Source organism: Aulonocara stuartgranti (assembly GCF_965226115.1).
Source record: "Aulonocara stuartgranti genome assembly, chromosome: 1".
Classification (NCBI taxonomy): Eukaryota; Metazoa; Chordata; class Actinopteri; order Cichliformes; family Cichlidae; genus Aulonocara; species Aulonocara stuartgranti.
The window spans coordinates 9,459,367-9,531,455 of record NC_138939.1 but is presented as its reverse complement, the minus strand read 5'-3'; the positions used below and the strand labels follow the sequence as shown (position 1 = coordinate 9,531,455).

The 72,089-nt window shown below is 39.5% G+C and overlaps 1 protein-coding gene across 1 annotated transcript; it reads left to right on the top strand.

Annotated features, from left to right (window-relative positions):
- Nucleotides 1–32,959: 32,959 nt before the first annotated feature.
- tox3 (TOX high mobility group box family member 3) lies at nucleotides 32,960–70,447 on the top strand. The gene is made up of 7 exons (XM_082529644.1): nucleotides 32,960–33,790; nucleotides 54,016–54,081; nucleotides 60,540–60,791; nucleotides 67,021–67,284; nucleotides 67,399–67,629; nucleotides 67,745–67,825; nucleotides 68,056–70,447. The coding sequence occupies exons 1-7, from the start codon at nucleotides 33,689–33,691 to the stop codon at nucleotides 68,911–68,913; spliced, it is 1,854 nt and encodes a 617-aa protein (XP_082385770.1). The 5' UTR covers nucleotides 32,960–33,688; the 3' UTR covers nucleotides 68,914–70,447.
- The last annotated feature ends 1,642 nt before the right edge of the window (nucleotides 70,448–72,089 follow it).

Below are 72,089 nucleotides of genomic sequence, written 5' to 3'. Positions count from 1 at the left end.
GATCAACATGCTAAATCTACAGTTAAATGGTCATGCCCAGTGAATACCTGTTTTTCTTATATGTATGGAAATATGATTATCTTCCTCTAATGTTACAAATGAAGTGCTTTTCAAATTCATGTGAAAAGGGTCTAGCAAAGAAATGGCTAACAAATACAGTAAAAAGCTGAATTATTTATTACTCACATATCTATATTATTGCTAATATATATTGTAATATATCTATATCACTAAAGCACTTCTGGATGGATGCAAACTGCATTTCGTTGCCCTGTACCTGTGCATGTGCAATGACAATAAAGTTGAATTCTATTCTATTCTATTCTATTTCTACTCAAGCAACACATTAAACAGCCAGGAGAGGTTAATAAGTTGAACAGAAATACAAAGTGCTAAAGAACACAGCACATAATCTTACACTTAAATATATGTGTCATTTAATGTTACATCTCTGCTCTTGTGTCTGTGTTCCCACAGCAACCATGTCTGACAGCTCTTTGTCAAAAACAAGTGTTCAATATCTCCCTCAGTGTTGAAGCAATGCTTGCTTTGATTGGAGAGCACGCAGAAGGTCAACTGCTAAAATTCAATGAAAGCGAGCAAAAATTTCTGGGATTTAAAAAAGCTCTACATATCTGTAGGCATCAACAATAATATCAGCTTCATAGTACCATCTTCTGCTTTTCCATGATGCCCCTTCCTCTTAGCCATTTGTTTCCCTTTTGAAGGACCCATGGCATACTTGCTGAGACGCTGCTGAGCGCGCTCATTTACATTTAACAAGAGATCAAGAGTAAGTGGCAGATACCTCTTGAAATTCATCTAATTTGCTTCATGGAACTATTACAGACCATATTTCCATTGTAATATGAAGAGCTGTCTATTTGTTACATGAGCTAATTCAGTACATTCATTTCACATAATCAATGATTAATTTGATTATTGATCTCTCTGATTAATGAACATTAGAGGATGAATAAATTGCATAGCTACACAGTAAGTTAAGCACAGTAAGTTCCAGCAGTTAACTTTAAAGGCATTTTTAATGCAAAGTCTAATGTCATTTGTGGCACAATGAAACAGTTTCTGGAAGGCAACCTAAATCAATACTAGCTGTTATACTATTTTAAGGTATTTTAGCCTCCACAATGGCCAATGCTGTATATTTATTGCTCTTTTTTTATTGTCCTCTTTAACTGTCAGCAATTTTTGCTGATAAACTTTTATAATAGATATTAGACTGTCGTGCCATCTTTTCTGTGTAATACTAAGGTATAATATTCTGTACTCTCTGTATAATATTAATACTATTGATTGTAGTACTTCGTGTTTGTGAATCCAAGTTTTAGTTGTGCCTTTTCCTAATTAAATCTTAACAACTGCCATCAATATCAGAAAGGATCTAGATGGTTACCCGCCTTTTACCACTTAAAAAAGAAAAAAAAAAGCCTTTTTATGATGACGCATGGTAAATGTTATCCTGTAAGCCACATAAACAATGCAACAGCATTACAGAAATAAAAAGTGTTGTGATGTGATTATATTTTTCAAGCTTGTCATTAGATGTCTGATTTTTGTTTTAATATGTTTTCACATCAGTTGGAGCTTGGGTTGATGACACCAGGATCTGCCCTAGCAGGGAGCCCCATCTGTAGCTGACATTACAGCAGGGCTCACAACCTGTTAGTAATTAGCTTGAAAAGTCTGGATCAGATTTGTGCATACAGTGTATTATCACCAGAACTTCAAAAAGAAGCAAGTGAAACTCAAGCCAATTGCTAAGCAGTGAAATGCAGCAAAGGAAATTTCCAAAAAAAGTCATCAAAAAGCAATACCAATCAGGAATAACTATTAACTAGAGTTGTAGGAATAACATATTACCAGATATATAACAAGATTCAATAAAGTGTCTCTGCTCAATAATTTCACAGCAGAAATAGGATATCTGTAATGAGAAAGCCATCATGTGAAATGCTTTCTACTTCTGAATAAGTTTGGAATCTTTCAACTTGTTTTGATTTCATAGCAAATGCTTGATTTACTTTCACTACTACCAAAATACTGTTTTTCTTCCAATAAGGCAGCTGTGCAATGCATATTGCCTGTTTAGCATTTTTGGGTCAGGGGGTAGACATCATCATCCCCACTGTCTGAAATTGGTTGCTGAGCCCCAAGAACAACAACTGGTGCACTGAAGGTGTTGAGTGTGGGAACAACTGACCTGAGAGATAGGATCGTGGCTAAGCAGGAGGAAACCTGGATGCTCTGTGGCCGATTACCAAGACTACATGAAGTACCATCGGAAGGAAGGTAAGGTATAAGATGTGAATGCAGCGGCTATCACTGAAGCCAACCAGCTGATCTACACTATGGCAGCAGTAATCACTGTACATGATGCCTGGGTACAAGATGCCTTGTAGCAGACATCTTGTAGCCAGGCATCTGGCTACAAGATGAATGGCCAGAAGCGGGAGTACCCTCCATGGAGAAGGAGACTAGAGATCAAGGCAGCACGGAGGGAGGTTAGCCAAATATCAGAGTTGAAGAAGGGTGTGGATGAAAAAAAGGGGTGCCTACGAAGTACAGCAAGCTGCCTGTATCTCAGGCCTTAGAAACTGCCAAGCAAAGGCAGCACAGCCTTGGCCAGTAATTTGAAGAGGTACACAAGAGAGATAGAAGGCAGGAGAATAAACCAACTGTTCTCTACTGAACCATCCAAGGTGTACTTTCAGTGGCAGGGCAACAGTATGAGAATAGCACCACAGAGGCTGGAGACATTAATGCACAGAGGAGACCACAGCAACCTCCCGGAAAAGGATCCAGTGACCATTAGAGTGGCAGACATCCAAGATAGAGTCTTAAGCATGAAGAGTTGGACAGCATCATGCTCTGACATAATCCACACCTATGAACCACATTCCACGAGCGGCTGGCAGCACAAATGAACCAGCTGCCAATGGACAAGACATGCCCAGAATGGCTAACAAAATGCTGGACCAGTTCTGATCCCCAAGGATCCTCAAACGGGACCACCTGTCCAACTATTGGCCAATAACCTGCCTTGGCACCACATGGAAGCTCCTCTCAGGCATCCTAGTGGCTAAGATAGATAGTCATATGGCTCAATCCATGAGTGGGGCACAAAAAGGAATTGGCAGAAACACCAGAGGGCCAAAACATCAGCTAAGACCAAACTGACCAACCTGTCCACTGCTTAATGCCACACACCTGGATCCTGGAATGCTTACATATGTACAAGATCAACAGGAATTCAATGGGGATGTCGCAAACAACAGCAAACAAGCAAAAACTTTAGCCACCTCCTCTGCATGAATGACATGAAGCTGTATGCCAGGAGTGAACAAGATAGCAATTCACTGATCCACACCACTAGGATTTACAGCAATGACACTGGAATGTCATTCGGACTGGAAAAGTGGAGTAGGATGGTAATAAAGAGAGGGAGGGTAGTCAGAACTGAAGGCATTGTACTACCAGAAGGCAACATTGCAGACATTGAAGACAACTACAAGTACCTGAGGGATCCCAAAGGCAAATGGGAGAGTTGGAACCAGAGTCAGCTGAATGGGGAAAACAAGATTCGTGCAAGCAACACCTATATCCTGCCAATTGTCAGATACCCTGCTGGGTTAATAAGCTGACAAAAGGAGGAGCTAGAAGCCACTGACATCAAGACAAGGAAGCTCCTTACCATGCATGGAGGATTTCACCCCAAGTCCAGCACCCTGAGGCTGTATGCTAAGCAGAAGGAAGGAGGTTGAGGACCAGTGAGTGTCAGAACCTCTATCCAAGTTGAAACAACGAAGATGCATGAGTACATTAAGAACCTGGTCACAACTAATGATGTGCTTAGTGAATATCTCAGGCAGCAGAAACCTGAGAAAGAGGGCAAGAGGAGGAACCATGATTAAAGGACAGGCTCCTGCATGGCATGTACCACCGACAGATTGAAGAAGTGACTGATATTGGAATATCTTACCGGTGGCTGCACAAAGCATTACTGCAAGATGCTAGCAGGCAGGGCATACATGGAATGCCATAACCAAGTGGCCGGCATAGTATACAGAAACATCTGTGTTAACGAGCTACTTGCGCTGACGCGTTGACGCTGTGCAGCCCCATGCCCGGGGCGATCCGTGTTAACTCGCTAACGGCAATTTGACGCATTAATGCGGTTATGGCATTAACATCATTTAACGAGATTAACGCTGACAGCACTAATTCATGGATGTTTGTTGTCTCATCCTGGAGTGTGGTGCTGATACTCAGTAGTCCCCAGCCTCCTTCCTTCCACTTAGCATTCAGCCTCAGGGTGCTGGACTTGGGGTGAAACCCTCCATGCATGGTCAAGAGCTGCCTGGTCTTGATGTCAGTGGCTTCTAGCTCCTCCTTTTGTCAGCTTATTAACCCAGCAGGGTATCTGACAATTGGCAGGATATAGGTGTTAATAGCCCAGATCTTGTTCTTACTGTTCAGCTGACTGCTCAGTACTTGTCTGACCCTCTGCAGGTACTTGGTGGTTGCAGCTTTCCTAGCGGCCTCTTCATGGTTCCCATTTGCCTTTGAGATCCCCAGGTACTTGTAGCTGTCCTCTATCTCTGCAATGTTGCCTTCTGGTAGTTCGATCCCCTCAGTTCTGACTACCTTCCCTCTCTTTGTTATCATCTGACTAAATTTCTCCAGTCCAAACGACATTCCGATGTCATTGCTGTATAGCCTGGTAGTGTGGATCAGTGAATCGATGTCTCATTCACTCTTGACATACAGCTTGATGTCATCCATGTACAGGAGGTGGCTGACAACTGCTCTATTCTGTAGTTGGTATCCGTAGCCAGTCTTGTTAATGACCTCACTGAGGGGGTTCAAGCCTATGTAGAACAGCAGTGGGGACAGCGCATCTCCTTGGTAGATTCCACACTTGATGGTGACTTGTGCTATGGGCTTGAAGTTGGCCTCTAGTGTTGTCCACCACATCCCCACTGAGTTCCTGATGAAGGCTCTTAGAGTCCTGTTGATCTTGTATAGGTCTAGGCATTCCAGGATCCAGGTGTGCGGCAGTGCACAGGTTGGTCAGCCTAGTCTTGGAGTCTCAGCTGACTGCTCGGTCTACCAGTAGCTGGTGTTTTGCGTCTCTGGTATTCTTGCCAATCCCTTTCTGTGCCCCACTCATGTATTGACCCATGTGCCTGTTCATCTTAGCCGCTATTATGCCTGACAGGAGCTTCCATGTGGTACTGAGGCAGGTTACTGTCCAGTAGTTGGATGGTACCGGTCCCTTCTGGGTGTCCTTGAGGATCAGGACTGTCCGGCCTTTGGTTAGCCATTCCGAGTGTCTCTCGTCAACTAGCAGCTGGTTCATTTGTGCTGCCAGATGCTCACGGAATGCAGTCAGCTTCTTCAGCCAGTAGGTGTGAACCATGTCGGGCCTGGTGCTGTCCAACTCTTCATACTGGAGACCCTTTCTTGGATATCTGCCACTGCGATGGTTACTGGTCCCTGTTCAGGGAGGTTGCTGTGGTCTGTTCTCAGATCCACTAGCCACTGAGCATTGCCGTTATGGGTTGTGTCCTTCTCCCATGTGCTCTTCCAGTATTGTTCTGTCTCCAGCCCTGGTGGTGCTATTCTTGTTCCCCTGCCACTGAGAGTACACTTTGGCTGGGGCCATGGAGAACAGCTGGTTTATTCTCCTGCCTTCTATCTCTCTGTTGTACCTCTTCAAGGGGCTGTCCAAGGCTGTGAGTCTTTGCTTGGCAGTTTCCAAGGCCTCAGGTATGGACAGCTTGCTGTACTTTAAAGGCACCTTCTTTGTTGCACCATTCTGCAACTCCCATAGTTGACTAACCTCCCTCCGTGCTACCTTGATCTTGGCCTCTAGTCTCCTTCTACATGGAGGTTACTGCTCCTTGTGGCTGTTCAACTTGTAGCCAAGCATCTCACTGATCACTGCTGTGGTGTAGATCAGCTTGTTAGTCTTGAGAAATGGTGGCGGTAGGTATCATCTGTAGTGCTGCATTCATATCACCTACTAGATCTTCTGGGGGTCCACAGAGAGGACACACCATGAATATATAAGCATTCTGACAAAAGAGACTATTATAGACATTATATGCAAAGAGGACTGTAAAATTAGGCAGAGGTTAGAATATATATACAACAGCTAAAAACAATCAGGGACTCAGAGAGAATACAAATACAGGATGTCAAGGTACTGGAGACAGGGAAGGAAAGGTGGTGAAAAAAAATTAAAAAGGAAGTGATAACTAAAAAATTAAGGGACAGAGGGAGACAAAGATAAGAAAACAATGAGGGCATGGAGAAATAACATTAGGAAGGCCAAAATAAATATCAATTTAAAACAAAATTAAATGGTTTTTGAAAATGATAGTAAAAGGGCGCCATTAAGTGAAATCATTATGCAGTTATATGTGCCATTAATTGTCTGGTTTTCTTTGTGCGGGATCATATTTTTAAGCAGATGATGGCCAGCAAAATAAAAATAGTTTTTTTATCTGCTCACTTTTTTAATGGCATATTTGTGAGTAACTCATTTATATATGTTTGTGTGAGTTACAATGTACATGTTTATGTGCACTTTACCTTTCCACTTAAACAAACATAATTCCAGTTTGAGTTCCTGTTAAATCTTTATGTTTAAACAGTTTACACTGAACATCAGGAGCATAAAAATATGTTTTTAAATATTTGTTTTAGGAGGAATATCAGGAAAAGAGGAAGAGAAAGCAGGGGAGAGACATGCAAATAATTAAAATTAGCACCCACCCAGCTATTAAGCTTCCCCAAAGTAAATGTTTCAAGTGTAAGAAGTCATATTTTGTAGTCAAACTTATTAAAGTCAAGCTTGGACTTTTCTCTGTATCTGGGAATAGTCAGCTTCTTCTGGGATACAAACATTCTGGCCTGGACATTCATATCCAGATGGCCAAGTCTAACAGCCATCTGTGGCTCCATGATCCAGATATAAAAGACACAAAGGCAGTTTGTGATAACTGACCCTGTAGGAAATATTGGTTTTGAGCAGTTGGTATAAAAGGTCACCCACTGTTTTAATATGTCTTCTCACACTGGGACATTGTGCAAATGTTATAGTTGACCTGGTACCTCTAATTAAAAAATGTATTCAATAAACTTTTTGTTTCATTTCTCAATGCCAAAAATGGTGTTTAATCTGAAAAACAACTGTATATAGAAACAAATAGAGTAAGACAATATTTTATCATTATATTTCTTCCTCACTGTTTTCATTATAGAGTCAATGTTTAAGATTGAAGTTTAAAACAGGGTCAGCAACAGTTGGTTTCTGTCTACGTTATCTCAAATCTTTTCTTTCTGTATGCTACAACAATAAGTCAGACAGTCTTGCACTCATGAAACATTATTATCAGATTACAACCATCCAAGCAAAAATGACCTATTGCAGTTTGTTAAAAGAAACATAACTAAATTTAATGAGCAAGCATTTTAATCAACAGCAGACACGATAGCATGCTATTTTCAAGGACTCCTAGCATTTAATGTGTGTGTGTGTGTGTGTGCGCGCGCATATGTTTGGGGGTGGGGTAGTAAAAGTGAGGTTAATCACCCATGTGAAAAAAGGAAAACCTACAAACAAAAGTGTTCAAAGGTCCTTTCATATGTTTTCCATTGAAATTTGGTGAATATTCTGTCACCGTGCTTTTGAAGTGATTGCTGAGCATACAGTTCAGAGAAATGCTCCTTTGGGCCACTGCCTCTGCAGTCTTTGTTGTCATCTTCATTGTGCTTTGCTGACCCTGTGCTTTTCTATAGAGCAACATCCCACACCTCAGATTAATGCCTCATTAGGCCCAGTACTGGCTGTGAGCAGGGGTGGTGAGCACATCTCATGTCTATTTAGGCACAAATCCCACACCCAAACTTTCAGCATGGAGGAGAAATTATTAAGAAGCCCCAAACCTGGGTACTGTTTAACTGCCATTTTCTCACACCCTTCACTTTATAGCAGGGCCAGAGTGCACCTACGGGTCTTTTTATTCCTCGCGGCTTATCCTTGATCTGTTCATGTGATTGTCAAAGTATTCTATGCTGCTTTCAATCACATCAGCCCCTATGAAAAAACAAATTTGACTCTTACGTGACCATTTAATGTGAGTTTTAACTTTTTACCATTGTTCTATTGCTAGAACCATGCATGAAGTATTGAAAAGAAAAACTTCATACAATATACCAAACACAAAAGCTTCTGGGATTTATTTGTTAAAGTAAAAGATAATGAGATTTTTCATATTAAAAAAAGTCCCACCTAATTGTTTGATTAAAACAGCCCTGCTTCAGTTGTCTAGTAAAGTTGGTTCATTTAAGTTGTTGATGTCACCTTCAAAACATGTGTGTACATTTGTCTCAGTTTCATTATTCAGCCTGTGGTATTAGCCTACTTATAATTCCTATACAGGCTATGTGTACCACCCTAAATATAAACACAACATTCTTTGCATCTACAATAAAGTCACAAACAGCAGCTATTTATTTAGTACCACTGAGACATTGTCATTCAGTTGCAATTGTACCTTTAAATGAGAAAAGACATGCGTATAAAATTATCAGAGATAGTGTCTTTTAATATATAATATTTTAAAAACCCTTTTTATTTCTCTTTTGTTAGTATTCCATTTGGACCAAATGGCCTCTGTCTTTTTTTCACATTGCGTGGCAGTCTCACAGTATATAGCTATACACTGATTTGAAGGTACCGTAGCAAGTGCAAAGTTACAGTATCAAAACAATAGCTACATTTATAGGAAATACACAAGGAGGGTATGAGATGATGTAATTTAAAGATGGCCAATCAAAAACAATCAAAATATTCAAGGTTTAACACTGAATGAACTTGCTTCAGCTGAGTCCTATTTTACGAACGAATGTGTTTGTCATTGTGCTTCAAACTTAGAAAATCATAAAATGTTGTACTGTTGTCTGTGAATAACAAACTCTGTCTCAGCTAATCAACTGCATTAATGAGCTGCTCCAGTCATAATGATATACAGCACTGAGTACATTTTGATCATCACCTGTAACACTGAAATGTTTTATAAGCTTTTGGCCTCGCACACACCAGGACACAGCAGTGAACAGTATTCTTTCTAGAATACTGTCTCCTTTTAATTGTAAAAGCACATTTTTGATTAACTGCCCTTTCCTGTTCACTTTGCAGTTTGGTAATTTATCATTCCTTTCATTTTCAAGGACACTGTCTTTTGTATTATTATGCAGTTTGTCTGTGTATGTCAGTTTCATTTTTTAATATACTAGAGTAATGCTTCTGTGGAGACTTAATCATTTGGTTGCTGTAGCTCTGAGATACAGTTCTACTAAAAAAAAAAGAAAAAGAAATCCCCCTTTTTTACTTCTCAGATGATCTATGAGAAGTCTCATTTAATAGTATTACAAGTTGCTACAGCTGTGCTTCTGCCTGATCTCTGGAAAAGCTAAGTATGAAGGTTATAGTGGTGTCTTTTGAAGGTGCAGAGCCATGTGAGTTATGAGTGCGGGTGAATATATTGCCAAAAATAATACAAATCAAAAAGTTTTAATATGTATTATTATGTTAAACACAACTCTAACACTGAATTCTTGTTTTAATATATAACTTTATCTATAATTGCTTCAACGAATTGACAGCAACACAGATTTACTCACTGTTCAATATCATATATTATCTCCACTGATCTATATTGATTAGGCCATGGCAGGTGATTGGGGCAGTCATGCTGTTGTGTTGAAAAACAGCTGTTTGACTGAACGCTTCAGCTTACAGCCGTCCTCATGTGTAGAGCAGGGAGAACAGCCTTTACCACACAGGTTTTAATAACAGGTCAATGTTGTGTTACTTGTGAGCACTTGAACAGTAGACAATATGTTATAAAAGCTTTAGAAAGAAGTGCTCTTCTTCCAGTGAGTCCAAATTAAGACTGAGCTTTAGCACCAGATGCAGGACACGTTCTCAGTTTCATTCAGAGCAGTTTAACCTCACAGTTGGCTTTTTCCAAATGTGCAGGTCATGTTTAAGAGCTAAAGGTTAATTATTAACTAAAGGAGGAAGTGTGCATTTGTTTTGTGTTGAGCTCAAACACGAAACGTGTTAGAGGAAAACAAAATTCTGGAAACTGTTCTGTATCTCTGCTCTCTTTCATTCAGTGTCTTAAACAATACTTGTGTGAAAAAGACAAGAACAATGAAGCTGAACAAGCGTTTTAAAGCGTGTACGACATACAACAACCTTTGCACAAGCTTAACATCCAAGCAGCACAGTGCTGTTCACAGGGGAAATGCTTGAGCAGTGCCAATCAACGGTGACTGTGGAGCATGTTGAAAAAACATTACAGAAGTCAAATGGCCTTTTCTCCTATTGTGACTGTTAAACTAATCTTGACAGCCAGTCATAGACGTTGAGGCTCTGCACTGCCTTCACCGCCCACCAAATCTATAAACTATAGTGGAGAAATCTTTGAGGTGTTGTTCTGAGAGTAGTGGTCCTGAATTTCTCCCTAATCCCGTACCCCTCCCTCCTATTCATAAGAATCATAAAAGCCATGCCTCAGTACTGCACTGCTTTATCCCCTTCTTTTCTTTTTTTTTTTTTTTAACCATGGTGGTCATTTGTCGTGTGATTAGCGATGAAAAACGAACTGAATTGGAATTAAAGAGAAATAACAGCGTGGTGAATGACCTGGATGTCGTTCAGAGGGAGGAAAAGGGGGCCTGGTCTGTTCCAGGCAACCATGCTCACCAGGACCCAGACAATGGACCCCATCGGCCCTGATGCAGCTTGACAAGTGAATGACATGCTGAATGGTTGCCATGGGAACAAATGTGTTGAATTTTATGCATGCATATTCTGTTTTGCCCACCCCCCAAGCACCCCCCAATCTTTTTTTCATGGCTGGGGAGATTTGACTAATGGTGTGCTGACTCTAAACAGTGTGCTGGATGGGGAGCTGCACAGGGAGCCCCCTTTTTCCACAGCTCCAACGGACATTGTAGCCCAGCTTAATGTTAACGCCTCAGAGAGTATTAGCTTAGCGCAGCTAGAGCTCAGGAGGAGATGAGTCTGTATGAATGGACAGCAGTGCATTAGCTCCAAGACGAAGGGGGTTTTCAATGCTAATGATCTAATAACAAATTCTACAGCCCACTTTGTTGGACCTGAGACTCTTTAGACGGCTGTGGATTTGTACCATAAACACCTGCAATACTACGTGCACCATAAAAAACAGTGTGGGAATTCTGTCATACTTTCCATCTACACACCCTTTTACACAACTGACAGTGCAGGTGTTTGCGTTTAAGCCAACATAAGCTAACAATTATGAATGTATATTTATGATAGTGTCTTACTGCCTTTTTCTTTCCGACTTAAACAGTAATAAAAGAATAAATACATTGGACTGCATTCCCTACAAATCATCAGTAACTAAAACAATGTTTCAAATACTGTGAAATATTACTGCGTGGAATTTGCTAGTCTAATGTAATGCTTCTTTCATTATTCAGCCATGATAAATATCACTACGTAAGCTAACTACCCAGTTCTTCTTCTGCTGTGCTTGCATAAAAAAACAAAACAACCCACACATAACTTCTAACGCACAGCCCCCCCCCCCCCCCCCCCCCAATAAAGGATCCCATTACGCACCAAGCACATGCAAAAGTAAATATAAAAGCTTAAAAGGAAAAGGCTGGAGTTATTGTATATTTATACTGTTGCCAATAAATTACATGAAAAGATGAAAACCTAACTCTGTGTGTTTTCTAATACCTTCTAATATGGTTTTCCTGCACCCTCAATGACCTCTAGACCAAAGCAACCTGGTGTATACAGGTAATGTTAATTCTTGAAAAATGGATCATGGGTATATATTTTTGTTTTGATATCAGACATCTGGTCACCCTAGTTTTTAGTACAAACTGCTCAAACATGATTATTTAGTGTATTCATCGAAACCTATTCTCATACGCTGAATTTTGCAACAGTAGAAACATGCAAATGGCAGAAGCCAATGTTTACTGTGGTTTTTATAAGCTGTCTCTTTGTTGGCAAGGATAACATTTCTTAATAGGATCAATTTGTTCTTGTTTTTGAACTTTTTATGCAACAGACAATGACCTATCGACAATAAGAAAAACACTGAACATCACAGGATTTGTTTTGCATCACCACTGTGTTTCAGTTACAGCAATACCACCTGGAAAGGCACATCTTTCTTTGTTACATCTTGTCTTTGATAATTACAACTAAAACAAAATAGGTTTTCTATAATAATGTATTTTTTTTAATTAAGTAAAAATGAGAACAGATGTGTAGTTTCTATCAACAAGCATTCTTTTGTAGCTTCTGTACAAAATTATAGTGTTGAACTTCCAGTGTGTGAATGTTGGTTAATAAGTAATGTATTACTTACTGTTATCAGGAGCCAGACACCCTATCTTAATCCTGTGATACTTTTAGCCTCCAAGTTTCGTTTGCTCCCAGTATGTTTGTTAACAGTTTGGCTACAGCTAACATTTGTGAATAAGTGTTCAGTGAACAGCACAGATCCCCTCCTTGTGCTGACTGCAGTCAAACTCATCCTGTGACCAGGGCAGTGCAGATGCTGTGTTGACCCTGCCGAAAAGAGAGGAGAATCATCGCAATCTTCAACAATGCTTCGATGAGACAAGCGACACAATGAAACAGAGCACGTGTAGAAAATAGCTCAGTGATGAAACCGACATTTGAAACATTTTTCCTCCCAGCACCAATTTATCATTTTCACTCCCAGATAATAGAAGCAATCTCCCAACCTATGATTACACTTCTCAAGAAATCACATTTCATGTAAGGTAAGATATGTTTTGTGGTCTGGATGAATAGCTAAAGTGCCAATCATATAGTGTATACACTCAAAAACCAATAATGTGAATGGATACATGATGGTGTATCCTCTATCTCCACTGAGGAGAGAATACATATTCTTTATCAGTGGCAAGAGTACACATATCACAACACTGCAGTGACCTGGAGAAAATACAATTCTGCTGCTGCAGCACATTCATCTCACCACATTATCTTCACCCTACTTCACAGATAAAAGTGCAACATGACCAATTTAGCATGATTGTGTTGATAAAACTATATTTTACTATATGTTCTTTAATGAATTTTATGCCATGACCATCACTGGAAAATGGCATTAGCACTGATAAAACACCGTAACTGGTAATAACTAAAGCAAGTATTCAGTGGTTTTTTTTTAATATTTCCAAAAGCCATCTTCATTTCTTGTAACTGTTATCTTCCACTGATATATTCTCTGTCAGTGCAAATGTATTTAATCCACTGTTGTCCCCTCAACATGTTGAAACATGTTTTCTGTTTTAATTAAAAGAAACTGTTGACATCTTAAAAATATGAAAATATTAAAAAGCTTAGCACCTTAGCACTTAATCAGACTTGTGTTAGAAGTTTTGGTTAACCATTTGTTCACCATGGACATGAATGTCATGGTAGTTTTGGGCTTTTCTTGATCGGATTAGATAACAAGAATCATCTCCACAGTTTTTGAATGTTCTTCATTTCTCACACATTCCACAAAAGCGATTGCCGCAGTGATTCTATTTGGGAAACATGAACAGGTAGAAATGGAGTCAGCAGCCTGACTGCACATCAGCTTGTTACCTGTTGAAGTTCAGGGTCTGGCTGCTGGGCTGGTTCTTGGCTTAGCATTGTCTGTGCAGGTTCTCAGCCATCCAGGTCACGGCAATCTAACGAGCTTGTAAAGAAAAGCAACTGGACCTCTAAGTTTCTTGAAGATGTTTCACCTCTCATCTGAGTAGCTTCTTTAGTTCTATGACCAAAATAGTGGAGTGTCCCAGGTATTTAAGCCCTAGTGGGAGTTGTCGCTTAAGATGGTAGTTGACCCACTATTCATCATCTTCCACATCACATTAGCCAAGATGAGGAAAAGGGTGGGGTTCTTATAAGCAGTGGTTTCAACTGACGCAAGATGTGAGTGGGTGATAATGCACCAATGAAGGGACCTCAAAACTGGATTGTAGGTGGCAGACAGTTGTGACTTCCGTAAACTTCAGTGTTGAGGTTTACATTCTCATCAATGTGCACAACAAAGTCCAGAAATGACAAACTATGATCCTTTGTATCTTCCTTGGTGAAAGCAAGCTAACATAAAGCTTCTGGAATATTTGTGTAGGTTCTAAGTTATCCAGGTCATGTAATCTAAGGAGGTTGGAAAGAAAAGTGGCTTTTTACTCCTCATCTGTTGAAACTTCTTCAAGAAACTTAAAGAAGTCCTGTCGCTTTTCCTTCCAAGCTCCTTAAGTTTCTGGAATGGTATATCCAAAGCCTCCAATATAACCACATTACAAATTTTCAGGTTTGTGATTTTAAGCATAGTCCATATCATAAGGGACACAACTTGCTAAAGGACATTTAACCAAACATTAGGGAGGGTGTATGTTTAGTTTCTACCCTGTGTTGTTTAGAGAAAATCCAAAATAATTTCAAACTTCTGCATGCAATTTTTGTTTTTTTTAAAAACCTTATGTACAATTATTCCACCTTTAAACCAGAGTAGTTCAAAGAAATTACCATGGCATTTATGCCCTTGGTGAGTGTATGTACACTTAGACCCCAAATTAGATGTACACATATCTTCTTGGCTCCAGCCAGTGTTGGTGTCATGTAGTTCTATGTGGTTTGTAATGAATGTACAGATGGGTGCCAGATGAAAAGTCTGAAAACCTGACCCACATGGGTTGGCTTCACTTGCTCCTTTAAAGGGAAGGGCCACTGTAAATCAACATAAAGGGTTATCATCTTTATCCTATAATGAAACATCCCTGATCAGGGGAGGTCTTTTTCAGGATGACAGTACCCTCTAGCATGGGACACAAACAATCACTGAATGGTTCAAAAGAGAAAACCACATGTGAACTGATATGCTATAGCCTTTGCAAACACAAGACAGAGTATCAAAGGAAACTGAACTGAAGATTTTGGATGAGTCAATCTAGTGAAACAATAAACACTCATCTGGTAAAGTTTTTAAAAAGCTTGTGGAATCAAGGCCAAGGGACACTAAAGTTCTTCTGGTGGCATGTGGTGATCATCTCACTAAAACCCATTATTTTTTCTTTCTCCTTTTTTCTTCATAATTGAAAATAATTATAATTCAGCTGTTCAATTTGTTAGAAATTTAGACAGAGGACAATGAAAATATGGCTTTTTATATAATAATTCTTTTCCTGCATTTGCCTGTTTGTAAAATAGTGCAGAATTAAAGATGCAATTTGCTTACATAATGCATGTCTAAGTATATTTGTGTATTTCTTTAAAAAGACTTCAATGAAAATGTTTTGCTCATAACGTTGAAGGATGCAAGGCTTGTATCTGTATAGTCGTAAAACATAGCAATTTTGGAGTTTAATTATTTTTCTTGGAAAATATCTTCATCATTTTAACATATACGACTTAAACAAAATCAGATATACAGTGATTCACCAGGGAAATTACTTTGGGCTGCAAATACAAGGGAGATGAACAATATAGATTTAATCTATAAATCTGTATAAAGAAATGTAAGTACTTGTGCACTGAAGCAACACTGCATTAGAAGACCAAGGAGCTCATCGTGGACTACAGGAGGAATGCTGACCCACATCCACCCATCCACATTAAGGGGACGGCTGTGGAGCGTGTGAGCAGCTTCAAGTTCCTGGGAGTCCACATCTCCGAGGATCTCACCTGGACGACCAACTGCTCCAAGCTGGTCAAGAAGGCTCACCAGCGCCTCTTCTTCTTGAGGACTCTGAGGAAGAACCACCTGTCCTCAGACATCCTGGTGAACTTCTATCGTTGCACCATCGAGAGCATCCTGACCAACTGTATAACAGTCTGGTACGGGAACTGCTCTGCCTCGGACCGGAAGGCGTTGCAGAGGGTCGTGAAAACTGCCCAGCGCATCGCCGGAGCACCACTTCCTGCCATAAAAGACATCTACAGGAAGCGGTGTCTGAAAAGGGCTGGGAAAATCATCAAAGACCCCAGTCACCCATCACATGGACTCTTCACCCTCCTGCCCTCTGGGAGGCGCCACAGGAGCCTCCGGACTAAGACCACCAGGTACCGGAACAGCTTCTTCCCCACAGCTGTCAGACTCCTGAACTCTGCCTCCTGACATCTGACCCACGTTAAACTCATGGACTGAACATACACACACCCACAATGGACAACTGTACCCTCAAACACAATAATAACATGGACTGAACCACCACTCACAACCACTAGCACTTTATATAGCCTCTGTAGAAACTATCTACACCCTCACTTATCTTAACTGCACTACTGTATAGCTCTGTGTAAATAATCATTCTGTACATTCAATAATCTTTAATCCTACAACTGTTTACAACTTGCACAGTTCCCATTTCTGTATAGCTGTATATCTCAGATTTCTGTAAAGTTATTTATTTCATATTCTGTATAGTTTTTCATATTTATATCCTGTTCATAGCCTGTACATAGCTTGTACTCACTACAGCCTGTACATACTTATAGTTATAGAATATTCACAACATACTTCATACCGTGTACATTATAACATACCATAATAGACCCATTTCTGTAGTATACTTACATATCTATACTATTGCTAATATATATTGTAATATATCTATATCACTAAAGCACTTCTGGATAGATGCAAACTGCATTTCGTTGCCCTGTACCTGTGCATGTGCAATGACAATAAAGTTGAATTCTATTCTATTCTATTACAGACTTTATATTTATCAACAACAATGTATAAACAGGGTAAGTTGTACTAAGATACTTTCCTCAAATTCAATCCTATTTCTGTGTATTTATTTTGTGCTCTTCGTGTATTCAAATCCCTCAGATGCACATACAAACTGCATTAAATAGTTACAGGAATTTATACTTGCAACTACTTGGAGACAGCTTTGTTTTGCAAGATAATCTGCTATTAAGGTCAGGATTGATATTGCTCACAATGTTTTTTCAGGAGGTCATTTATGCTCTGCTTCCACTAGCTGGTTCAATTTGGCTGCTGCACGTTCTGGAATAGTTCAAGCAATCAAGAACTATTTATAACCTTATTCATTACAGATGTGTGTTGTGTTTATACAGACAGAGAGTGAGATAGAAAGGAAGGAGAGATGGAGAGAAATATGTGGGGAAGAGAAGGGGGAGGAGGAGGAGAGAACACGCCACTGAATGTCCCAAGCCATTAGAACAAGGGATATTTCTGGTTGACTGAGCAATTCATTCTCGACATGTCACATTGAATTTCTTCCATTATAAAACACTGCTGCCTTCTCCACTCCAAAGGCAGATTGCCTGCACCTATTTCACCCAGTGAAATATTGCTTCTCCCCTCAAACAATCTTTTTCATCCCAAAGTTGTGGAAAAAAATTTTGAAACAGTGATTAGTCTATGTTCACAGTGCACAGGATTTCATTTTTTTTTTGGAACCAACTGCACAAGCTCATACTTTATGATTCAATACGCCTTTTTTTTTTTCAAATGTGATTCCAAACCATACTTATTTATATAAAGTGTTCATATCATCATCAGATCTGATGTGTGTCCATATGCACTGCAGCCTGGTCCCTGCTTTTGCAATTTCATTTTAGATGTTATTGATGTGATATCAGACATCGCAGAGACAACAACAATCAATTCGTTACTGTCAGCCTGTATGGGCTTTTGGTGCTACAGTCAGAGTTTTACACTAAATCTATTTGGTGACACATGATGTAAAGAGGAGGATGGAGTCTTTTGGCTGAGCCAGTTGTATGATCTCTCATCCTCAGCTGCATCTCATGCTTATAGCTCCAGCACTCCACAAAGCCCTGAACGGGAAGCCTGACTTTGCTCCGTGCCTCCGACAGTTCTGACAGACCAGCAACAGAGATTGATGTTGCCCAGATAGAAAATAGAGGAAGAATGGCAATTATGTCAGTCTCGGAGAAACATGTGTCTGTGCGCTGAAATACAAAAGGCTCTTGCTGCATTGTTATCGTTCTCAATAACCCAAGGTGTGTTTAGGAGTAAATGGATTGTCTGTAGAGAACATTTCATCCTTTGTACCTCTCTTCTCTTCTCTTCTCTTCTCTTCTCTTCTCTTCTCTTCTCTTCTCTTCTCTTCTCTTCTCTTCTCTTCTCTTCTCTTCTTTTCTCTTCTCTTCTCTTCTCTTCAATTTCATATGCATAGTATGTCCAGCATTATAGGTCACACTTCTCCTACAGAAAATTAACCTAAAACTGTCATTATTGCAAATTCAGCTTTCACCAACTGAGATTGTTGCCAACTGTAACTCGTGCTTCATATTCAACAAAAAGATGCAGGTTTATAAGTAAATTGTGTCAGCAGGGTTATTTTAGAAATGTACTGTGTTAAAACTCTAATAATTAATGTAGCTATTTCCATATAACTACAATAAATGTAATATTAGAAGCCCTTTTTGTTTTCATTAGGAAAATAAGTAGATATTGCAGCACTGAAAGGTTCTTCCCTGATCATATGGTAGAGTTGCTGCAGCAATTTAAATAAGTGAACTCAACAAAAAGAAAGCTTGATATTTTAGTGCATACTGTCTGTCCCTATCCAATCCTTAATAATGTTTCACTCAAATTTGAGTCAGTGGCCTTGCTGACCTTTGTCAGTGCTCGATGAAAAGATTTAAGGAAAGAGAAAGAATGGTTTACAATCAAACCTTTTATTGATCTTTTGGACTTAAGTCTCTGGACTTTTGATTAGAAATTGGTGATGATTACCTTTATTTTATAATTGAATTATGCAACTCCATTACATGTAACTTGTTACCACCCACCCAGTGCTATACCATATACTGATTTCATTAAGCAACTCTATGGGGCTAGTCATGCTTCAGAAAACACAACCATTTATGAAGAATTTAACGACACAGTCCAGTGCTTGTCCAATCGAATAGAGTTGGAGGGGATGAGAGAGTTTGTCAGGGCCCTAGTGAGTCTACACTAATGGAAATGACAGTTTTGGAGAGAGACAGTAGAAGGGTCATGGCTCAGATCCAGCCACCCCTCTGTTTCTCTCCTGTTCAAACTGGCTGCCCTCCTGAGCCTCGTCTCGCACAACTTAATACACCGCTCTACTGAAAATACTGCATTTGTCTGGAAATAATTGCACAGTGGAAATCAATTACAATGAAAAAATATGAGCGGAGGAATCAACAAATTGGTCGTCCCCATGAACAACCAACAATTAGTTTTGACTAGTTAAAGGATGGACCGCACGTGTTTGTTCAGCTGAAAGTGTGACGTCAGGGTGTTTTCTTTCACTTACATTAGCAAAAGTGTAACTTTTAGAGGTTGCGTGACATGTCATTTATTTGATGGTGGTGTATTCCTTATTCCTCTGCATGGCAGTCTAGAAGACAAGATACAGCAAGAAATTACAGCTTGGTGGGTTTGGATTGAAATTAACTGCTTGCAACAAATCAAAGATGTGTCACTCAACCTCGGACAGCCCCTAGTTAATTTATGAGCCTCTTTCTCTTCCAGACTCATCTATATCAGTAAATGGCACATTTATATTCAGCAGAATATGAGGTTACATTTTGTTTTACACCTGTGTTGACATTTAATTCAAAAGACAACGGCCAAGAGGGCAAGGCTATTCTCAGACCCATTTTAATGTATTTCAACATTCAGCCATCATAAAAATGAGCTCCGATTTTATAGTGATAATGGAAAAGTAGACTGGAAAAGTGGATTTGCAATTGGTTTGCACATAATATCTTGTGCTATAAAAATGAGATTTGCAGCCATAGGGAGAAACAAATCAAGAACCTTTCTTCAGTTATTGGACCATGGAAGAGAAAATGCAGTTCACTGTGCACGATGTGATTGTCAGGCAACAGACATACGTGTCTAAAAAGAAATTAAGAAGTAATACATGTATCCTTTTTAATCCAAAGAGTCAAAACCCATTGAACATGTAAATTAAACACTAAATGGGGAGCATAACTGATAAGAAAAAAATATCCACTTTAGATGGGATCTTAATATTTCAACTAGATCACGAGATAGATGGATGCGTCCTGCAGGTTGAAGCATATAGCACTATTATTTGTATGCAATGGGCAATATGTAGATTTAGATTTGTGTCTCACGGCAAACAATCCTCAAGCAGTGCAGTATTTCATTTCATGCTGAGCATTCTGTTGTAGTGGAGCATAAATATTCATAAGGATTCCTCCAAACCCATGATATAAACATAAGAAAATAGCCAGTGACAGGCATTAGAGAGCGGTCACACTGGATCAAATAGAATAACCTGTCTTTGATGCTGAGAAGGTATCAGCATTATTACTGTGATTAGAGGACATATGAGGGTGAATACGACTTGGTAACAGATTTCTCCCTCTTCATTCAAAGAAAGTTGAGCTGTAATCACAGTAGAGTTTAAAATACACTGGGAATGATTAGACTCTGTTGTAACCATACCAAACCAGACCAATGCAATGCATGTGAACACGATTAAAAAATCCCCAAATATTATTTGATACATTCAAGTGGAAAGAATTATGGCCCCAAACTAAAGCTAATGGCAACAAATAATCAAACCTCAGATGCAACAGCTATCACTGAGATTAGTCAATAGCCACAGAGCATTTCTATTAGACTGGGCTGCTTTGTGGTTAGCTGCTTTGCTAACAGCACCATGTCAAAATGTTCATGCTGACAATACTGACTGTTAGCATGCTGATGCTGATTAGGAATGGCTATTTTTAATTTTCTAATTAGAAGTTCAGTCTAGAAACAGTATTCTTTTTATTCAGTCAAATAAAATAAAGGTAATAGATGATCATAGTATTGGATGAAAAGTGAAGAGATTACCAAAACTGAACACATTTATTCTGAGGGAGACAAGAATGTTGGTGCCATGTTTTATGGAAGTCCATCAACTGATTTGCCAGACGTTTTATTAAAATTTACAAATCTGAATCTCGTGGTGCTAGTAGGGAAAGATTAAATGATCACTAAAGTCATCAGGATTAATCATAGAAGCTATCAGTGTCTGCACAAAATGTTATGCCAATTCAACTAGCAGATTATAACATAATTCACAGGATGAGTAAAAGGATGGTCAAGAAGAGCATGTAGGGATTAAATATGTCTCATCCTCATCCTTTAGACAACATGAATGTTCTTCTTTTGGCTACTACCTTTAGGAATTACCACAGAAGATCGCGTGCCTCCGTTTCACCGTATCCTTTGCATTTACAGCCGTCATACCAACAATCTGAATGTCCTTTCTCACCACTTCTCTCAAGGGACATGTCAATGCCAAGCCCCTGTGCTGAGAATTCCATCCTTATAAGATGATTCTGGAGCTCACAACCTTCGATCTACTGCAAATATTCAGAACCAACCCAATAAGTATCCTCCACTTTATAAAGTACCTGAATAAACTAAAGAAACAAGAGTAGGTGTGGTGTAGAGCTTGGAATTAAACATTCATTTATTTAATTATTGGCATTAAATAGGTGTAATTTACCATTAACTGCACCACATTGGTGGTGTCTTTAGAAAATAAATAAATACATTAAAAACTCTGTCACTTAACATAAGCTATTGCATAGTTATTGCAAAGTTGCCAGGTAACAGCAATCATACACAATGATAAGACTGGTCAGTTCACATCATAGTGTCCAACTACAAGACAGTAAAATATCAGCATATCTGCATTTCCTCCTATGTCTGCATATGCCCACATTCAGCTCTCTACTGCCTGTTATCGGAGTTAATATAACAAAGGCGTGGCTGCAGCACAGTCTGTAAACAGTTTTCCAATACAGGTTTACATTACTAATATCAACACTTTTTGTACTGTTAAAAGAAACCCATTTAGGCACCATTATACAAGAGACAGGAACTAAATGTTCATTGTGTGAATTCTGTAACTTAAAAAGGTCACGGCTGTGGGCGGGCACACAAAGGAGATACATTAACTACAACCAAGGGCATGATTGACTTATACTGAATACATTTTAATACTGATTATAATAGCATTGTATTGACATTGATATTACAGCACTAGCATCTGTATTGTACTGTACTGTATGGTACTTTGGGGTTAGAATCAACAAAAAAATGTATAATGTCCTGAATTAGGTCATGATACAGGAAAAGGTCAGGGATAGCTACAATTACTATGTGAAGGACTGATTTTGATTAAACAATATGATTTAGTGAAAAATGCTTGGACTTGCAATATGGCGAGCAAAATCCAGATCACAAATTACGATGTATTAAAATCCCTGCATGTATTAATATTCTTGTAATTGTTCTTATGCCCCCCTAGCTTCATTGTATCTTGACACTCATACTGTGGTGAGATCTTTGTGTCTGGTGACAGTTTCCTTCTTCACTGTATTATAAGGAGACAATTACTCTGTGGACACTGTAATTTACATGTAAAGCTTTCCAAAGAAATCTATGTTAAGACTATGAGACAGAAAAAAAAGGTTAGCCCTGACGTGTTACAGAATAACAGATTGCATTCTGCAAATAAGAGCTCAGAACTATTCATCATCATGCTTTGGACATTCATTACAAAAAACTCATTACATTAGACCATTTAGAATATGTGCAGCGCCATGGGACACATTTATAAAAAAATTTCATGAGGAAACCTTTCTGGAGTAACAGATGTTCTGTCAAAACACCCAGTAATTAACATTTTTGTGGAGTAATCGTTGCATTGAAGTAAATATTTTAAAAGACATCAACAATGCATGGAGGTTTACATGCACATGTTTTCAATTAAGCTATGAAGTTTGGGTTCTAATTACTTTGCTATATAAGGCAAATAAAAACCAAACAAAGCAGTCGTTAAATGGATAATATCTGCAATCCACGCTGGTATAATGACAAAAAGATTCAGTTTGATGAATCACAATATATTTATATAATTATAGTTTCCCACTTCCTTACAAGGCATTTTGCTTAATTTTAATATATGTTTTATACCTCTGAGACGTCACCTTCACCCACAGTTCAACAGAGGTGCAAAACTCTTTAAAGTGCATTATTAAAATTCACCAGCAACACATTTTACACAAGAATTTCCTTTTTTCTTATTAGTCTTTACTGTATGCATTTTTCAGTCTCCTTTTTTTCTTTTCCAAGCGAATGGGTTCTAATGAAATCTGCTGACTGTGAGGTAGATGCAAATTCAGGAAACTCATCTAGGTATGTGCTGTATCAGCTCAGCATGAGGACCCATTTAGGCCTCTGTGCATCTAAGCAAGTGAGTAAACTGAGTGAAGCAAAGACTTTATACTGTAGAAATGTGGCACTTAAATATAGTTAAACAGATAGGGAAGTGAATTTAGCTAAATGATTATATTATAATTCAGTAAATGGCTTTGTGTAAATGTGGTCACTGTGTAGTTTTGGATTTATTCTAATTAAGTAATACTTTGCAAGTCATGTAGTGCAGTAATGCTTAAGAGCTTTACTCATTAACTGAATGAGTGTCCCAGGATGTCTTGTATTTATGTTTCTCTGTTTCTTTTTGCGCAGTGTAGATATGGATAAATCTAACACAAATTAAATATGAAACTCAAAAAACCTGGGGAAATCTAAAATTATTAAAAGAAAACCAAAGTGTATAATGTAATTACTTCCCGGGTTTAAGGGAACGTCAATCAAGGGCATATCTTGGAATCGCTTAATGGGATATTGAAATATCCTCTTTCAGCATGTGGCAAGGAAGGCAAGTGCTAATTAGTATGAATGACGAGAGCTAAGATGACTAATGTTGCTGAGTACAGGTTTTAATTGAGAATAATGTAATTAAGTGTCCTGTAGATTTGTCAGTATGTAGTCCTTGTTCCTTATTGGTCCACACAGGCCTAAGAAGTGCAATAAAATAGCCAGCAGTAGGTCCAGCAACAAAAAGTGGTTTTTTTTCTTCTGCAGAACTAATTCATTATTAGTTTATTTGGGATGTGGTGCACATCATTTCATTTTGTGTGCAACTGATTAAATTATGTATTTTATGTATGCATGTTTTGGTACAACACAATAAGAATATTAAGTAGAAGGGGAGGAACAAAAAAAAAATCAATAAGCACATCTACCAGTAATGTTGTGTGCTTTAATGGACGATCATTTCTGTTAAGGGTAATAGCCTATACTGGTCCCAACAGCTCAACATGAAAAGCAAAGCTCGTGGTTAAAGGGCACACATGGGGTTTTGGGTGGGATATTATGCAGTGGTGTGCGATGAGTTTTACAGCAAGGCAAGCAGAGATAAATAAAATCTAAACAAAACACCACCCTCAAACACAGAATACAAATCTTCCTCCGTTGTTTAACGAGACAGATTGGCCAGATTAAAACATACCGTTTCAAGATTTTGTCACGCTTGACTTTTACTTTTTTTTCTGGATGCTGACATCCTCCTGCAACATGCTGCACTCTGCAAGGATATTTTTATTTCTACACTCTTTTCTCACTGAAAAATTGTAAAATATTATTACTTCTACAGTTATCAAAAACACTTACCATTAGCTGACAATGCCAAGCACATTTTTAATAACATTTCCTTTAGTAAATTTAGCAATAAAGCTGTTTTCACAGAATGAACTAATTGTAACTGATCTCAGAACAGCCAAGTTAAAGCCAGTGGCAGTTTGTCTTGCACACTACCAACCTTTGTCAATGGGGCATGGACACACTTATGAAGACAACAGAGACTAAAGATTCCCATGACTCTGAGTTAAACAGAGTTAACACTGCATCCACAGACAACAGCCAACTGTGGCCACAAGATGCTATTTGAAGGATGGACACAAATAAATGAGAAGCTTCATGACAGAAGTGCGAAAAAACAAAATGGGAAAGCCAAGTTTGTTGAAAACACTTATTTAGTAGATTAGAAATGAAAATAGATTAAACATGGAAAAATTGTGTTTGTGTTTCTCTACTGATCATTTTAAAGCTATACCTACCAGGGTGTTACTAATGTAAACTAAAGGCTAGTCCCTTTAGGGGTTACCACAGCAGATCATCTGTCTGCATTCCACCGTATCCCTATAGCATCTGTCACGTCAACTCTCTGCATGTCATCCTTCAATTCATACATAAATCTTCTTGCTGATTTCCCCCTTTTCCTCCTTCCTGGTCGCTTCATTAAACAGTATTAAGAAAATAACAGATCCATATAGTTATCACATATTAGTTGGTTGTGGGTAGCCAGTCGCATAGCTCTAATCTAAAACAATAAGCTGAAATAAGCCAAAACGCTCTATTAAAAGTTGTAGATCATCCAAATCATTTCATAAATTAATGTAACTTGTTGTATTAATCAAGCTTTAAATACTTCACTCATACAATATCCAGCGACATATACAGTATACTCGCGAGATAAATTGACCTATAGAATGCACCTGAACTACAGTGGGGCAAAAAAGTATTTAGTCAGCCACCGATTGTGCAAGTTCCCCCACTTAAAATGATGACAGAGGTCAGTAATTTGCACCAGAGGTACACTTCAACTGTGAGAGACAGAATGTGAAAAAAAAATCCATGAATTCACATGGTAGGATTTGTAAAGAATTTATTCGTAAATTAGGGTGGAAAATAAGTATTTGGTCACCTCAAACAAGGAAAATCTCTGGCTCTCACAGACCTGTAACGTCTTCTGTAAGAAGCTTTTCTGTCCCCCACTCGTTACCTGTATGAATGGCACCTGTTTGAACTCATCATCTGTATAAAAGACACCTGTCCACAGCCTCAAACAGTCAGACTCCAAACGCCGCCATGGCCAAGACCAAAGAGCTTTCGAAGGACACCAGGAAAAGTATTGTAGACCTGCACCAGACTGGGAAGAGTGAATCTACAATAGGCAAGCAGCTTGGTGTGAAAAAATCAACTGTGGGAGCAATCATCAGAAAATGGAAGACATACAAGACCACTGATAATCTCCCTCGATCTGGGGCTCCACGCAAGATCTCATCCCGTGGGGTCAAAATGATCATGAGAACGGTGAGCAAAGATCCCAGAACCACACGGGGGGACCTGGTGAATGACCTGCAGAGAGCTGGGACCAAAGTAACAAAGGTCACCATCAGTAACACACTACAACGGCAGGGAATCAAATCCCGCAGTGCCAGACGTGTTCCGCTGCTGAAGCCAGTGCATGTCCAGGCCCGTCTGAAGTTTGCCAGAGAGCACATAGATGATACAGCAGAGGATTGGGAGAATGTCATGTGGTCAGATGAAACCAAAGTAGAACTTTTTGGTATAAACTCAACTCGTCGTGTTTGGAGGACGAAGAATACTGAGTTGCATCCCAAGAACACCATACCTACTGTGAAGCATGGGGGTGGAAACATCATGCTATGGGGCTGTTTTTCTGCCAAGGGGACAGGACGACTGATCCGTGTTAAGGACAGAATGAATGGGGCCATGTATCGTGAGATTTTGAGCCAAAACCTCCTTCCATCAGTGAGAACTTTGAAGATGAAACGAGGCTGGGTCTTCCAACATGACAATGATCCAAAACACACCGCCCGGGCAACAAAGGAGTGGCTCCGTAAGAAGCATTTGAAAGTCCTGGAGTGGCCTAGCCAGTCTCCAGACCTCAACCCCATAGAAAATCTGTGGCGGGAGTTGAAAGTCCGTGTTGCTCGGCGACAGCCCCAAAACATCACTGCTCTCGAGAAGATCTGCATGGAGGAATGGGCCAAAATACCAGCTACTGTGTGTGCAAACCTGGTAAAGACCTATAGTAAACGTTTGACCTCTGTTATTGCCAACAAAGGTTATGTTACAAAGTATTGAGTTGTATTTTTGTTATTGACCAAATACTTATTTTCCACCCTGATTTACGAATAAATTCTTTACAAATCCTACCATGTGGATTCATGGATTTTTTTTTCACATTCTGTCTCTCACAGTTGAAGTGTACCTCTGGTGCAAATTACTGACCTGGGGGAACTTGCACAATCGGTGGCTGACTAAATACTTTTTTGCCCCACTGTAGATAAAATAGTCTGAACTACTTGGTATACTAAAGTCAGATCTTATATCTCTTTATAAAAAGCAGACCTCTTTTCCACGTTCATGGTGTAATGATTATGATCAAGGAAATAGTCTGTCCAGAAGGCAATAGAAGGATAAAGGTGACGCATAATGACTTAAGACCTAAAAGCTATTCTCTGACCTAATAAACAGATTATCACTGCTGTAACATCATTGATTAGGTTTTATTGCCGTCTCCTCTTTTGGCCTCACAGCCTGTTAAGGTTTTTAATAAAATGTGAATGGTAACTGAAGAGCATAATTATTATCATATTTTATATGGGACATGCCATTCAGAACAGTAATGAAACTTGCGATTTGCTGTGAGGTGTGTAGTGTGTTACCCCCTCATGTTTTCAGTGTGTGGCTCGGGGTCACTGTATATCTCTGAGAGGGTGTCAGACTTAAATTTGCCAGTGATGAGTGTGTGAGTGTGTGTTTTTTTAAGTCTTAGTGGAGTGACTGCTCAGTGACACTTCACAGAAATGGCTGTGTAGTTGTTCAGCCATTTCACTCCTCTAATGACGTGTATCATGTTTGCCCGAGATGAAAACACTCTGAATTTTACCAAAGGTTTTTTGTGCCCTATCTCTGTCATACTAAAAATAAAAAATAAAAAGTAATTAACCTCAGTTGACTGATTATCAATATTAGGAAGAATTTAAAGATTCAGATTTCTAATGTACAGACCTACCATTTAAAGGGACCGACAATTAAACACAAATTTCAGCATTAGGGTGTATATTTACACTGTGAATTAAGGTGATAGTAACCATAATAGCTCTGAGGATGACAGGTACCCGAGCCAGATGAAAGTGAGATATTGTGACACTTACACAAAAACAGACTTCAGTGGGGCTCCAATGACTAACATCAGACAGCAGTTATTTGTGAAGGTGTCACTCACTGACAGAATTCAGCACTTAATATGAAGGGGGGGTTGCAATAAATAAAGATTATTAGGTTAATTAATTATTTTGCATTTATTACTCTTTTGTATCTCCATATAATTACTCTGCACCGCTTTAATTGAATCTGAGCAGGAGCCAGCAGAAGATAATTTGTTTTCACGTTACCAAATGGTTCCAGTGTTGCCAGGCTGAGAGGAAATCGCATATAGTAGAAAAGCATAATTCATCTGGCTGAGACACTGATACTCAACCATCAGAAAGGAAATTAATTCCACTGCCTGGCTGCACAGCCAAACAACATTAAAAACAGGAATAAATAACAACAGCAACCAGGCTGAATTTGGAGCTTGCTTATCTGATATGTGGTGTGTGGGAGACTGCGTGGGTTTTTCTTATGTGCCTGTATGTGCATGAGTGAATGAGATTTGATTGGTGGGCGTATCAGTGTGTGTTGTATGTGAAGGCATTGCTTCGTTATGCATGCAAGAGCCACTATCAAACGAGAACATGACGAAAAAATGGTGTGCATATGCATCAATGTGTCCATAATTACAAAGTAGATTTCCTGGCGACTATCATGGATTGTTGACCATCTCTAAGCAAGCATTGGAGAGCGTTCAAATGAGGATTATCTCCTCCAATGCAGCACAGCAGAGTTTAGCACTGTATGTCATTGATTAAGCTTGCATATAGTACATGCCAACACGCATCCCACTTGCATAGGGTTTTTCTCTGTTTCATAACAGCTCCTCAAATGCATCCTATCTAGGAAAGACAAATTATATATAATTATATAATGTTATCGGAATATGTAAAGAAATGCAGTATAATATAGATGACAGAAAGTGGAAAAAAGCTATTTTTGTGTTACAGTGATGTACTGTATAGGACATTGGTGCGTTCACTATTTTCTTAACTAGCGTGTGACGTGCAGGAATAATTATTAATAATGTGCCGTAGCAAGCTTCAGAGTTTAACATGTTTCATGTAATATTCTATTTTACATCAACGAACAACTGAACATAACTGAAAAAGCACCGAAAGAAAATGTATAAAACAAAAAGTTGTGTTATTGTAATCTACACTTTTAACGAGACAGTGATTAAGTAGACTGTGTTCATTTAGAGAATCCAAGAAAAAGCAGAGATTTAATGGGAAATAAAGCTAACCTGACACTTGCAGACAAATATGACATAACGACAAAATCTGGCTTATGTATTCACATGGAGGATTAATTCTCTGCTTGATTCTGATGTCTTCTTTTGTCAGTACAGAGATGACTGTGACAGCTGAATAACTTTTTATGTCCTTACTGCACAACTAGAGTTCTAGTGAGCAGTAAGTCCCTAAAGTTTCACTTTAACCCTCTCTTTAGTTGTAAATTCAGATTCCTATAACATTTTTGTTTTACTAATGTATAAAGCATGGTCTTCTTCTCCAAAGAATTTTTCATAGGTGTAAACTATGGATTCCTTACATACACATACTCCCTCCCACTGCTATGGGGTACTGCTCAAAAATGTCTTTGATTTTCTAGCTGGAAATAACAGCTTCCTGCACCATCCTAAAAGTAACACTTGCACAGTCTTGTCTTCTTACTTAGAAACTGAGAAGTGTGTGCTGGTAGCACAGACTGCAAGGACAGAGTAAGTGTTTCGAGTAGAGCAACGCAACAAAGCGGTGAAGTGGACAAGATAGTGTAAAGTGGCCAGGGATACATACAGTATGTGTCTGGTTGAATCATCACTGCAATAATCAACTTCAATAAAAATGTTGTTTTATTTGATTAAAACAAAAACAAAAGAGTAAAGGTGCACGTATGTGTACACACAAATTCAGGAGGATGTTTGGTAGAATAATAGTTATTTTTTTGCTCCTTAGTATTTCTTCTTATCAGTGATTAGTTGTTAATTATATATTAGTCTTTATGTTTGAAGGTGACATTGGAAGAATGGCAGTCCCCTCTTTAATCTCACTGACAGAAGCTGTGTGTGATAATTAGTTTCAGCTACTGGTTAGTTTATCAATCTCAAATCAGACAAATGATTTTGTCTTTTTTATTAATTTGTGAATACAATGGACATAATGAGTTTCAGGCTGTGCATTTATTCATGTGTAGACTCATTCATTATGCCAGTATGGTTAAGTGAAGCTTGACAGAAGCCAGAACCAAGAAAACCCTTCCTCAAATCAAAAACCCTAACCGTAAATCTTTATTTTTATTGAAAAATTTACTTTTTTGTAACTGTGTAGACTTTAAGAAATCACTGGCAAGAAAATTTGGTAACTTACGTTCAGGTGGATTTTTTGCATCCTGTGTTAGAAATAATAGATGGGCAACTTGAAGAGGTCAGAGCAGCCAACTAGTAACCTTCAAGTTGCTGGTTTGAGTCCCTGTTCAAATACTGGGTTCTCTGTCTGGGAATAGTGTCTTTCTGCATGGGAAAAAAATAAACATAATAAAAAATCTTACACGATGTTAAAGTAATATTTAGAAAACTACTTTGTTCTAGTCCATATGTAGCAGCTGTATAGTTTCTACAGGCTGAAGAACACTGAAAATTATATTGCAAAGACAGACTCTCCAAAATCTGTAAATCTCTTATAGTGCCCTGCACCAAATCAGAAATGCAAATAAAGACACAGAAGCTCTTTTTCTCCCACCAAAGCATGTCAGTAAAGATCTACGCTATGTTAAAAGTGTTAGCTTAACCAAGGGAGAGCAAGAGAGAGTGTCACAACACATCTTAGCATTGCAAAAGCTACTTGTAAACCAGACCTATGCTTAAATTGAGACAGAAAAATAAAAATATAACATAAACAACATGTTGAGTCATCAGTTTTTACAAGCGGGCTTATTAAACCTCTGTGCATATGTACCTATGACGACGTTAAAAGGGTGTACAGCAGGAGATTTTGGAGCTGGCCTGTGGGCTTCCCACTCAGTAAGAAGTTAGAAATGGTACTCCTGTTTTGTGTATTATTATTGTTATTATTATTATTTACACTAGGTGAACAACAAAAATACTTTTTGTAAGTTTTGATTTGGTGTGTATTGAGTGAGCAAAAAGCTTTGTGGGTGGGCTAGCCCACACCAGATGGTATATTGGGTGGGAAGTTCAACACAGCCAGGAATTCTTTGCGTTAGCTGACTTGACAAAACTGATGGTGGTTATCAACATTCTCTGTTAAGCAAAGCTTTCTGTTTCAGGCTCTGTATACACTCACATAAAAAGGGGCATTGCATGCACAAACGATCCCTATGAGCATAGCCTACTTCAAGTTATCAGACAAATGTTACCAGAGATGATGAAAATAGCCATAAAAATCTATAAAGAGCATAAATATGTCGAACAATAAAATGTAATGCTGTTGAAAATAACATAAGAGATTGTTTCAAATTAATTATTTGAACCCCGAGACAGCGCTTTGTACTGTTTGTTTCTAACATGATGACTACACATTAGAGCTCTGTGTGGATCCATCCAAACTGGAGCCATTTAAACATTAAAAGGTTGCTGTCACATAACATAATAAAGGAGATGTGGAAATCTCTTTAGTTTGTCAGCAGATTAGAGTGAAATTCATTTTACAGATTAAATTGTATTGCTGTGTGTTCTCTGCTCTCTGCTGTGTATTCAGCAATGTAAAAGAGAATGAGCAGAAGATTAGAATCAAGTAAAACAAAACAAACGAACAAACGAACAAAATTTAAAAATGTATACATTTTCTGCATTACCAGCTGAAAACATGCACATTCCATGGACAATGCAATGGACAGTTTGCACTGTTGTAACTTTACAGCTGTGCTTCATTTGTAATGCTAGTAAGTTGTGATTTCACAACCTGCACTTTTAAAACATATTTGCCCAGCGGAGACTCTGTACTGCACTTAAAACATGCTGTAAATAAAAGATTAGTGAAAATATGGTGCTTCCAGCCAATTTTAAACCAAAACTTCCAACTAGTTCAACTTATCTTACCATGGGAATTTAACCAGTTGAAAAGACACTTCACTACTGACAGCAAAAAGCAGTTTTCTGATTGTTTGGGATAAATCTGTAGTTGTTTTGCCTTTTTCTTTTTCAAGTTGTTTATACCATAATACTAACCAGTTTTAAGAGCTTTACTTGTCTAAAGTAAAGCTATCGAAGTTCATATATGGTGTTGAACAGTTTAGCCCTATTTAAAACCTTGTTAAATGTTTTGAATCCACAGAACCTTCTGCTATTGCTATAATATTTTGTGTAGAAGTTACCAACCAGAAAAAAGTATATTTTGATTATATTTTTTCATCTCTTTTTGCAAGCTTCCAGCTTAGGAAAGGTAAAGTTTTCTTCAATCATTGAACTGTGGATTAATGTCGACCTGGTGTATCATTTTTGTCTACTTATGTATATTGTTCGGTGCCCTGTGACCAGTACCAATATGACTTGAAAATCAAAAACACTTGTCAGTTCTGAAAACATATGTGACAAACTGCCACAGACAGAAACGTGTATAAAATATGCATTAACATGAAATACAGTAGCAGTGGGAGGAAAAGCTTCATAGTGAAAAACTAAACTGAAGGTTAAAATTCGCAGAATCAAGGAAAAACAAACGGGAGAAAAACTGCAGGAGCTATCGTACCTGTTGGCTTTGGCAGAGTAATGCAGAGTAAAAACAGAGTAAGATGTAAAATTACATTTGGATGTAACCTGCCATTCATTATGAAAGTCACCGTTTAAAAGGGCATAAAAAGGTATGCTAAGAAAATATACACATACAGACTCATAATTATGATCAATTATCATATGCCAACATGTCACATGGACTTAAATGCAGTGTTTTCATGGGAGTGGCTTAGTGTGTTTGGGGAGTGGCTGGCTTGTTCACACATTTTGCCTTGTTCATCACTACGACAGGCAGAGCCGAAGGCTGAACGGAGATACTCAGTGTAGTACATCACATTCACTAATTGCACCATCTGTGGAGTGTTGTTCAGCTTGTTGTACAAAACCTGTGTTTAGCAGATGAGCTCGAGCGGCCAGCTAGTTGCTCCTTCCTCAAACTGCTTCACCAACTAGTTTTACAAGTTGGAAAAATAAACTTCTGCGAAACACGGCGGAGGACGCGGGCACGTTTTTGAGCGCTATCCTGACGCGCGGACTTTACTTCGTGGTATTTATTACCACTTTCCTAGAGTTTTCATTTTCCCCTTTCCTTCCCCCTCTCTGCGTCTGAAGGAGGAAAAAGGAGGTGGACCCACGCTCACTCGCCGGTCTCGTGGCTTCTTTGTATACAGCAGCAGCTGTGTGTAAATGCATGGGCACACAGCGTCTGCTGCTCTTTGAGGGACAGCTTCCTGGGCTCAGTCCAGCGTTCATGTGGATTTCCACAGAAATGAAGCGACTGGTGTAAGGTGTAAAAAGAGGAATATCCTAACTTTACCTGTCCCCCTTTCTCTTACCGTAATATCTCGTTTAACCCAACAAAGCTTGGGTCAGTTTCGCCGCCTTTCTTTCTCCATCTATCTGTGCGCTTGGATTGTAAACGGCAGAAACAAATTGAGCTCCGTGCAGAGCAGGCTACAACTACAGCTGCGCGGCTCCCTCACACACCATGGATGTAAGATTTTATCCGACTGCCGGTGGAAATTCTATTCCGGGAGATCCACCAAACCTGGATTTTGCCCACTGTTTGGGCTACTACAACTTCAATAAGGTGAGAAATCCTTCCCGTTTCGCGCCGTAGTGTTGTTTTGTGTTGTGCGATCACGTTGGGACTGGAACCACTAGTACACTGTTTTTAGCTTAATTATTGAAACTCTGACCGATATTAAGTTGATTTAATTAGAATTCCCCTTACTCACTTCCTCCTTCCTTGAATCAGAGTTCTCTTTCCGCCTAATCAGTACTTTCCTCTCTTGCCGCAAACTTTGTTGTTGTTCATTAGGAAAGGAAACGGGAGCACAGGACAAGTGTAGCGGCACAGTGTTACTTTTTGTCCAGCTCAAACCTGCCTCGTCGCACTGCTAAACTCTCACAGACTGATGTGCTCCACAGTCATGGGCGCTGTTGCCTTTAGGGTTCCGTGTTTCTCAACATCCTGTCATTACAGTTCAAATGTGATTTAAACAAAAAAAAGATGTAGGCTGTCAGGTACCTGCTCTTCTTCATGACCGGCCACGTCATGCAGTTAAATAAAATGACAACACGATAAAGAAATGGTTGTTGGTCGTTTGGTTAACTGCTGTGTATTTAACCTCATTTTCAAACCGCCTTCAGTTCATGTTGTTCACTGCATTTGCAAGCAGTTCTTAGAATGAGCTCCAAGTATCATATTCCTCATTAACATTTCAGGGGGAAAAAAGCATGCACAAGCAGAAAGAGGAATGGACAGCTCACTATCTGTTCCGTATGAATCTATTCATTGTCAGCGTTGCGCCGTGTTGTGCACTTATCTTACCCATGGCATCAGTTAAACTCTTGACTGTCATACTGTGCACTACAGTTTTATCTGCCCACTGCCAGGTTGCATGATGTATTTGCATTGTTTACATGTTGATCTGTTCGCTTCCTCGCATTTGTATACAAACGCCACCGTGTCCGAGCTGTGAATAAGAACAAAGCTGAAGTTTAATAACTCTTGCAACTGGAGCTTATGAGGTAAAACACAGTTGATGATTTGTAATGTTTTGTCAGTGATGTAACACGCGCACTGTTAGGCCTGTGATCAGTCACTAACTTGACTCTCTTGTATAACAGCAGGAGAGAACATCATTGTGGCAGTCAAAAAGAACAGTTTTTTTATGAAGTTTAAACAATGATACCCCCCCCCCCCCCACCCCAAACACACACAGACACACATGCACACTTAGACACGACACACTACCCCCCTCTCAAATTATTCAGCCCCGTAATGCAGCTCTATTTGCAATCTGATGCTGCTTAAAACAGTTACCAGGTTTGTCTCAGTGTTTCATCAGCTCTTTGTCATTTGGCCAAGTTGTCATATGTGCCCAATTTCATCATGTCTTCATCAGCCTCAAGAAACTTTAACCACATTGCTTTGAATTGGTGTAAAAGTTGAAGTGCGATTTTATTCCTGCTCATAAAATCCCCGGGTCAAGTGAAATTTTCCATCTGTAACAGTAATTGGCCACAATGCAAAAGGAGGCATAGAGTGAGAGAGAGGGTGGTGAGAAGGTGCTTATCCAGTATCTCTACCAGTTACGTTGGAAAGAGGAAGAGAGAGAGAGAGTACAAAGCATGCATTTCATGCTAATTACAATGCCTTTCCACTGTGAACAAATAGGCTCTTTTGCATGCATCTTTCAAATAAGCCTCCAATTTATTTGAATCGGCTTGCTGAAAGGTAGCACAATGCAGAGCGGTTAGTCATCTAAAAGATGTGGCATGCTTACAAGTCACAGAGCTGAAGCATTACTTCTTTAATCTATTTATAAGCTGTCACAGCACCTTTTGCGAGCAGCCAAACTTTCACTAGATTTTCAGTTTTGATTTGAAAACAGGCAATACCCACTCAAAATGCTGGTGCAGGAAATGTTCAATTTTAATGACAAGAGAGACAGAAGGGCCCAGAGGCACTTTCAAACATCAGAGATTCTTTTAAATTTACAGAAAAATCCAAACGAGTGGCACAAACTTAATTAGGTGCTGCAGTCATGACTAATGAAGCTGCCATTTCTTTCCCTTTTTTTGGCACAGAGATGAAGGTGCTGAGGAGAAACATGCCACAACTTCACAAAGCTGAATAATTCTCATATAAAATCTATTTTGTGAGAAAAATTCCCTTGTTGCAGTTTGGAGAAATTAAACACGGTTTCTCTATTGAAACTGAAATTGTAAAGGCTTATTTCTGTGGGTTATAAACATTGACTACAGCGTGTGCAGGGTGAGTGACGAGGCTGTCACAGTGGGGTCTATTTCTCTTAAACTACCTTGACTCGAGGGTGAACACGGAACAGGTATGCTCAAGGGCAAAAACACCAAGGCTCCTACTTTTACTGATTGGTTGTTACTTCAGGTAGCGTTGTTTTCAATTTATCTGATAATGACTATTGGTTTTCCTGGCTCTTTGGATTCTTCTAACAACACCAGGTTGTAGTCGGTAAAATTTATAAAAGTTCCCTTTTGAAGTTTGATAAACTTTTTAAATCTGTGTATGAGCTCGTACATATATATGCACTTATTTATTATTCAAAGAGATTTCAGTGATGCAACATGGTTAAGGCTGCTTGTTTTCTCTAGGCAAGCTCCTCAGTCAGGCACAACATAAACCAAAGACAAAGAGCTGTTTGGATTTAACTAGTTTTGGTATTTGTAAAAGTCAAATGTGATTGAGTTTAATGGTTTCTTGAAAGAGACCCTCTGTTATAGCCATATTTATTGCCATCTGGTCTTTTTTTCCTAAAGGTTTAATAATGTTTCAGATACAGTATCCATTTAGTGTGGGCTTTCATTACCTCCAGGCGCCAAGAAATCACCAACAGATGTTAATACAAACTCCTCACCTGCACTGGTGCTAACACTGAAGGTTTATTTGGAAAACTAATACCAGCACCACTGAGACATTATAATTCATTGCAGTTGAGAATTGACCATACATTGGAGTATTTTAATGGCAGTATAGCAGAGGGATGTAGATAAACACATTGCTATGAGATTCTGTAGCCTTTGTACATGACAAAAGCTACAGAAGGGGGGGAAGTCTTGCAGGATCTCTGCTGTGTTGCTGTGTAGTGCTGTTAAGAGACATACAACAGTTTGTGCTTAATGAAGCATTTTAAAAGGAAAGGGCAAACTATAATTAAACATCTTAGAAATTTGTGACTAGGCTTTTTTTTAATAATGTTGTCAGCATTTTAACAATTTATATATTCAAAAATCATATTTGCTGACTGTGTCTGGGAAAAAAAAAATCCAAACTGTAGACATGTTTCATCAACCAATTAACTTGCAAAGGTAACAAACTGATTACTGATTAAGGCAGGGTTAATAGTTTGGCGGTTGCACTGTACACTGATTTTTAGATGCACATGCTGTGTTTGCTGTTGCATGAAACCACAGACTATTAACAACAGGTAGTGCCAAATCAACTTGGACTCAGTTGTTAAGGATTACAGCCTTATGTGCAGCATAATAAGTCTTTTCTGAGAAATGATCTTGATGACAAATCCTCTTTAGCTACACATGCTTTATTTTGTTGTTTTTCGACCACATATTGATAAAGGACTCTGGATAATTTGTTTATTGTCGGCTTTGTATTTTATCATCCATAAGCTATAATATGACAGACTAGCTCTGCTGTTATTCCCTGATTAGAAAGTTCTTCAAGACCCAAAATGATGCACTTCTTAAAGGATTTTACTGAGCGGGGGAAATGGGCCGTAGGCCATGAACTACTTAGTTTATATGAGCTCTACTGACACATGCATATGTAAGGAAACCAGGAACAACACTGATTTTAAGGTCTGGAGGAAGTGAATTAATGTAGCTTCACATTAGCTAACCCCTGGGCAATAACCTCTTTTGTCCAAAGCATAGTACGTCAGGTTTCTTTTGTCTCTGCTGTCACTTAAGCTCCAGCGGGAGGGAAGGGGTTAACTCTCTTAACCAGGGGGCCTTGTGCATCTCTCCAGTGTACACAGCTGGTGCCATTTCATCACACACATTCTAAACATATCCAAACACAACTTTAAATGTGTGTGTGCGGTAATGCCGTGTGTGCGTGTCTTGGGGAGGGGCAGGGAGGCTGTCTGCTTTGTCAAACTCAACACTTGATGGATATGACTCCAAGGTGCATGTTAAATGTTTAAATGTCCAAGAAGTGAATAGCTGATGTGTTTTGCTGAGTCCTTTAATTGTAGCTTGTCAGGAGATGTAGTTCAGCAGATTTATTAAACACCTAATTTTCCCAGTGAGACAAGAGAGTGTTATTTTTAGTTTGTTCTACACGAAGACGCACTGTGCACTTGGAGCTCCTGTCTGTAAGAATGACTGCTATATGTGGCAGACGGCACTACACGTATTTTGTAAATGCCCAGCTCCATTTTCTGCATGCCATTTCTTCTGAGCAACATTAATGGTTGTTGCTTTGATCCCACAAGCATTCTGCAACTGTATGACAATCTGATCCAACAGAGTGGAAAACATAACATCAGGTTGTCCACTTTGTTTATGAGGTGGATGTGACAAATCCTCCAGCTCTGAAATCTTCAACAGACATAGACCATTACCCAGATCAGCACTCGTAAAGACCTTCTGTAATCTTGCCATCACTGCTCATAAATCCACTTCATTACATCTCCTTGTGCATTACTCAGTGTGGTTCATTTAGGCAGACCTCACACCATGAAGTTATTTCCCAACTGGTCGATTTGCAAACCATAAGGCACCATTCTATAGACAAGAACCATCTTGCTGTGCTGATTTGGTCTTGATGTAATCTCATGTCCAATGAAAAATAGGGGAAACTACATTAAAAGCAAAAAAGAAATCATGCTTGGATATGGAGTGTCTTAGTGCTGTAGGCTTTCCTTGTGCGTATAGTTTCACCTCAAGGATCCACTCCACTGTTGTCTGTCCTCGCCCTGCTTAATAAAATGACAAATTCTCCCTTTTGACTATGTGTAGCTATGTGGCTGTTTCAAAAACATCTCTTCCAGTGGTATAAAGAGAACAGATGCACAGTGTTGTCATGTAAACAACATCACTACACCGTTCAAATCATGAATCATAACAAAAGATTATGGTAAGTTATTACAGAAGAGTTGTTGTTTTTCTTTTCAGTGTTTTAAGGACTTTCTGGATAAATCAACACTTGTTCTCATTTGGATAGCTTTAAAAAAAGTAAATTAACATCATTTAGATCTTTAAGTTCTTAGTTACATGTGTAGCCGTGTTATGACTTTTCTCAAATATCTAATTAGTTAATGCATCATTAAAGTTCAAATGAAAAAATGACAGTAATAATTTCACTGCTGACTTCATTAAAACATATGTTGAAATTGTATGGAAAAGCATTAGCATGAGCTGAGCTCACTTAAAAAGCACCCATAACTCAAGAGATACACCAAAAGATGGAACTCATCTAGACCACAGAGTTCCCTATAAAAGTGGAGAAGATGACATTGTCCAGGTCAGCGAGGGGGTTGAGATTTAGCTTTAGGGTTTGATGTCTTAAGATAAGACTGAGAGTTTACTCAAATACCAAACAGAGTTGGCGTACAAGAGGTTTGTTAAGCTGTGACATGAGGAGGTACGCAATATGTATGATTTTTTTTTAGTTTTAAAACAATAAGTTAAATGATTGACAGTGTGGAAAAATTAATGGTTGTGAGGTTATGTCAAAGGTGTCTGTGTCATTGCAGAGGTTGTCTGAAGCGCAAAGTAGCACTCACCCAAATCCTCATGGGATTGTAGTCTGTAATCCCGAGGTACAGCACTACAAGATCATATTTTTTATTGAATGGTGTCTATGATTCTTGTTGATCATATGACAGGAAATTAATGAAATGGTAAATGGTTTTTGAAAAGAAGGATTAACTAAGAGGTTTTGTGTTAGCATATGTTACCAATAGCATGGTTCCTTGCACACATGTTGTTGTGTACAATTCTTAAACGACACCAACCTCTTCTAGTGTAATGCACCTTTAAGTTATGTAAGGCCAAAGATATCATTAACCTTCAGAAGTTCTATTGAATGAGTCAATGCTGTGCCCATTTTTGTTCAAGACAGAGCCCCTTAAGAGAGATTTTTCCACTATGATCAACTGTTTTAATCTGGTTTTGGCTCACTACATTTTTGACAGCTTCAACCTTGTTGACTTATTAAAAGGAGGAAGAAGAACCCCCTGTGCTCCAGAAAACAGTTTCTAACCATGAATTAAGCAGTTTCAAAAGGACCAGTCAATCACTTCTGGTTGGCTGATTCAATAAGTGTTGTGTCCCTTTAGTGGTTAGCCTCGCTGTTAAGACGCATTCATTTTTAAAGCTTTCCAGAGAGGCAGCCATTCCATGTTTCATAGATCTAATGTCCAATTCTCTTAATGGGCTCACAGACTGTATCAAAACATTCTGCAGTTTTCCTTTTAACTTGACTTGCTTGACTTAAGCCTTTGGCTCTTTGTCAAGTGCACAGGCCACTGATGGATGTCTCATACAGTTATGGGTAATATTTTCTTAGCAGTGCAGGTTGAATTTATCGCTTCTGTTTTCACATTTAGACTTTATTCTTTCAGCTTTTCCTAATTTCTGCATCTAAATGACCTTTGAGTTAGATAAATACTGAAAACTATTCAAAATTGAGATATTTTACTGAAAGGCATAAACGCTGGTTGGGGGTTGAATTTGTTATATGCTTCAGTTTGCTTTAACCGTTAAACCGAAACCAGCCTCGTCATAGGTATTATTATTCATGATCCCAACCTTTGTTCATATATCAGGTTGAGTGTGAATTTCTCTCTCATTACAGGGCTATGAGCTGCAGGTGTGTAGTATTACTTGTTACACAGTGTGATTAATCCTCCCTTTTTTCTGCTGCCCCCCTCCTACATCACACATTCCCATAATGCAGCTTGTTACCAGGTTGCACTAAAAGGACTGACAATAGTAGCAGGTGTGCAAATATCCCTTAGACCCGTTGGACAAAGAGCTTAAATAATGTAGGTAAATAAAACTTTTGTTTGAATGGCGAAATGGATGGCATGTTTTCAAGCAGAACTGCATCAGAGTTCAAGGAAGACTAACTTGAAAGAAAACCTGTTTATCATGCAGGAAACGATGAAAGCACTCCTTTAAAAATAAAAAATTAGATGTATTTGACACTTTCTGGTAAAATTTATAACCTTGATTACCGTTTTGTCCCCTGTTTACACGATGTCTCAAACAAAGTGTGAGTCAGTTAGATGATATTTTCTTTTCATATAATAACTACCATAGCAGGAATACTGCTGCCTACAGACCTGCGTTACCCCTTGAACAAGAGTTTTAATAGTCCCCAGAGTTAAAAAAAAATCTGCTATCTCAACCTGCAGCACCTTGATTCAATCTTCTATAAACATACTTAAGACTGATAGGAGTCCTCTGATATGACTACTGTGGGGGTTTTTTTTGTCATCGTTTTTCAGTTGCAGTGAATCAAGCTCTTGTTACACAGCGCTGATTGCTCGAGGATTGTCTTTTTCTTTTTAGTCCCTAAGGGGAGTGAAACAGCTCTTCTTAAATGTTTGCCCTTTAATATCTCTTTCATACCTTGGTTTGTCAGAAATGTCTTTGTATCCATTTCTTTAACAAGGCCACAGGAATTCAACAACAATAACTTGTATTTCAGCTGTCTGTTTTGCCATCACTCTCTTTATTTCTGCGCAGACCCGACCTGAAGAATGAGACACGGCACACTGAACTTTTTCAATATTGATCTAAGATGATAATCTTTTCCTCGCCCTCAACCAACAGCTTTTTTTATGGCTCCCATAAATCCAGAAAGATTTTAATCTCTATTTGTCAGGAGTAAATCCTGTGGGGAACTCAAATTAAAAATATTCAGCATTTAAAAATAAAAAACAAAATAGGAAAAAAAACCTCTTGTCTTCCGTCTGACATTATTCTTTTGGTTATAATTGCCCATCAGCTGTCCTCATTTGAATAAACAGCTCTCAACATGTTACTGAAATAACACTGCTTTGAGAATTCTTCCAAGAGATTTTCTATTTGATGAAAATCATGCAGTATTCATGAATCTATCTAGTTTTTATTCAGTTCCACAATAAAAAGGAACAATGGACACAGCCTCAGTAAAAGCTCCAACCACATAATAAAGGTCCATTCTCCAGAAACCTCAATTGCGGGATTATGAATGGAGGCCATGAAATTCTTGAGTCAACTTCTGATATTTCTGAGGTGAAATTGAGGCTCATTCACAGTATGTCCTTGTTTACTGTCATGTGCATGTATGTTTCTGCTGGCTTGTGAGCTCTTGCATGTGGTCGTAGTGTGGGATGGCAGAGGTAGAAACAAGATCAAGGTCTGTGAGGCCTTTACATTGGCCAGGGCTTTCCTTCTGCGGACAGCCACTGACAATTCATTTAAATGACATTCCTTCCAAGGAAACTGATCGAGTTTCTAATCTGTGGTGGTTCTGACTCAATAGTGTAACTTTTCAAATACCTGCACAACCTTGGAAAACATTTTTTTAAGGAGTTCCAATATTATTTTTCTCCCCCGCTGATAAACAAGAAGAGAAACTGAATGATTACAATGTTTCCAAAGCATTACAGGCATCTGATTAAAGTGTTAGGTTGGAGTTAGCCAAGGTTAACCGTCCATAATGAAACACTTTGAAAATAATGATACGCTGCATGGTTTTATGAAGGCTTGTGGCTGCTCAGCTCAGCAGTGGTGACCTTCAGCAGTTCCACGAGCTAATCGTGGCAATCCCACAGCACCCCTGTAGTTTTGAGAGTCCATTAGCTTCTGATATGCATCCAGGAGAGCAGAGCTTGCACAAGGTCTTCCTCTTAAACCATCCTTGTGTCACTGAGGTGCCTGGCCAACTTCCCTTTCAAGTGACACCGAGAGATTTGTTGTCAGCTCCCACTTTGATTTGAATGCGGCTGTTAATATTTTATGGGTTTATTGTTTTGCCTTGTGCATTAATGCATAAGACTATGGTGTCAAATTCTCCTATATCCCCAAGTCTGAGAGGTTTATCAGTAATTGGCACTTCTACTAAATGTTCTCGAGCTGTTGTTAATTGCTTGTTTAACAGCCAGTAAATTCTGTTTGAATAGTGTTGCTGTTGAAATAGCATTGCATCGGGTTCTGCAAATAAGTATTTTTGCTGATTTGTACCATTTTCTGCTGTGTGGGTGGGGTGGGTAGAGTGGGATGCATGTAAATTGCTGCATTATTCTGCTGGCATGCTTGACAATCAGGCAAATTCCTAACAGCTTTAGTTGATTTAACATTCAATTTCAATCAAACATGTACGAACATGCACCCAGCTTGTAGCATGATACTCGGTTTAGTCAGTCCTAACATAGCTGTTGACAGGTAAAGGGACAACGATGTGTTCATCTTTTAGTGTTGGAATCCACAATAATGCATTCCCAACAGGAACTAATTAACAAATAAGAATAATTGCCCAGTTCTTTCATTCATCACCACAGTCTCTCATAACATGCAAGCTTCAAGCAGGAACAACAAAGTAGTACATAAATCAAAGTAGTTTCCTTTGCCAAGCCAGAACCCCCTGGGAGGTACCTTGGTGCTTAATTAAAATCCAGAAGGATCATGTTTTAAGTGTAGGTGAGCGAGCACTGAATAACAATGACAAACCATGCCCCAGAGCATTAGTGGTGTGTTTTTGAAAAAGAATAACAACATCTTTTTCTTTTTTTCCCCCTGTAGAAAATAAATGAGATTTAATGTGAAAGAAGAAAGCTGTTTTCAGTACGTTTTGGCACACGGATATTTGTAAATGTAGCCTTGTCTCCAGAACCGGACAAAATCAGGATTGACATATTAATGTTATAATTAAGCATACAGAATTAAAATGAAACGGCTCATTGTTACACATTTGATGTTCTTTCTTTCTGCGCACTGTTTCCTATTCCTGATTTTGGTTTGCGAGTCCTCACATGTATAAACCAACTGCAGAATATAAAGGTGCACTTGGGAAATTGTCACTACAATATCTGTATTGGAACATAGAGATTTATGTCAAATGGATGGTCACAGTGGCAGACCTTCAGGCTATTGTTGTCCCTGATCTTTGAGGTTACAGATCTGATGTTTCTGCACTCTCTGCCCTTCAACCAGTGATACAGTGGGAAATGATTAAATCCACACAATGTGGAGTCACATTTTAAACAGATGACGATCAGAATATAAACTGTCCTACATACATGCTGTTTCTGCAAGCGTTATAACTCTGATGTTCACTGGCTCCCAGGAAAGGCTAAAAAAGGAAAAGTACATTTCAAAAGGGAATGTGTAGTTATCAGGAGAAGAAAAACTCTCCCAAGTCAAATCCGCTCAATTACAGAGCTCTGGAGAGCTATCCCCAAGCAGCCCTTCCATTGGCTAATCAGTCACAGCAAATTGTAGTGGTGAATATTTCAGACTCGACATATTTGAATAAAGCCATCATGATTATTTCACTGTTGTACAGTACTCTCGAATAATTTTCACAGCCTTCAGCTGGGGCCAGCATAAACTGCATAACTCCTGATTTTTTCTTTTCTTTTTTTTAAAAAGCAAGGGAAAAGTCAAGGGAGAAAAGCAGACACAAGGGCTGTCAGTCAATGTGGCAAGCTAATTGGGTCGATCTCTTTAGCGAAAGATGAATGAAGAGATTAACTCTCCCTATGTGTCCAGTGAATCTCCCCCTCTGGCTCCAGGTAAATTAGCCGATGACAAGTTGACAGTGGGATTTCTGTTCCGCACTCCTGCTTAAACCTGTAGTCGGTAGTTTACAGCATGGCGCCCCCTGTTGAAATCACTGATTTTTCTCATCACAGGCTTTGTTTATATATTGATTAATTGGATCGGTGGAATTTATCTTTCTAGGTTTGTTACACGACTACTCCAGAGTGGGTTTTCATATACATGTCGGCCATTTACATTTAGCTGCTCTTCACCTCTGCAAGATATCACATATAGAGATGATCTCTATGGACTGTAGTGTTTATATTTACACTGGCAGAGGATTGGTGATGGGTCAAACAAACCTAATGAAGATAAATGAAGAGTGATGGGAGAACATGTGCGCGGAAAGGTGCGAGTTCAGAGTAGATTGTCGTGCTGTCATTTATTTTAGTGGAAGAACTCAGCATGGTCCTAAAATAGAGGGCAAGGCTCAAATACAGAAAATGTCAGTGACCCCCCCCCCCCCCCCTTTTTTTCCCCCCCCCCTTAGCCGCCTGCACTGAAATTAGATAAAAATAGCTCAAAGGGAGTTGTTGTCAAAGCAGAAAATAAGCATACCTGTACAGGGAGGATTTTTACAGGTATAATGTATATGATTATTTTCTCTTGTGTGATACCATCGTTAGGGAAATTAAGTCCAGATATGGTTGCTTTTGATTGGCCACAGACTGACAAGTCTTATTAAACAAATGCTTTTGCATTAGTTTTTGTTTAAAAAAAAATGTGTAAACACTTTCCTAACTTATCTTCTCCATTTTAAAAAAAAAAAAAAAAAAAAAAAATGCCACTTCCACACAAAGCAGACCTCTAGGTTTTTCATACGCCTTTGATCTCCAACCTGTCTTTTTACACCGAGGAGAGGAATAACTTTTGCATTATGACTAAAAGATGTGTAATGTGTCTTTGTTCCGAATCTTTTTAAATGTCAGTGCAATGATACGGAATCAAAGTTGAGGCTTAGTGTTTGTAATTATTCAAAGCTGGTATCTTAATCTCACGCTGCTTTTGAAGTAGGAAATGTTAAAGTGACATTTTGAGTTTAAATACTGTTAAAAACACTAGTGAAGCACTTAGCCTGATGGTGGCTGTCACAAGAAAAACAATGTCTGCGACTCAACAGCTGTCAGGTTTGCTAATGATGTCCTGGTGTGCTGTCAATCTAGCAGATGAACGGACAATAGTATGCCAAGGAGAAAATGCTTGAAACAGCTAATTGCTTCTAAGAGCTCACTCAACCATTCTGTAACTACTATGTGTTCACAGATGTCTTTTCCAGCTGCTATTTCATTATGGAACTCAAAGACATTACAGAAGCAATGTACTGGCTTTCTTTATGAGCCTGTGTTGTTGCACATCAAGTCTTAATGATTATAGATACATTATTGCAACCACAGGTGGAAGAAAATAACGGAGCACGGCATCTATATTAGTGCATTTTCATTATTTTACCTAATTTGCTCCCATCATTCCGTTAATCTCTGCCAACTTGTTGATTGTCAGTTTGGAGACGCATTTCTGGAGAGGAGCCCGAGAGTATTTGCAGCCGGACCTCTGTCAGTAGCGCCAAGCAACACAGCCACAAATTGGAATGTGGTACAGTTCTGGGAAAGCAGCCAAGATTTAAATTAGACAATAACCTCTGCTCTCTCTATATTGCCTCTCTTTTCCAGCTGCAGGCCTAGCCATTTGTTTAATACAGTCAGCCCTGTAGTATATAATAGACTGATATACGAGTCACTGCTCAGCAGTTTGTGCTTTTCAGATTTATAGAGATTGAACAACTGGCTGGTTTGTGCATACTGGTCTTCTGCTAAGAATAACAGAAAAGACACAGGTTGCATACATGAAGATTTTAATGGGCTTGAGAATTATGATGAAAAATGGGACTAACCCTCCAGTTTACTATTTGCTGTTAATGCCTTTTTGTAAACATTTCTCAAAAGAAAGAAATAGATTTTATATTTGATAGCTTTAAATACTGTTAAACTGGGCTAATTACTTGATAACATTGCTCAAAAACACGCTATAGAATACATTAGGCTTTTAATGGACTGAATAGTTTGATGTTAATGCTCTCACCACTTTAGGCTTTTACATCATTTTATAGCCAACATTAGCAGATAAGAAATAGAGGATTGTTTTGAGTCCAGCACTAAAAGCTCTTGACTGTGCACATTCCCAGAGCCATTCATAATGATTGTATTAGTCAGTAACAGCACACAGGGAATTTAAAAAAAAAAAAAAGAAAGGGGAAAAAAGTGTCTGTGCTCCACTCCCTGCAGCTTTCAGTGGATCTTTATGTGAAGTCCTAGTGACAAAGCCATTTGACAAATCAGGAAAAAAGTACAACCATTAGTGCCATCAGAAGCAAACCTGTTTCCACTGGCACAAAACTGTTCTTCTACTTTTTGACATTTGACCATTTAAAAAAAAAAAAAAATACTATTAGCTTCTTTAACCTGATAGCACTCTTGTGCTCTGAAGTAGAAGAATGGCAAGCAGAACAGGACAAGCTTAGGTTAAAATCCACACCCTGATACCATCTTGAGTTGGAGTTGCATCAAAGCGGCTGAAAGTAAACAGCCTTGAGACATGGCTTAGGAGTAAAAGCAAGACAACACCAACAAGACAAGCCTCTCTCATGTTACTTCCTCAAGAGCGGTGTGTCCATGCAACAGCAGCAATTGTGAGAAAGCTACACCATGTTTCTGAGGCCCTCTCCATTGCCTAAGCTCCTTTGTGGCTGTGGGCCAATGGCTTTGCACCCCGCCAAATCAAAGATGGAACCCCATTTAGCTCGCGCTTTCTTTTAGGATTTGCTCTTGAGAGTACATAGCAGACTCAACAGCCAGGGAAAAAATGGGATGTTGGATGTTGACCTGCATACTATTGAGGCTGCTGAGCTCAGTCCATTATGACAAATCCTGAGACCATCTTTGTTTTGGCAACATTTGCAAGTCTTAGGCCTCAGAGAAAACAGTAGCCATGGAGAACCTCTGTGTGCTTTTAGGTCTACTGTGTAACTAGTGCAGTGATATTAGCAGCGACTATGCTATAAAATTAGTCCAGCTACATTTGCTGTAAATTACACTTAAAAGTCCACATTTACACAAGAAAGCAGAAGTCTTAGAAGTTTATATTTTAAAGCGACTGGCTACGTTTATAATATAAAATAAGAGTAACAAGGACTAATTTTAGTCATGTAGGCATTGCTGCTCTAACATAGGCCATTTCAGTCAGTCTACCCTTTAGTCCAGACTAGATTAGCTCAACAGGATGCGGGACGGAGTACTGTTAAATTTTGTATCCTACATACATCCATAGATTCATGATTCCCAATGGTAACAACAGTTTTGCACCAGATTTTCCTTTGTTTTATGACCCATTTCTGATCCCATTTCTATTAGCCGTGACAACTATGTGTATAGTACTCATTAGCAAATGTTAGCATCCTAACACACTAAACTGAGATGACATTTTCTATAATTATTTTACATTACCTGCTAAAGATGTGTTGATGCCTGACATCTCAAAGCAACTGTGCATAAATACAACCTGACAGATCTACTATCTAATAAAGCACTGTACTCTTAGCATAGCGGTTACCAAATCCTATTAATTTAGTGAGCCCATAATTCAAGGTAGAGTGGATTGTCCACTAATTGCAGGGTTGGAGATTTGATCCTTGGTCTCCTTACATGACCAAGTGCAGGACACTGAGCACCCAGTTCCTTCTAATAGTAGGTATGCATGGCAGCTGCACTGCCTTTGATTTGTTGTTCGTGTGTCTAAGAGAGAGGGAGAGAGAGCATAGGTGAACGACAAACACATTGTAAAGTCTTTTTGTGGAATCTGTATTTAGTAGCAGTTATTTTATTTGGAAAAATGTAAATTTCAATATGAAATCGGTAATTCACATTGTCACTTGATCTGTTAGCCATTATAAAAATGTGGTTGAGGTCAAATGTGTTCTTAAAAAAAAATAAAAAAAATAAAAATAAACAGATGCAGTATATGCCAGATGTTTGCTTTTAGTCATTGACAACTTTTCTGCCTGACTTTACAAATGCTGTTTCACTCTGGTCTTTTTGTGTCTCCGTGTTATCGCTCTCATACACCGTGTCTGCGCTGAATATAAATTTTGCCCAAAGGAACATGCTGAATACACAAACTATAGTTCTCCTTTTACTGTCTTTTAACACAGCCATAATGACTGGGAAGCTTGAAAAAATATAATATATATTTGCTGAGCTGTGAAATCACTTGTAACTTTTTCCTTTATTTTGATAGTTAAGCTTGTCATTTTGGTTGGACATGCAAACTTGTTTTTATGCGCTGTGACGGAATTATAGTGTTCCTTTGCCGTTTGGAGTAATGTAAAGAACAGAGGCTCTGCTTTTGGGTTTGCTTATAACAACCCCATCTGTGATGCCCTAAAGTTTCTTATTTTAGAGACTTTAATGATTACACGGTCCAAAAGTTAAAGATCCTTGTTTAACCTTCTCTGATCGAATGTTAAATAAACGTGTCTCCCCGTCGGAGCAGAATCCCTACCATTCTGTGGCCAGGAAACAGTCTTTTTGTGAGAGGTTTGATATCTGTGCAGGGGTTGAAAACTGTTCCTCCAGGTCAGTGTTTACTAAACTAAAGCAAGCTGTGATACCTCTAGCTGAGACTATAGTGGTCTGTGTGGTGTGAAGGGAGGGTAATCACCACACAGCCTGAACAACACTGTCATCAGCTTAGTTCAGATCCCACTTTTTCTCACACCAGCTTCTCTGCACTGTTGTAGGGGTACTACCACTGAGAGGCAAAGGAAGACTGAGATGCTTTCAATGAACTTCCCCTCAATGCTACCTTATGTAGTTAAGGACTAGCAGTCTTAATAGTGGAAGACAGTGCTGGGCTGGGGGGAGTAATGATTTTAGCTTTAAACTGAATTACCAATCGATTCGGCCCGCAGATCAGAACACAGCTTGCTAGCTGACTGTGTGCACATGCTGTGTTGTGGAGTTGCTTTACAAATTGACTGCTGCACACATAGGAGGAAATATATCTATATATGTCAGCTTGCCTCTGCATGCACAGTGGCCTGCTGTGCATGAATAGGCCTTGTGATCACCAGAGACGCAGCTGCAGAGTGTTTATGCTGAATTGGGTTGTAAATGAGCATGTATTTGGTGAGCAGTACCTCTGGAAGATAACTTTCCCAGAGGCTACAACACAGTCCGACCAGTATTGCAGGGAAGGAAACAGTGCTGCTCTTTTGAATCTCCAGCCTCCTGCACTCAGTGTGAGAGTTAGCTAAACCTGGTTATGGGCAGGGCCTTAAAGGAAATTGCATAAAATAATAGATCGAAAATTACAGTGGGCTACTTGGGATCGAAGATTGCGTTTTAACTGTGGTGTTTTCACTGTCTTTTATGGAGACCACTGGAGAACATATTAGCGCAAGTGTCATGTTCCAGAGAACACATGCTAGGCTGTGATTACTGAGCTCAAGCTGAACTGTAAAATCGTTTGTCAGCAGTTGATTTGCTTCTGGAAAAGCCCAGGCTCTTGATTGAATTAGTTTGGCGGTTTTCAGTACGGAGCAAGAATGTGTCCAATTTGGTTACCTGCTGACAGACAGCTATGATATTATAACTTTATGATTGTACAGTAAAACCAAGTAGCAGTCTTTTGAAGCTGATTTGAAAATAAAAGAAAACACTCTTTTATGTTTCTCCCTTTTCTGGTGAAAACTGTCACCTTGGATTTTCCCAGTCATGCTTTATCATTTAATTGCCATTGATAAAGCAATATTTGATGTTTGCACTAAAACATATGCACATTTCATTTGTATGCATGAAGAGAAGGCAGCTGTGCTATCAAAGGCTCTTCAGGCTTGTATTCTGTGGATTCTTCGTTGTCCAGTTCATGTTTACTGATAGGATCTGTGTGGTTACTCCATCATATTGGGAGTGAGAGGGGGTCATGTTGGTGCAATATTGTGTTCACCCTGAGGTTGAAATAATTTTGTTTGCTGTAATAGCTGTAAAACACCTTATTTCCCACTGGACATTCTTTCATACAAATGTTCTTGCAGTGGGATTTAAAAGATAGCTGGAAAAAAATCAAGCAAAATTACACTGGCTTTAGTCAGGAAAAAAAACATGTTTAAATTGTGATTAGTACTACTGTCTCTGATAATGAATAACTGAAACATTCACTGCGATTTAAAAAAAATAAAAATAAAAAAAATCTCTGAAATCTAGTCAGAAGACTAATAAGAAAAGCAATACTTTGCATTTGTAGAAAAATCTAGAAATTCACACGTATCCTATTTGCTGCAAGGTTGCTTGGCTTTTCTAAATGCCTGTGATTATTCAGACATTGGAGTCTTTTCACTTCAGGATCAGGGTCCATGTAAGCTCTTAATTCTCTCCTGTTAAACAGTTATTGAAGAAATGTGCTGGTGGTGCAGAAGGCGAAATAAAAACACTGGGAACCCAGCATTTTATGCTGCCATGTAGCCATGTCTAACTCTTAGCACAGTTCATATTACAGAGCACCTTTATCTGTGAATTCACTCTGTTAGTAAAAGCCTTCTACCCCAAAGCTATTTTAAAGCACCATTTTCTATGGCTTCCTCATGATTCCCCACCGCTGAAAGAAGCAAAGCCCAAGTACATAACTGACTTTTTTTGGAACTGGGAAGACTGAGGAGCCTGGTTTCTTGCAAATAGCAAACCTGTCTGGGCTGTGACTGCAGTGCTAGACATTTACAGTCATTTTGTTGTATTTTAGGAGCCTTTATCTTCCAAAAATCAAGTGATCTCATCCTTCAGATTTCCCAAACTTTTCATTTAGGTCTGCATATGGGCAGGCACACAGTTGTTTGACTCTTCACATGGCAGCCACAGCTCTCCTCTAGCTCATCACATCATTTTAATTACAGGGCCTTCATTGTCTACGCTGACCCATTTTAGCACGGTCCCTTACCGTCAACTGCGCGGTCCCTCCAATCACACTTAATTTAATCTGGCATTTGACTCAATCGGCAATGCCGCAAACATGGGCCCAAAATGGCCCCTACCCCAGAAATGAATTGGGAATAAAAATAACAATCTCCACTCCCTGCTCTGCTTGTCCGCCGAGGCCTCCGGCCCGACATTGTACAGCTTTTAATGGTGAAGATTGATACTGGTAACTGGGGACATTTCTTGGGATGTTAGGCACAGTTCTCTGAGGAGATTCTGAACTGCTCTTAAAGGGGCCTGGAAACACAGTAAAAACACGAGTCAGAGAGACAGAGCCCAGGGAGTTTAACACTGCTAATTGGCACATGGACTTGACTTGATCATGTTTTCTGTAATGAAGCTGAAGTGATTTGGATCAATATCTTTGTTTTACAGTTTACAATTCAGGGATGCCTTTGTGTGATATTTGTTTTATTGGACAAACACAGACAAACACACAGACAGACACAAACACTCACACTTTTTTCACTTTTCTTGTGTTTTCTGCATTACAAAATGGTGTAACATTTCAAGTAATTGAGTTGAAAATGGCTATTAATAAGAGCAGGAAGTTTCCATGGAATCTAGGGCAAAATTTCTTTATTTCAAGGCAACAAAGTAAAAATCAAAAGTTCCTTCTTTTTCACTGTACATTTTTCCCTCTAAATTCTCAGGCAACTATTTGCATTTGAGAGCAACTGGTGCCCCCCCGATTTAAAATGAATAAATAAAAAAAATCTTTCGTTCAGGCACAGGGCAAGAAGAGGCGGAAGCAGCCCTGCATGAAGCCGTATCTCCCCCACAATCAGAACAATGTTCTAGTGCTTGAATAGAGAAGGATATCTTTGAGACTTCAATTTATTATCTAAAAGAAGACGGGGAATGGAGTAACACTTCCAAGATAAGCCCAGCATAAGGTTAATTACAAGCTGAGTAGCTGACGTAACCTAGCCATGTCATGACTCAAAGTTCCACACAGCTGGGAAGCGAAGCAGTGCCAGCAATTGACAGTTACTTTTCCAGCAGAGGCTCGTGTGTGTGTGTGTGTGTCTTTATACGTTTGTTCAAATATGTAAACTCAATTGAGTCGGATATAGTTTAGTAGGACAGCTCCAGGTAAGATGGCACTGGAAGCCTAGGTGGCTCATACCACCTGCTTCAGCAACTGCTAGTGGAGCTTGTGGCTCCCTGTTCTCATTGGTGCGCAACACTGTTAACATTGCTGCTGACTCTCAACTCTCTCTCCAGGGCATAGCCTAATTAATGGATACCATTCGCAGTTGATTAGCAGCAGTTCTTTCGGTAATTACATTCGCATACTAACCACTCAGAAGAAAAAGAGTATAGAAAGAAAACCACAAAGGGCTCGAAAATATATTAATGCACTTCTCAGTTTGCTCTGATCTTAATTTGTTTCCACTATTGTTTGGCTTCTGCTCTGATAAGAAGCATTTTTCTCTCTGCCTCGCTCTCTTTCTGTTCCCTCTCCCCCCCTCCCCCCCCCCGTCTATTAGTTTTTTCACTCATGATGTTTTAAGAGAGTGACTTTGTAATAAACATACAAAAGAGATGACTTCAGAGCTTTGTTAAAAACAGGTAAAATGTTCTCATGAAGACGCAAACGTGCTGCGTTTCTTTCTCCTCTGAGCTGTGTAGGCTGGGGTTTGCTCTCCTCACTCACAGAGAGGTGCATTGTGCTCGTGGGCCCAGCTGCTAGCCCATAATTCTTCATTCTATGTCCCATTGTTCCTACCTGTCAGCATGGTTGTGTCTATGAAGAAAGGAAGTGGCTGCCATTTTGCCAACAGGCCATGTGTGGGTTGGTAGGGGCGGGGGGGATGTTGTAAAAACATGTTATTTCTTTCCAAAGTACAGGGTTTTGATAGCTTATCAACTCCCTTAATCACTGTGTCTTTACAGTATGGCTCCAACTCACCACTAAAGACTGTATCTATTAATATGTAAATGCTGAAGTAGAAACATATTTTTGTAACGGATCAGGGGGAAATTAGTTTCTTCATGAACATGGACTTAGTCAAATGTTCCCGTTGACCTAAAACGTACAGCAGCCATAATAAAAACACCCTCTACCTCCTTATTTCCCCCCAGTATCACTCCTCTCCCATAGGTTATTTTAAGTTAATAACCTGCCACTGCATCTTGATACTTGGCTTTGTGATGCAAACATATCCTTAATTGCTATCCCATAAGAGCTGAATAGCTGGACCAGATTCTCATTACCCTGGTTTGAATTGGCCAGGGCCTCTCAAATGCCTCTCATCATGTCACAATAATGGCAGAGTGGCAGAATGTGCTTATGCATGTAGAGACAGGGGTTAACCCAGTGTGCAAATATTCAGAGCCATGTATGACAATCTGTTTGAGTGACAGGTGTTGGTTATGAGAGGGAAGTGAGTTGATTTACACTGGATGTTATCTGGACACCACTCGGCTGATTGTGTTTTTTTTTTTTTCTCTTTGTTTTCATTTCCAGTTCCAGAATAATAACAACTACATGAACATGGCTGAGGCGAATGGTGCCCTGCTCGCTGCTGGGGATGTAAGTATACTCTGTTTTCCATGAATGTAAACAAATTTGGGTGTGAAAATGAGTCTTTGTTTGTCTTTTTTTTTTTTTTTTTTTTTTTTTAAACATGACTAAATAAAATGATAATTTACACCTTTTTATACATGTTATGGAATAAAGCAGTCTCTGGTTTTGGCGTTTGAATAATTCTTTGAAAATAATGCGATGCGGTAGAAGTGCCATGAATAACTGTCAGAATAAGCTGCATATCTGATAGGAAATATTCCTGGAAATAAATGACTGTTTTGCCATCTCAATCAGGAAATAAATTTTTACCATCCAATTTGTTCCTCCTCTCCTTAAAACCTCTTCAGGCTTGGTTGTAACTTGTGAGAGCGGACGCTAATGTGATGTGACTGCTTCAACTATGCTTTGTAAGATGAAGTGATATCTCAGAAAGCTGAGGATAAAAACACCTGTTTTCCTTCTCTTTTCAAAGATGTAATAAAGAAGCATAAACAAACTCCATAGCTGTGTCACTCTTTGAGCTGTGCTATCTCCTGGCACTTACAGAAAGTGAAATGTCACCAGCAATCTTTGGCTGAGGAGCTGCTGCAAAAACTGTGTACTATACTGTCGCATTGAAAAGAATAAGGGAGCAGTTGTTCTTCTGGAGGTATATAACGGACTCTGTGAGCCATAGCAGTCCTAACAGTGTGCTAAATTTATCCATTTTATTCCCCCTCCACCCACTCGGCTGCCCTGTCATTAGAGACAAGTGCACCAAAAATACCCATCATCCTCTGTGGTTCAAACTGTCTAATCTCATCCAGTTTAGCAGGGGAGATTGATCTGGCTTCAAAACCCAAAGCAAAGCATCATTACATAGTAGCTCCAAAATACTGAAATAGATGTCATTGTTAACCGTATTGTTTTCATTCATGTCAGTTGGGCAGCAGGGATGCAACTGTGACATTCAAACTCGGGCAGCTACACAGAAGTGTCTGGAGCGCATGACCTCATGTTCATAAAGTGGCTGCTTCACAAAGCTGCGGAGTATTATGGAAGAAGTCTAATTTTCCCCCACATTTACGCTGAGTGGGCGCATCCTCTGTATCCACGGGCTGCTGAGGCCCACTGCAGCAGGGACCATGCCGACACAGGCTGCTTGGAGAGCGTTCAGCCCCCAGCTGTGAGGGCCCACTGTGGCAGTAAGTGAAAGTGGGGGGAATGGGCTGGGGGTGCACTCCTTAATAAAAACAGCCCAGCTCATTTGCATTTTATCAAAAGGAACAACTGTTTCCAGTGTTAGGGCACAGATGGTATTGTGCTTTGAAGGAAAGAAAGAGCAAGAAGAAGCCTTAAGCATAGGGTTTTCTTGTCAAGATTTGGAGTGTCCAAAGTATTGTTTGTTGCAATCTGAGCTAAAGTGAGATTAAAGTGATTTCCACTTTGAGTTGCGAGGTTTCACACCATATGTACAATAGCACTGGTTAAATGTACCGATTGTGTCTGGTTTGTGTTGTGGCTACAGGAGAAGAAAGGAAGTCTCCTTTATGAAGGCTCCATGATAAACATGGCAAAGTTAAATTTATGCCCCCACGTTTGGTTAGTTATTGTTTTCAAATCGAGCCATAGGGATACTTTGCCTACTCTTTCATGTGTAAGAATAAGCATGGGTTATTCCTTGCTTCAAAGTTCCTATATATACAGATGTTTTGCTTTACCACAAATGACTTAAAGCAAAAAATGCAAACCTGTTTACATCCAGCTACTCTTTATTTACACAGTGGATACTGTATATTTAAAACTGCACACAGTGTGTGAGATTGCTTCTGCTTCAGAGCGACAGACTCGCATTGCTGTTTGGATGGCTGTTGTATCATTTACCTTATGCACTTAGAGAATGAGATAAGATGACCTTGGTGTGCCTGGTAAAGCATACATCCTAGGAGAGAAAGGTTGACTGCTTTCCTAAGTGAAAAGGATACTGTACACTGAGATTGTGTTCCACTCAGATGTATCACTTTACTTTCCCAATCAAATTAGCATCATGTAATGAACTATAAATATGTAGAAATGGACTACAAATGATCCAAATTTGAAATAGTGCCGATTAGGGGTGCCATGGTTGATGTTGTCATTTGAGTAGCTGCACTCTGCCTGTCTAGATATTTGAAACTGGATCCTCAGTCCAGCCTCTATTGATTCTGAGGCCTATTATATGCAGTAATTGCATGCTGCTGCCTTTAACAACTCTTGGTTATTACATCTGTGAATTGCATTACTACATTTATTGAACGACTGGAAATATTGCCTGAAAAGCTTTTTCTTCCTCTTGTTCTGATATTGAAAGAGCTCCAAGGCACCGCAGGGATAATCCACTGGAAGGGAAAATTCAGTGATTCCCATCCCAGTCACATCCCTTTTATATTTCTGTAGTTCATACATTCTCTATAAACCAATGTTATACTGTTTATGACAACATTTTGTGTTTGCACTAAAGTCTTGTGCTTTCATTCTTTTCCACTGCATGCTAGCAACAGCACTCTTGGGGATAACTTGTCCTTGAGCACCATAATAAGGTTGACATTTTTGGCTTTCAGTGACATCTTGAAAATGAAAAGGAAAGCATGGGCTGCCAAGAGATTTGGTACATATATTTATTGTGAAACTAAGGGGACTGATGCTGAAACATTCAGTTCCACATATTTCAGAAAAGATGTTCAAGCAGGTTCTGCCTAAACTATGGAATATCTTTACTAGACAAAGTAATTTAGACAAAAATAAACTAACTATAAAAAACACATGCGAAGAGAATCAAGTCATAGTTCCTAGATATGCACAACTTTCTAGTATCATTCTACTTTTTGCTCTGCTCAGAGCTCCTCTTGTAGCAACATAAGCTAAACATTTTTGTTAAAGTCAAGTGCAACGAAATGAAACATAATTCGAGTTAACAAACTGAAGTTACATTTGTCATTTCTCTTAACTTTTTGAAGTTTATCTATGAAACAAGTTTATCTATGGCACCATTTTTACTTGTGTTTTTACTATGACACAAGTAAAAATGGCAAAAGGGATATTTAAATCATTTGCATTGTCACTGCAAGCATTTAGGATGCTGTTCAACAAGACTTTGAGTTAAGCTTGACATTTTTGTAAATTTTCCTGTGATTGATTGATTATCTAAAATCACATAGATCCTACACTGAAAATTGACCCAGCACAATATAACAACTGTTGAGAATTTCTCTTGGTACAATTTGGGCTGATCCACCTCCAATGGGTTCTAAGAACTGGGGGATTTCCCACACACCTGCTTAGGATGCTCATGCTGGGTACATCAGGCCTCTCTGTTACAAGCCCTTGTCTGTCCTCAGACCACTGAACCATGTGTCTGCCAATGGAAACAAACAAACACACACACACACACACACACACACACACACACACACACACACACAATCCTTCTCTCTTTCTGTCTGTTGTGTTCTGCTTTGCCCACCCCTTAACATGTACATGCCTGCACTTCCCAAGCCAGCATCTGGCTTGGCACTTGGCTCTGCTGAGCCTTTCAGAACAATTTAAATGGATAATCAGGCTGGTGATGCGAAGAAAGTGGATTGTGCATCTCTTAATCTCCGATCAGAGCCCCCTAAGCTGCTCCTGGTGAAGAATTAAACTGGCTTTATGTGAAATGACACCAGACAGTGCGCAACACTGTAACACTCTGTGGGATCCAGTAAAATCTGGCACCTCTTCCCTAGGGAGAGGGCCTTTTCTACACAGACAGCTGACATCTTCCATAACCTCCCCCCTATATGAGGCAAAAACTCCATGTCTCCATTATCAGTGCCCCTGGTGTTGATGTTAATTTGTATCATCATTAACAGAGTGAGGCAAAGCATACAGGCGCAGACTGTGATACTGATCTTGCTCCATCTTCCCACATCCACTGTGATTTTTGCTTTCGCTATCCTCCACTTCCATGCTGTTTAGCAGATACTAAACACCAGCATTCCTTTCCACCAAGTACATGTCTGTGTTTCACTTAAAGGTCACAGTCATGCTTGTACTGCTCCCTTACAAAAGTGTAGCTGACCTCAGCCAACCTTCCTCTTTGACATTTGTCTCAAATCTCTAGGTTGGCTTTGTAATTCAGGCCACAATGCACCAGAATATAGGAGCCAGTGCCCTATATAGTTCTGCCCTGATTTACCTTACACAGAGTAACGCCACAGGAAACCTACTTAGATCAGCAAATAGTATTCATAGTCGAGTAGAGCAAAAAAATGCTAGTGATGTTTTTTTTTTGTTTTTGTTTTTTTTTTCCCCCCTCAAAAACATCCCCGCAGGGCTTACGTGGATGAATGTGGCCATAGAATCACAGCCTAAGCAGTGTATCTGGCTGTAGTGGACAAGACAGGATGAAACTCTCCTGTTAGAGAGATTATGATAGAGTGCCAATGTCTTCAGATTGTTGCATGATGTGATCCAGATGAGACTGGGGCAATAGATCTGAAGGCTGGTATGGGGATTGACCCTGCTCCACGGGGGAAGTTGAAAAAGTTGAATGACGGCTGTGATGATAGATGATCTCTGATCTTTTCCATGTGCTACTGGAACATTTTGTCCATGACTCATGACAGTTTTGTTTTATTAACCTTATAAACGTACACTGGGTTTTCATTCACATGCTGCTGAACAGGCATTATTGTGAACTAACTTTCAGTGGTTTTTTTGAGTGGACTGGAGCATAATATGACAGCAGTGGACTGTTAGTAAATGTTCCTAAGGTGCTTGTGATTTATTTCACACTTTGAGAGCCAGAGCCTTGAATATGACCTTAGCTCCTTCCGAAAGGAGAACGGATTCTCTAGCTATGAAACAAGCACTGAAAAGTGAAGCAGTGGTAGGGAGCAGGAAGAGAGAAAGAAAATGGGAGAATAAAAACTCTATTAGCTTCTCCCGCCACTGGAATTCATCAGTGCTTGTCAAGACAGCTGCCCTGAGTAGGCAATGAATTAGTTTCAAGTGTCTGTGTGCTAAAGCAAGCAAGGGGAACATTAATACTCCCTAATCAAGGTCTGTGTTGGCATATTCCCTCCCTTGTCTCTATTCTGTTATTCTATCCCCTACCTACCAGAGGCAGAGCAGAGGAAGACAGGGTTGTTAATATCAGGTTTATAGGTGTTTTAGATAACACATCTTCACCTCTGCTGAGGTTAAGGTCCCCATTCCTGTTTTTACACCATGCCAGAACTACAGGGTGTTGAATGATGCTTTACATGTGAGTAAGTGGTAAGAGTAAGGGGAAAAACGGGACCCTTTTCAAAGGAGCTTATCTCAAAAAGCAATGCATGAACATCTCTAGGACTCTCAATCCCTCTGAGAATTACAGGCAGGTGTGTGAAAAGGTGAATCGGCATGGGGGAAACTCATCTGTGGCTGTTCGAATTGGCATAAGTGCCTGCTTCCTTCTGTTTTTTTGCCAATTATTTTCATGCCATGATTGTCTGAGAAATTTCAGGAACTAGATGAGGATTTGGGAGGAGGCTTAACAAGCAACCGCTGCTATAAAAGTGACGCAGGGCCAAGAAAGTGGTGTTTGTGATCAACCTCAAGCAGATTCTTGATGCAGAACTACCGGTAGCTTCTCTTTGTCCACATACCCTAACATTTCCAAGAATTCTTGGAGTTTAACATGAGTTTTGTTTTACTCAGTGTGAGCATTTTAAACCATGTTACTTTCAGTAAGTGAACTGTGCTTTAAAGAGGTTGCAGGTTCACATAAATGCAGGGCCTGCTATCTTAGGTGCTAGGCTTGCTGTGCTTCCAAGTAACCAACAGTGTGGTCATTGTGAGGGTATGAATATTTTGGCTTTGCAGAGAGTAGCTTAATGCAATGCATAGATGAAAACAAGACCCAAGTAGGTGAACAGTTCCATCTCCAAGAAGGCACATAAGCAAATTAAGTGTGACCAAAAGCTTTAATTCGAAAGGCAGAAGGATTAGGCTGTTTGATGAGCAGATTTAAGGGTGCAGGCAAGGGGAACAAAAAGAAACACTTCTGGCCAAGCGTTATAATCTTTGAAAATGTTCTTTAAACCCATCTCCCTGTGACGTGTATTTTCACTGCACTTCAACCCAACATCCCCAAGATTAAGGGCTTTTATCATGTATCCTCTCTCTCCCATGATTGCTGCTTGATATTTTTGCTTTTGACGTCTTTCTCCACACTCGCCTTCTTCCTTCTTTTTCCTTAAAGTGGACTTTAATAGGTTTAGGAAATGTTACATCTTAGTGCACTTACAGAAAAGTGTGTTACCACTCCACTAAAACACTCCATCTCTTAAACAAAGTCATCTGATTTAATCCCTGAAGGTTTCCTTCCAGCCTGTTAGATAAGGCCCACCTCAACAAATGCTTCCTGCCTCTTTTGTGTTGGTGGATTTCATAATTTTCTTCTTTGTTCCTCTTTCTTGCAGACTTTTCATACACCCAGCTTGGGAGATGAGGAGTTTGAGATTCCTCCCATTACACCTCCACCTGAGACGGAGTCCGGTCTGGGTCTGTCAGAAGTGGACTCGCCATTCCCAGCAATGCCTGAGCCCCCAGCTCCACACAGGGGTCCCTTAATCCCCCAGTTTCCCCCACAGAGTCTGGATCTGCCCTCGATTACCATCTCACGCAACATGATGGACCAAGAAGGGGTGTCTGTCAACAACGGCCAGTCTGTGGTGAGCACTGCCATCTCACAACTAAGTGAAGAAAAAAAACCATTATCTTGCTCTCATTTATCTAGAATAAGAAATCTTGCACCAGTGCTTCTCCAGCAAGTGTCCTACTCTCCAGATTTATTTTTTGATGATGTATCCAAACTGAAAGACTTTAAGACAGAATTTGGAGAGCTGCACTAATCCACCTTTATAAGAAGGCCCTTTTACTGAACCATACCCTAATGTCACCTTCAGAGTTTTGCATGCCTCCTATTGTCGGTGCATCTGGCACAGCATCTGGCCTTGTTTACAACACAGGAGGTATATGATCACATTGAGTAAATGTCATGATATTATGTTACTTACTGTGAGCATTTTTTATCTGTTAAAAAAAACAACAAAAAAACAAAACAGGAATGTGAATGATCCCTCTCTATATGAGGTGAACAGATGTGAATAGATCACAGGTGTTAGAGTACAATGCTCATTCATCCCCAGGAGGACGGTGAAAATGGGACCCAAACGTGCCACAGTTTCACATGCTCATATTTAATTCATGTTACCTCCTGAAACCTTTTTTTCCTGCTGTAAATGCTGATCTGCGCTTCAGCAAAGTGTCACATGAGGTCTTCAGTAACGACACATGCTATTTTTAGAGTTTAGGACTGGGGAGAATTATCCCACTAGTAAAATGTTGACACGTATAATTTTAATTGGTTAATATTATTGCACTTGATTAAACATAGAACTGTAGAGTGAAATAATCACTTTCTTTATGTTGATACTGTTGTGTGCTACAGATTGTGAGATCGTTGTCTGAGGTTGGACAGGCATTTTCAAATGCCACAATCATGGAAGCACTGAGGAGGAAAAATGGAAATGTCACTGGCTGCCTAGTTGTCTTACAGAGCCATTACAAAAATGGAAGATTCATTTAGGAGAGAAGAATTGAAAGGACAAAGGCATCAGCAAAAAGATGATGGTATTGATGGTGCATTTGCTTTGTGAGTCACAAATCAGATTGCATTGAGATGAGGCGCCATTATTATTATTAGAAGTGTGTGTGAATAAATGTAATGTGTTTTAGACCCTCTGTCCCCATTTCTCCCTAACACATTTGTTGAATCACAGTGATATTAGGTATATTTATTTACATTCCATATGGGAAAGGACTGTAACATTTTTACAGCTCTTTTTCCTGCTCCCATGCTTCTGGCATGTGAAATAATTGCAGCTTTTAAAATATCTCTGCTGCATACAGTAAGTGAGCCCCTGAAGGCTTTTTGCCTAAAGAATTTTCATTTCATGGTCAGTTAAGCTTTCTGCATCTGGAAGAAACGGAACCTTGACACAATTACATTCCTGACTGTTCTCATGACTTGCTGGAGGATTAGATTTGATTCTCAAACATTATTCCTCTTTAACACCATTTGCATGGCTCATGTCTCTGATTGTGCAGAGACTCTATTAAAAACTGAGGGGAGAATGTGGGTTTTTACTCTTTGCCTCGTGGCATTGTCGTCGGCACACTACTCACTCGTTATCAGTCATCGCACATTGTACCGCAGGAAGACTTGTGGTGGCCCCTCATTTTTCCTGTAAATGGGATTGATCCCCAAAAGTCTTGTGACAATGCCTTTAGAAATTCTATTCATCTGTGGTTTTATCTTTGCTTTGAGAAGAGAATGCAACTAAATGAGATAAGTAACAGCACTGTTTTCACTGTATTCCATATATAGAGACAATGATTTACGAAGGCCCTAACAGGGGTATTTTGTCATTTTGTCAGCACACTGATAAAGGAATGACAACCTTATATACATGATTACATTCTGTGTTATTTGTTATGGCTTCAGGGGCAAACAAATAAACCGTGCACTATTGCAATTACATTTTTCATCAAGCCACCATGCTCATATTTCCCAAACTCTTGTCTTGGTTTCCTTCCTCTGTGCTAGCTTACTCATGTAGAATACTTAGCCTGTGTGAAAGCCTGTCTCTTATCAGAACTTAATGAGAAACCCAACCAGCAAATATACCTGGGCTATTTTCAAAAAGCTTCTTCCATGTCATTGCATTGCCAAGTGTTCTGCTAATTCCTCTCCCCTTAATGTTCAGCGTATGTCTTGCAAATTGGCCACAGATGCTGGGCTTCTACAAAGAGAAATACATTTTCTCAGCTGCAATGTGCCTGGCAAGCCCTGAATCTGAAGTCATTATTTATTTAATCTGCTCTCCTAACAAGCTTCTGACTCTCATTTTTGTCTCCCAGCATGTGTCCTCCTGATTTGTGATTGAGTCTCAATAGTGCCAAATAGTACTGGAGTTAGAGCTGCCAGTATTGCTTTATTCACAATTTCTTCTCGATTTTCTCCCTGCTGCACAGCAAGGGTCTCTGGGTTCTATTTCAAAAAACACCTGGTGCCTTCACCACATTTGAGGGTTTTCTTGACACGTGTAAGCATGTAGTGAAATGGGCTCTGTGTCCTCTCTGATTGGATTTGATACCTACACTAGTCAACCGGTTGTATTAGATGTTAAAATCAATATTTAGAAGATATGAGCCCTGCTGTCTTATTACATTTACCACTATGTGGTAATGCATTATATATTTTTCATTACCAACTAGCTGTTTCACATGTCATTAGCTTTGCAGCCGCAAAGATATGCTAATAAGCGATGGTAGCGTTTGAACGGCATCCATCATGCAAGATAAAAGTAAGTCTGAAAAAGCCATTTGTAGTTTGCCGTTCACATGATTTGATATGCCACGATACTGTGTAGATTGTGAGTGAGTATAATACCCACAATTCTGACTGGTCAAAAACCACTATATCCTGAATCAAATGGAAAATGTGAGCAGTGTTGCAGAAAGCATGTTTTTCTACACGGTCCTCTTATCTCCTTTCCAAGCCAAGAAGCACTGACATGAGTTGTACATCAATTTAAGAGATTTTTTTTCTTCTTCTTCTTCTTTTTTCTTTCCTCTCCCGACAGACAGCTATTGTGACATATTGGGTCAGTCAGAAATGAAAGATATTCATGCAGGCATGCAATACTTGTAATGAAGTCTCAGCTTGACCTTCTGCATGATTGATTCTGTAATTTACTTTTCTCAGGCAGCTCACAAACTGAAATGATGTCATGTTGGACAAGTTTTAAATACCCATAATGCACTAGGAGAAATGGTGGAAAGGGGTATGGGTCAGTGGCTGCACCAGACAAAGGGGGGAGGGGACCTGCTGGCCTTGCAGTTTGAAGGGGGAGGAGAGAAGGAGAGAGATTTGTTTTTAAGTGGGGGTTAGAGGTTGGCGAGATGGATGGAGTGAGTTTGCACACCACAGAGAGGGAAAGAGAGCGAAGTGTGTTTGACTGAGACAGGGCAGAGGAAAGAAAAACAATTTATCTTCGTGCTATTATAGCCTTTACCGGCATTCAAAATTCCATTTTTCTCATTTGGCTTAAGCACAGACTTCAGCAGGTTGCAGAAAATGGAAGGGAAAAAAAAAATAAAATGATGTTCCCGTTTAGAAGCAGAGTAAAGGAATATGTGCAGAGCACTGATAAACTATCTTTAATAGGACTGACCTTTCATGCTGGCGAAAGTTACTGGGGGATTCATCCTTATAATTAACATATAGATGATTTTACTCCTCTCCTGCCACGGAACATTTCCAAGAGCTCTGGCATTGATTGAATGGAAATTGAACTTGTTAACATTCTTTTCAGCCTGTTACAGCTTGGTGCCACTGTTCATAAATTCTTCCCAAATTCTGATTTTCAATATCTTTAAGAACAGACTAGAGTCTGTTTTCATTGACATCGGTGTTGAGATTTCTATCACTTGGTGAATGCATAATGTTGTTTTTTCAGCTCCGCTGCTGGTTTTATTGACCTGCGTTTATTGTGGAAAGGGTTTCATGCATTGTCAAAAAATAAATAAATGAATTTAATAAACATTTTTTTACACTCATGTGCTAGCTTTCAGAACACTTTATGCTGCTGCTGTGTTCAGAGTGGTTAAAGTTGGTGATAATGTACAAAACAAAACAATCTATGCTGCAAAAAAAGAAGAAATATTCTAAAAATCATTATTTTGTTGTTAGTCATTTCAGCTTTGCAATTTTAAAGCAACACAATGGGGTATCGCACAAACTGAATTTACATTCAAAAAACCTTTTATTGATTAGAGAGTACATTTCAGCTTGTTAGTGTTTGATGTGCAAACACACAGATAGGAGCACACCTAGAAACGCACAAATCTGATTGAGGAGGGCACATCTGGCCACTGTGTACCCAAGATAAAGAATTATTTGCAGATTTACGATGACTATCAAACTATCTGGTTGGATGTCTGCTGTGACTCCAGACAATGCTGCAATCAAAATGCAAATGAGGAGCCAGAGGGACATAAATAAACCTCCCTAGTATCAGATTCATATTCGCAATCAAGACAACTGTTACTTAAGATGATTTCTTCAACTAACTTATTAGCTGTTATGTTTTTATTCAAATCAGATGTTCTAATGCTGGCATTTCAGTGACGCAACTGCCGTTGCTTTTTTGTAGAGTGAGGTGCTAAATTGCTGGTACTCTGGTTATTGTAGAAATATGTTGTAAAACCAGATATTTAGCAGGGTGTTGAATGTGATATAATGATGTGTCTAAAGGTGATCACTAAAACATTTTTTTTCTTTGTTTCTTTAATGCACTATATTTAATTTGAAGCCATTTCAAAGGATTCACCACATCCCAAACAGCAAAATGAGCCACTGCTCTAAGTCAAAACTGCACCATAAGGATTGGGCAAAAGTGTTATTATACAGATGGCCACGACTAATGAGCTCAGTGTGTGCATCTTTGATGTTCGTAGCGAGCAAAGAGCAAACGGTGAGCCATCGTGTTCCCAGTAATGAAGATGACAATAGCACTTGGAACATAGTGGGTTGCTGATATGTAAATCACAGTCATTTGGTTGCAGGCTTGTTTATTGCAGCTTTTATTTGTGAGGATTTCCATATTTGAAGAACAATAACAATATGTTTTTAAATTTTTTTCCCCAACTTTTCCTCATCTCTTTGTTGAAACCCGCTCTTTCATGTAAATATAAATCCATTTTCATTTCATAGATTGTATTTATGATAAGCAGTAGACATGGCATATGAGAAAGAAATGGATTGTAGATCCAATATGTTTCTGTCTGGAATGGTGTTACAATATTGTTTTCGAAGACGGGCATTCATAAGGTTCTTTCAATAAAGCCAGGTGCGTGGGTTTATGATGTGTTGATGTTGGGAGAGATTGAGTTTGTGCTGCTGAATACCAGATGGATGTACCCAGGGAGAACAAATCACCTTTTCTGTTGTGTTCACATCCCCTCTCTGTTCCATGTCAGCTCTGTTGGCTGTCTGATCAGTCTTCCCTCTGGAGAGCTGGCAGGCTTCGTAATTTCCTCCTCACCACAATCAATGCAAACACTTCGCCTGTACCTTCTTTAAGACTCTTTCAAGAACTGAATGTTTTACTAGGAAAAGGTGAAAGAGAAAATGTTATTACATTATACCCTGGATGGCAGAATGGATGGGACCTGTCCAAACCTCTTAAGCTTCATTCCTTCAACTGGCTGATTTATGGAGTTGATCTGTACAAGTATTTTTTTTCCCACTCTTTAACAGTGAAGCATGATCTTTGAAAGGTGCCTACTTCGGAGTTGTATAACCTTAAATAAAGTAGTGCATACAAACTGACACACACACACACATGTAATATTACTGTGGCATTTGAAGTCCACTGTTCCCCTACAGGGACTGGGCAGTCTAAAGCTGTGTCACAGATTTCCATACAATAGAGTTTTGAAATGAATCAACCAAGCTGTGTAGTCATCTATTACTGACGTATAAAGATGGCGCCTTGGGTGTTGAGATAATTTATCATGTCTTGTAACAGAGACATTTAAGACCCAGGACATCATGACATGTAATCTGCTACATAACAACCCACAGAATCCAATGACCCCATTTCTGCTGTGGTAAAGGAATACAGGTTCTCAAGCTTTGGGCAGCATGGTGTCACAGCGAGTACAGCTATTCAAGCTGGATAGCAGAAATAAATTAGGTGCAGCATGAAGTCTGTACAGGGAAAAAAAAAACAGAAAAGGCCTCAGTCAACAAAAACATGAATTTTTAAAAAGTACAGTTTTATTGAATTATTTTAACCAGTGGTGTTTGCCATTATGTGAATTTGTTTGCAGAACATTGGCCCGGGTCATCTACGTCAATATCCATCCAACCCAGCCATGGTGATGAAGTCCATCATCAGCATGAACAGCCCCAATGGTATGATGTCACGAAATCAGCTGACCACCATCAACCAATCCCAGCTCAACACACAGCTAACCTTAAACATGGCAGGACCCAACATCACCCACACTTCCCCCTCACCTCCTGCCAGCAAGTCTGCAACACCCTCACCCTCCAGCTCCATCAATGAGGATGAGCAGGATGAAGCCAACAGGGTGAGCAAACTTTTAATGATTTGGATTACTGTATTAAAAGGTAGCAGTAAAAAGTAGACTCTGTTAAAGAGCAATTTTGTTATTGTCCTTATGTCAACTCTGCCATCATTTCAGGTCATTGGGGAGAAACGACCAGCCCCCATTGATCCCACAAAGAAATCTAAGACCCCGAAAAAGAAGAAGAAGAAGGATCCCAATGAGCCCCAGAAGCCGGTGTCAGCTTATGCCCTTTTCTTTAGAGACACTCAGGCTGCTATCAAGGGTCAGAATCCTAATGCCACCTTTGGAGAAGTGTCAAAGATTGTGGCATCTATGTGGGATGGTCTTGGAGAGGAACAGAAGCAGGTACTACAGAGTTTAGCGCCACTCTAAAGTAGTATGCAGTCTACCTTAAATTATTATTATTTGCCATTTTAAAAGCTGTAATTTTCTGTTCACACACATTTTTGTGTCATCACAGGTTTACAAAAGCAAAACAGAAGCTGCCAAGAAAGAATATTTAAAAGCTCTAGCAGCATACCGTGCGAGCCTGGTTTCCAAGGTGAGAAACCATTTCTTCTTTTCACCTTTAAAATGTGTGAATTTATCCGAAAGGTGATGTGAATTATTGAGTTCATTGTGTCATATTATGCACTGTGAAGTTGTAGAGGACTTATAATGACTGAAGTAGTTACTAGATACTATATGCTAGTCATTTAAAGGGAGGTAGTGGGATTTTAAATGGGTGAAATCTGTAATCGTAATAAGTTTTTATGTTTTTCGCTTATCCAGGCTGCAGCAGAATCAGCTGAAGCCCAGACAATTCGCTCAGTGCAGCAGACCCTGGCCTCCACAAGCCTGTCCCCTGGCCTGGTGCTGCCGTCACCCCTCAACCAGCACCCCTCCATGCCATCAGCTTCCCAGGCTCTCCAACAAGCCCTGCCACGGGCCATTGCCCCAAAGCCTCTGCAGATGAGACTAGGGGGCAGTCAAATCGTGACCTCTGTTACAGTTTCCCACCAGAACATGTCATCTGGGATGCCTCCGCAGCTGCTCGGCCAGATGGGTGCTGGAGGGTCCATGGTGGCAGGTGCCCAGTCCACAGCAGTCTCTCAGATGAGCCCACCCATGCAACCGGTGCAACAGCATGCAATGCAGCAGCTCCAGCAGCAGCAACAGCAGCAGCAGATGCAGCAGCACCTCCAGCATCATCAGATGCAGCAGCAGCAGATGCATCACCAGCAAATCCAGCAGCAGATGCAGCATCAGCATTTCCAACATCATCTCCAGCAACAGCTGCAGCAGCACCACATGCAGCAGCAACAGCAGCAACAACAGCAGCAGCAGATGCAGCTGCAGCACATGCAGATGCAGCATCAGCTGCATCAGCAGCAGATTCAACAACTCCAGCAGCAGCAGCAGCAACAGCAGCAGCAGCAGCAACAACAGCAACAGCAGCAACATCATCATCATCAGCAGCAGCAGCAGCACCAGGCCCAGTGTTCTCCACCTCAACACTCTCCTGGTACACCCCATTCAGTGGGAGGCTCTGCATCACTTGGCAGCCCGCAGCCAGCCTCACAGCAGCAACCGCATCCTTCCCAAATTCAGGCCCATGCCCAGGTCCTATCCCAGGTCAGCATTTACTGAGCCAAATGGAAGTCCTATCTAAAAGAACAGGAATAGAATAAAAAGCATCAAACATGTTGCTTTTCTAAGTTGCACTTAAGAAGTGTGTGTAAGATTTAGAATGTTATACAAAGAACTTGTCCATTGTTATAGACAGATATGCACATGCGTGTACAGGGGATTAATATGTTAACTGGGTTTTTGTCTATAAAATAGGCTAAGCTATGACAGAAGCCTTTTAGGGCGAGCACCCAGTGATTGTTTATTTGTTTGTGAGGTCTTTCAGTTTTCAATTTGAACTGACTGGACACACAGTATGTTGAAAGAAGCAAATCTTTCATTGTTTTATTTAACAATAAAGCTTTATTTATGAGGCCAGAGTTGTCAGTTCAGCGCAGTGTGAGGACGCTCTGAATGCGTTTCATCAAAAGGATTTTTATCAGCTCTTGCCTGGACTGAATGACTCACAGGATCCTTGCTGGAAACCAGTAACCATCCGTCTTTGCTCCCACACTGGCCGGTATATAGCAAACTTTCTTTAGTCCAACCTTTCTCTTTCACCCATCATTCTTGCAGACGTAACTCTACAGATCATCGGATGTTGGAGGCCCAGTGGTGTTGGAACACAAATGTAAAACATTTCACAAATGCAGACAGTGTCTTGGGATCCAGATTTGTGGATGAACGACTGAACAGACAGAGAGAGAAACTGCCATAAATCATTTATTTCATCCCATCATCACTCTAGCTGTAATCTGCTGTACATGTTTCGTAGAGTGGGAAGAGACGAGACCTCCTTTATCCAGTAATTTACCCTCCAGATGATTTGCCGAAAAGTGTGTAACTGGCACCCTCCCAAAAAAAGTCTTCTTTAATCTATTTGTTTTTACTTCAGATGTTTAACAATTAAATTATGTTTTTATTTTGTGTAAGAAAGGGGATATTTTATGGTAAATACAAATTTCTGGATCAAGGCAGATGGTTTGGGGATTGATGTATTTTTACTCTGCTCCTTGATACTGTCATTGTTTAAAAAAAAAAATGGAAAAAAGAAAACTAGCAGAGCCAGTTTGTTGCACTGCCAAAGCCAACTGAAAAGGCATCGGAGGTATTTTTGCCAGCTGTACAGAAGTCCCGGGGGGAAAAAAAGAAACAAGAAAATGTTGTACATTTTTCATATCACCTGTTGTAAAGTTTTAATATGTGAGGCTTTAATTAAAACATTGTTAAACGACCTGTGGATTGCTATATCACATAGTGCATTTCTGCTCTTTTATACTTTTTTATGAGTTACAATAGCAGCAATTAATTTTGTTTGTATTTTGCTTAAAAACCAACTGCATTTGAAAACTGTCCATAGAGTCGATGCATATCCGTATGGAGTTCTGAAAAGGTTGTTCAAGATAGAAAAAGTAAATTAATGTTGGAGTTTTTGCTCAGCCATGAAGACGAATCCAGAGACATTCCACCACTAATATGATAGTAGCCATAATTTTGTATGAAGTATTATATATTTCTTTGTGTCTCTGTTGAAAATTAAACTCTCAATCACAAATATTTATTTGAAGGAACTGTTTTCTTTCAAAATTTATATTAATCATAATTTCTATTCGTAACTCCTTTATTTCCTTGTTAGTTATTGAAGAGAACCGCAGTTATAGATATTCATAGCGCTCACCAGATATAAAAAGATAAATTTGTATGTTTTCTATGAAGTAAATCTATGAGAACAATACTTTACAAGGTTATATGAGCATTCATGTTGGCTTTATTATACTGTGTGCTGTTTCTCAGTGATTTGAATGGAAGTCCATTGTTACTGTGTGTAAAAACAGTGTTGATACTGGACGAGGTCAGCATGTAACTGGTACTTGTCTCAATAACAGTCCCCTTCTCACACACCAGTGCACTGGATTCTGCCTCTTTCTTACTCCCTTTTAAAATCACTTCATTTCCAAGACATCCCCAGGGGTTTGCTGTGCTCCCTTGAATAATATGGTGAGCGGGGGAGGGAAGGCAGGCAAACAATAATTATCATATCTTCACAATAGGCTGTGAATCCACTGGCCCAGAGAAGGGGCCTTTATTTCTTCCAATGGCAGCTGAGACATTTTAAACACGGGTTAATGTTAGTTACAAATTAGGAAAGTGAATTCGCTCCTGCGCTTCTGTGATAGCGGCTTGATAGAATTTTCACATTTTGGTTTGTTTTCAATTAGTTAGTTTTAGGAAGGCATTTGTAATTTGGAGCGGAGGCCTGCCTCTGCTGCCTCTGCTGCTGCGGTGATTGGTTCTTCAGCTCGGTGTGGAAGTGATGCCCATTTCTCTGCCGTGATTAATTGCAGCATCTGTCCTGTCAGAAGCCTGAGTGAAGAGGTCTGCAGGAAAACTGCAAATAAGCACTGGCAACAGTCTTAAAGTGCTTATGATGAAATGAAAATTAAAAACAGCAAGTGCCGTGCATGACCTGAATCTCAATACAGGGGGAAGAAGAGAATGTGAGAGCGGGTGTCCATGGATACCAAACACATGCTTTAAAAACACACAGTAATGAGGCTCTGGGAAATCGCTGTTATTATTCTGAACAGATTCACAGCAGAGCCCATTAATAATGCATGGAGCTTCTTGTTATTCCATAACCCCTCAGTACTGCGGTCACTGTGTGTACAAATATCTCATAGCCAGGGTTGGAGTTATGGGACTGTGCAATAAAAAGGTTACAGATATTTTCAAAACACCATTATACACACACACATAATTTACAAGAATAATACACTGCTATACATCCCCGGATCATGAAGGCTGGCTTCATCTGAATAGGTGAATAAATAAATGTATTCACCTGCCTTATGCATCAGCCTTGTATCCATAAGATCATTTGTTTCCTCGGTGCAATATGATATGATCACAGAATGAAGCAGTCAATAACTTATGCAGTTCTTTCTTCCTGTCCTCATCATTAACTAAGGCTGATGAAATGCATGAAGGGCAGTATGACATTAATATGTCATTTGAGTAATGCAGTCATGAAGTGACCTAATTGTCCCCTTCTTCCCCACTGAGGTCAGTTGGTGGGCAGAGTGCCAAGGATGACTAAGGAGTCAGATGTGGAAGCTAAGGGATTCTGTATTTTAATGATTTATTTTGCTCTTTTGTTATTTTCCCGTTCACTGCACAGATACAATATGAGCTTAACA

Coding starts and splice junctions, on each gene's coding strand:
- tox3 (XM_082529644.1), top strand. CDS start 33,689: ATGGATGTAAGATTTTATCCGACTGCCGGTGGAAATTCTATTCCGGGA. Junction 67,285..67,398: donor AGCAGGATGAAGCCAACAGG/GTGAGCAAACTT, acceptor CCATCATTTCAG/GTCATTGGGGAGAAACGACC. Junction 67,630..67,744: donor TTGGAGAGGAACAGAAGCAG/GTACTACAGAGT, acceptor GTGTCATCACAG/GTTTACAAAAGCAAAACAGA.